This window comes from Haliotis rubra, unplaced genomic scaffold, assembly GCF_003918875.1.
Source record: "Haliotis rubra isolate DU_JTF1 unplaced genomic scaffold, ASM391887v1 Scf168, whole genome shotgun sequence".
NCBI lineage: Eukaryota > Metazoa > Mollusca > Gastropoda > Lepetellida > Haliotidae > Haliotis > Haliotis rubra.
The window spans coordinates 1,372,009-1,444,097 of NW_025765647.1; the positions used below are offsets into that span (position 1 = coordinate 1,372,009).

Consider the following 72,089-nt stretch of genomic DNA (forward strand, 5'->3'; position numbering starts at 1 on the left):
TTGAAAGGGTATTATTCTGGTGATTGCAAAACTTGCGATGAACACTGAATACTGCGAACAAGATCGCTGAATACTGTCAACAAGATATCTAAAATGTGTGAAGAAGTTCGCTGAATATTGTCAACAAGATTGCAGAATAATGTCAATAATTTGTGAACAAGATGTCTTAAAATGTAAACAAGATCGCCAAATACTATCAACAAGATCGCTGAATGCTGCAAACAAGATCACTCAGTACTGCCAATAAGATCGTTGAGAACTATGAACAAGATCACTCAGTACTGCCAATAAGATCGTTGAGAACTATGAACAAGATTGCTGAACACTAGTACTTTGGACAAGATCGCTCAATACTCTCAACAAGATTGCTGAATACTTTGGACAAGATCGCTCAATACTCTCAACAAGATTGCTAAATACTTTGGACAAGATCGCTCATTGCTCTCAACAAGATTGCTGAATACTTTGGACAAGATCACCCAATACTCTCAACAAGATCACTCAACACTCTCAACAAGATTGCTGAATACTTTGGACAAGATCACCCAATACTCTCAAAAAGATTGCTGAATACTTTGGACAAGATCGCTCATTGCTCTCAACAAGATTGCTGAATACTTTGGACAAGATCACCCAATACTCTCAACAAGATCGCTCAACACTCTCAACAAGATTGCTAAATACTTTGGACAAGATCACTCAATACTCTCAACAAGATTGCTGAATACTTTGGACAAGATCACCCAATACTCTCAACAAGATTGCTGAATACTTTGGACAAGATCACCCAATACTCAACAAGATCACTCAACACTCTCAACAAGATTGCTCAATACTGAATACTTTGGACAAGATCGCTCAATACTCTCAACAAGATTGCTGAATACTTTGGACAAGATCGCTCATTGCTCTCAACAAGATTGCTGAATACTTTGGACAAGATCACCCAATACTCTCAACAAGATCGCTCAACACTCTCAACAAGATTGCTAAATACTTTGGACAAGATCACCCAATACTCTCAACAAGATTGCTGAATACTTTGGACAAGATCACCCAATACTCTCAACAAGATTGCTGAATACTTTGGACAAGATCACCCAATACTCTCAACAAGATCGCTCAACACTCTCAACAAGATTGCTGAATCCTTTAGACAAAATCGCTCAATACTCTCAACAAAATCGCTCAATACTCTCTACACGATCGCTCAATTTTGTCAACAAAAGATCGTTTAATACTGTTGAAACTATGTACAAGATATTGTTGTTACTTACATAGACAAATACATGTATCCGTCATGAGGATGCAGCGCCAGCGGTAGGCTAATGGTTAAAGCTCGCCAAGTCCTGGGTTCGACCCCTACACGGAAACGCTGCCCTCGCATTCTCGCCATAAAGTGTGAAAATTAATATTGCCAACCTTTTCAAATCGTGTTTGGGCCTGAAATACCATCCAAATAAGGCATATTTTACAATTAAGCTGTACATTTGAAATAGGTGAACCGCAAACTCCACTTAATAATTACGATACATAAGGTTTCTAATAGCAATTATTGTGTTTCAGTCAATTCTAGCTGAATCGAAAAAAAGGATGGAAAACTACCCATATTTAACGGTTATGAAATCTAAGTTCAGTCAAGCATTCATGGTCGGTATTCATTTATCCAGAGCTTTGTTTTTATCATTATTCTATGCGTCCGGATAAATGACTTTTCCTGGAAGGTGTTGTTAGGGAAGTAAGAGGTAACATCTCTAACAGTCTGTTGTTTATCACCAGGGCTCTTCGCGTTGTTTCTCATCATCACATCCACACAGAAAAAACAAAGCCGTATTATTTTCCACAAACATTGTTCTAAGCACGTCACGACCCTCTATCGAAAGTACAATGCAGAAGAACTTTCATCACATTAACACACGGAGAATCTCGTCATGGTGCCTAACCTCGAATCAACACATAAACAAAGCCAAAATAACTCCGCCGCCTTTTTGCTCAAAATAATTGACACTAAACACACAATCACAAGCCTGGAGGATAAAAACACCACTTTAAAAGTCATTGCTTCGCTGTAAGCGAGTCTTTTAAAGTCATCATCTCAAATACGGACTGTGGCCCCACACATAGTGAGCAATGAGCTTAAAGCTCCAACACAGGGCTTCGGCAAGCTGCTCCTGTACCTACGATTGACGGGGGGGCCACTTTTTCCAGAACGCAGTAATCGGGAGCTGATTTATGGGAATATTCTCAATGACAGTAAGCTGCGTTCATCACCTCTTAAGCTGCATCCAACCTCCTTGATTATTACGAGCTCCTAATATGTGTCTCAATTTGCGGCATCGTACGTACAATACGTACGGCAATACGTACATACTAGGGAAACGCAATATCGTATTTCTCTACTTGTACACAGTATATATATGATTAAGTATTCATCGCTGAAATTCACAGTTGAAAATAATAATTATGAAATGTGAAAAACATTTATTAGGTAGACTGACTGAGTTTGGTTTTACGCCGCTTTAAGCAATATTCCAGCAACATCACGGCGGGGGACACCAGAAATGGGCTTCACACATTGTACCCATGTGGGGATTCGAACCCGGGTCTTCAGCGTGACGAGCCAACGCTTTGACCATTAGGCTACCCCACCGCCCCTATTAGGTAGATATTTAGTATATGTACACAGACATTAGGCTTCAAATCAGCCGCCATATAGCTGGAATATTGCTGAGTGCGGCGTAAACCTACACTAAACTCTTTATAAAACAGACAACAGCAAAATCATGATTTTATGCAGTTCGCTTATGTTTTCTCGAATTTTAGTTTAGATTTGTATCTAAAACTAGTAAATGTGTTTATGATACGTTCCAACTGGCTCACTATCATAAATTAAGAGGGCGGTGAGGTAGCCTAGTGGTTAAAGCGTTCGCTCGTCACGCCGAAGACCCGGTTTCGATTCCCCACATGGGTACAATGTGTGAAGACCATTTCTGGTGTCCCCCGCCGTGCTGGATATTGCTGGAACATTGCCAAAAGCGACGAAAAGCTAAACTTACTCACTCACGCATAAATTGAGAGGGGTACGATCGTGTTTTCTACGTCGATTTTCCTAAGAACACCTAACCTGGTGCATTTTCACATTTAATTGGGGCACTACAAAGTTCTCATGAAAATGAGATATATTAAGGTGTTTAAACAGAAACTTCTTCAGAATTTCTTTTTTTTTCAGAATCCAAACAATATTTTCAAAGCTTCCCATATTTAATGGCTTTCAAAATTAAGTTAAATCGTGCTTTGTAGTAGCCAAAAGAAGTTCAAGAGGATAAGGTTCCTTCATGTTATTATAGGTAATCCGTCAAACTATGGACGTCAAATTAAAGTTAGTTAAACCAATTCGCTGTTCTTCTTATAAATAGGAACACAAAGATCAAAAACATCCTTAATATATTTACATTAAACGTTTGACAAACCCAGTAGACCTCCTTGTGTTTGTGTATGATTTAGGAGTACAAAAGACAAGGCGAGACGCCAATTTCCTTATGTGTGAATCAAAAGAATATTTCAACCAGGGCTCCGGAGACAGTTTGTTTCGTAGTGTCGTGATTTACAGGTGCATCTGAGGAATTTCAAGTGGGTCAGTTCGTACAAAATGTACAGTAAGTACATAAAATATATATTACCCTTTTTATATCGTAGTCTTTCTGACGAGGAATTAAGCCGTTATTCCCATAAAGTGCGCGACAACTTGTTAAAGGTACTCTGTATGTGCACTTCTCGTTAAATCTCGGATGCTCTTATAAACGAGACCCACCGGCACGAGATTGTTTAGGTCATTACCGCCATCAGTACATCTCCAGATCTATGACTATACTTTTGAGGCAGTTCAATGAGCGTTGAATCACCCTGATGTGAGACCTTATAGCAGGGTGGGGCAGGGATTGCACATTGTTTTCGTGTTAGTCAAGGATTTCCATTCTTCTATGCCCTGTTTACTGTACTGAATCATTTTCGTGTTTTCGTTTCAGGAACCTAGTTCATATTTTGACGTTTAAACTTTCGACATGGAGCTGTGACGCATAGTTGTAAGCAAATAAACTTACACCCAGTAAAATGACCCATTCTTTTTATTCTTTTTATGCTGTACAAATATTTATGTTTTACGTTGTGTATTTATTATGCTGTAAAACAGCATGGAATGGGAAACATTGTGTGTATATTTTTATCGTTTTAACATTCTTCCTAAATAACGCTTGAATAATAAAATATGTGACATTTATATCATTGTGTTTAAATGAATACGAGAGGAAATAACCTTTTGAAGAATACGGTGTGTTCATTGAAATAATCAAGAGGGTGTACTTTTAATTGTGAGTGAGTGAGTGAGTTTGGTTTTACGCCGCTTTTAGCGATATTCCAGCAACATCACGGCGGGGGACACCAGAAATGGGCTTCACACAATGTACCCATGTGGGGATTCGAACCCGGGTATTCGGCGTGACGAGCCAACGCTTTAACCACTAGGCTACCCCACCGCCCCTGTACTTTTAATAAAGTTGAGCCATTGCTACATTGATGTGTGGGGCTGTTAACACTTAAAGGGGGAGTTCATGGAAATAGAAAGTATGCCACAGCGAGGGGAGGAGGCACAATGGATTACAGTGAGTGGGTGAGTTTAGTTTTACGCCGCACTCAGCAATATTCCAGCTATATGGCGGCGGTCTGTAAATAATCGAGTTTGAACCAGACAATCCAGTGATCAACAGCATGAACATCGATCTGCGCAATTGGGAACCGATGACATGTGTCAACCAAGTCAGCGAGCCTGACCACCCGATCCCGTTAGTCGTCTCTTACGACAAGCATGGGTTACTGAAGGTTCATTCTAACCCGGATCTTCACGGGTATCAATAGATTACAACCACTGTCGGTAAGGGAGGGGCACGAAAACATGACAAAGTTATATTGTTTTCAAATACACTAATAATAATTAGAGAAAATCAGTACCCTTACATCAAACAGGTTTCTGGTATGAACAAGGGTGAAAGATACACTAAATAATAGTTAAAGGATGTTTGATGTCCCGTTCAAGACTTATATCGAGGTGGGGTGGGGGGGGGGGGGGGGGGGGGGTAGCCTAGCGGTTAAAGCGTTCGCTCGTCACGCCGAAGACCCGGGTTCGAATCCCCACATGGGCACAATGTGTGAAGCCCATTTCTGGCTCCCACGCCGTGATATTGTTGGGGTATTGCTAGAAGCGGCGTAAAATTAAACTCACTCACTCATTTGTTTTAGAAGGGAGGGGCGGGGTTGTTGAAGAAATGCACGTGTATTGGGGTTTGTGAGGAGCATGCATGAAACGTTTTGCATAAAATGGGGATGGGGTAAAGGGGAGGGGTGATAGCGTTATGTATGATATAGTCCTAAGCTTCATTTCACCCCTACCCCTAGCCCGCACCCCCTATTATGAATGAGGTGAGGTGAAATTGGGTTTTACGTCGTGCTTGAGAATATTTCGCTCATATGACGACGTGCATGCATGTGTATGTGCAGCTGCTTGTACTAGCCCAGACTTAAGCTGGTTTTATAGTGCTAGCCCACTGAGATACCATGCCGCAGTGAAGCATGAATACCCCACTCAGACCCATTATACTGACTCCGAGCCGACCAGTCCTTGTTGTACCCATTAATGCCGAGTGCCAGGCAGGGACCAACAAGTACCATATTTTAACGTCTTTTTGGTATGACGCGATCGGGGATCGAACCCGCGACCTTCCGCTCTCCGGGCGGACGCTCTAACCACTACACCACGGAGGCGGTATTATGAATGACCCATCACTGAAACGTATTTCGATATCGTTTGTTTGCTGCATTTTAGATATTCGTAGACCCAAACGAATTTACAGATTTAAGCTTCACGACCTTAACACTTTATTTATTCAAAAAGAATGACATTCAAAACTCATGAATTCAAATTTAAAGCTCAAATCGTCCGACCGACATTTTGACTGAAGATAGCACTGACCAAATGTTCTGTTTTTGTTTCGTCGTTTATTTGTATAGTGAAAATAAAACCTTATTTATGTAAAACAAATTCTAGGTGTGCAAATGCTGAGCAGGGGATAATGAGTTATTGTAGTAGCGTACGAGTGCTCCGTATCAAACAAACAGAAAATCGAGAACAATGCGCCATGTTTTCAGGGTTATCTCTGAAAGTCGGATTCAACATCACGTAGAAAAATATAAAGCGGAAAGTGAGTATCACTTACTGTAGGGTCTTAATTTAACATAGAAATGTTAAGGTTGAGGAGAAGTGTCTCGTGGCGCCACATCTTCAAAGACGAGAGAAGGCGATACGTGAAAAATAGACTAGTTTTTTTAGAGGAATACGGCCAAACCTTCTTTGTAAATAAAAGTTTTAATATCATTTGGGTTTAATATTCATACACAATACGAAAGGTATTTTTTTATATTTTTTTTCCATATGTATAGAAGACTGAGAAACGCGCGACAGTTTAGGCGAGTGAATGTTTTATTTTTATGTCACTTTAATAACAATTCAAAGGCAGACCCCAGCGATCTTATTAAATTGAGTGAGTGAATTTAGTTTTACACCGCTTTTAGCAATGTTCCATCAATATCACGACGGGGGACACCAGAAAAGGGTTTCACACATTGTACCCATGTGGGGAATCAAATCCGTGTCTTTGTCGTGACGAGCGAACGCTTTAACCACTAGGCTACCCCACCGCCCCTTTACATTGAGAGAACAGTCTCATCTAAACCAGGCTAGTAGGCATTTAACACTTCGTTTAAACCACAGTACAGTGCAGACTATTATCATATTTCGGATAATCCAGGAATCGAACATTGAATCAGCGGCTCTTGTCTACTAAAGGAAACAGGTTAGAGGCGCTGTGTTTAAAACGTTGCTTCATGCACTAACTCACTTACCGGGGCGGCGAGGTAGCCTAGTAGTCAACGCGTTCGGTCGTAACGCGTAAGACCCGGGTTCGAATCCCTTCATGGGTACAATGTGTGAAACTCAAAGTGTCGCCAGGCGTGGCTTTGCTGGAATGTTGCTAAAAGCAACATTAAGCCATCCTATTTCACTCACCAACCATCAGCTCACTCACCTCCCATCAGCTCACTCAACTCCCATCAGCTCACTCACCTCCCATCAGCTCACTCACCTCCCATCATCTCACTCACCAACCATCAGCTCAACTCACCTCCCATCAGCTCACTCCCATCCTCCATCAGCTCCCTCCCATCAGCTCACTCACCAAACTCACCTCCCATCAGCTCACTCACCCCTATCAGCTCACTCACCTCCCATCAGCTCACTCACCTCCCATCAGCTCACTCACCTCCCATCAGCTCACTCACCTCCCATCAGCTCACTAACCTCCCATCAGCTCACTCACCTCCCATCAGCTCACTCATTCACTCCACAAGTTCTCAGCATTCAATGTTCACCCAGTATCGCGATACATTAAAACTACAGTTTTACGGTACGATCGTTCCATCTCTAATGCCACCTCCCTGAAACCGAATAATTTGCTCTGCGGCCCTGCGGAAGCTCTTTCAGTGTAAACACGGGTATTGTCCGAATTCAACTGAAGTCAGTGACGGTCAATATTTTCCTTGTCTCGTGTTGCTATGAGATCTCCTGGACTACAGACGGCCATTGTCACATGTGATGAAATAGACCTCCATCCTCCTTCCTAAACCCACGTTGTAAATTGTAGTAGCACCCGAAAGGCCTCCTAGTTGAAAAATAGACCTACAATTGCTGTACAGTTGTGTTGATATTCAACATACAGTGTATATCGTTCGTTTGCTGCATCTTTCATGTTCGTAGACCCAAATTTCACGGATTTACGCATCACGACCGTAACACATTTAAATTTAAAAGAATGTAATTTAAACCTGATGGATTCAAATTAAAAACTCAAATCGTACGACCGACGGAAAATATTTATTTACTAGCAGCGTCAAAAGTAAGCGTTTGTCTGTTGCCTTGTGCCGGACGCAGCAATAAGCGCCACAATGGGGCCAAGATGGCGCCACAATGACGCCAAGATGACGCCAAGATGATGCCACGATGATGCCAAGATGACGCCACGATGGCGACCTGAAAACAATGAATGACTCCCATTTCGATTTAGTAAAGAAAACAACCCTTTTGTAAGAACAAAAATATGTTTAAAACTTTGACCGTATTTTTTCAAATTTAACTTTATATTCATAACAAAATATTTATGTGAGTCTACGCAACACGGGACTACATAACGAAGACTCAATACCTACCCCCTTCAGCGGTCGTTAGGCATTTGAGCATTTGTCTCAGCCAAATAGTTTTTACATATTGGGATTTTTTTCCGTTTTGGAAAAGAATGTGGTTTTGGCTGCCAAGAATATTATATAAACCGGACAACCTGGCTATGCGCGTGGGCGATTTTGGGCAGCGTGTCTGTCGCGTCAGTGACCACCTGAGGTGTTAATTACCTGGGCGCCCACGCCAAGACCACGTCGATTGTAGTCGTGCATAAAATCCAGGTGTTTTGTTTCGTGTGAATGAGTATTTGGCTGCACGATATTGGAGCGCGTGTGTTAAAACGTCTGAGGTTTTTATCGAGTCTGACCGCCGCTGACCCGACTCTCCCCTGCGGCGGTGGCGATAACGGCCGACTTATGACGTCGGCGAGTACGGGGAGAACCAGGGGAATACATGGCGTGAATACGGTAACACGGTGACCGAATTTCACTTCGTACACTTCCAATAAAATTAGCTCCAATTAAGTTTCTGGGTTATGTTTCTAGGTTTGTTGGGGCAGTGGGGTAGCCGAGTGGTTTAAGCGTTCACTCGTCACGCCGAAGACCCGGGTTCGATTCCCCACCTGGGTACAATGTGTGAAGCCCATTTCTGGTGACCCCCGCCTTGGTATTTATGGAATATTGCCAAAAACGGCGTAAAACCATACTCACTCAATCACTCACTAGGTTTGTCAACACCATGCCCGTGCTTGTGTTTCATCAAAGAGTTACACGTCCAAGGCCTGTATTACTTCGGGTTTTTCTCCCACATTAAGCTTCCATGCCGTGTTATAACTGGGATACTGTTAAAACAGCGTTAAACCCAACTAACTCACTCACCTTTAGGACACAACGATGCATTCTTACTCAATCAGTGATTTCACTCGATTAATAGTTATCTACCCGGACCCCGTTTCACAAAGCTATCGTAGCGCTACGACTGGCGTGCTTCCTATACTGCAACATAGATTTACGACAGTCGTAGCGCTGTGAGAGCTTCGTGAAACGGTCCCCTGGACGTTATATTTAATTGATTGCATACCTAATTATCCATATACATGTATATGCGTATACCCGTGACGATCTGGGTTAGAATTGGTCTTCAGCAACCCTTGAGGCGACACACGGGATCGGGTGGTCAGGCTCGCTGAATTGGTTGACGCAAGTCATCGTATCCTGATTGCGTAAATGGATGCTATTGATGTTGATCACTGAATTGTCCGGTTCAGACTTTAGTATTTACAGACTGCCCCCATATAGCTAGAATATTGCTGAGTGTGGCGAAAAACGAAACTCAATCCATCAATCAATGTATTGTCAACGTTGTTTTTAAGGCCACATGTAGCGCTGAACCCCACCCCGCACGGGTATGCTCAAAGTGCTAACAACATGATGGATAATATTACCCCGGTAAACCCAAGCTGCCTGTGAGGCGCTAGAAGGTTAATAGTCATATGATTTATACCACCAGGTACCCAGTTTCTGCTGGGGTATTGCTGAGTGCGGCGTTAAACAACAAACACACAAACTATAAGCATATACACGAGTTTGCTCGACACGGCATATGGTCCGGGTTCTATTCATTGGTATTCACTGGCTCGCAGCGAGACTCGCAGTAAAATTTTCATACCTTAATGGTTTGGCACAGATAGTCATGTGGTCACAAGAGTGTATCTTGGCTGCCTCGGTCCGTAATCGCCGTAATAAAAATGATATATTAAATATATGAATATTTAATAATACTTTGCAGAATCGATTCCCGTCATGGAATTTTCATGTTAAAAATGTCACTTTTAATCAGTGAAAGATCAAGATTACCTAGATATTAAAAGCTTGTGTACACAATGACCTATAGGTAAAGGGGGAAAATATCCACGCAGGTCTTAAAATTTAAAATTGAAACTTCTCACTACTACGAGAGAATAAGACCCCAACAGCACTGTAGGCAACATTGTCAGTAATTTTATCAATGGAGTTCCAGGAGAGACAAAATCCCCTTACGATACCGTTTGTCCTGCAGGCGAGATTTCAGCGCCGCTTCAGTCGACCTTCAAAGTTCAACGCTGAATGTCTTGTTTTAGTTTTTATTTATTTATTTATTTATTTATTTATTTTTTTTATTTTTTTTGTGTGGATGTGTGTGTGTGTGTGTGTTTGGGTTGGGTGCGAACAGGGGTTTGCTGTTCAACTAACGGGGTCAGGTGGTCAGGCTCGCTGACTTCATCGTATCCCAATTGCGTAGATTGATGCTCATGATGTTGATCACCGGACTGTCTGGTCAAGACTCGATTATTTACAGACAGCCGCCATATAGCTGTAATATTGCTGAGTGTGGCATAACACTAACATCAATCAATCATTCAATCAATCAAAGTTGTTTCAGAAATAGATATTGCCATATTTCCGAACGTTTAACATAGCATCGCCCAGAAACAACATCTGCAGAAATAGAAGTGTACTCGCTAAAAGCGGAGTACTCGCTTCAAACAGAGAAACTTTATTACAAAAATAATTACATATCTACATACACCGGCTAAATGATATACCAATGGCTTCGTGAGCAGGTCCACTTCAGAACTATATATGGACTCTTAAACACACATTCCTTCATTACACAACACCTGGCTAATCCATCGCCAGGTTTGGCTGTGGAGGTTACATATCAACGCTATTAAAACTAAAATAACATATAAACAATATTATTTCACTCTCAAACACTTATAATACAAGCTATCACAGATTTGCTTTGGGGTAATAGAACATCACATAGCATATTCTACAAATGACAATGGAAACTTAATGCATGTTAAAATATATAAAAATAATACTCCACTCTCAAACCCTTATAATACAAACTATCACAGTTTTGCTTTGGGGTACAGAAGAACCTGTATAATGCGAACGCTATGTACATGGTTACACTCGTTAAAACGAACCAATTCACTCTCAAACCTAAAAAATACAAACAATAACAGCTTTTGAGTACAGAAAACGTTCAAAGAAAATACTATATACAGAAGCACATATGCTGGAAATAATATAACTCACATAATTATATAGTCACAAACTATCACAGTGTTGCTTTGGGGCACGAATATAAAATATATATCGTTTTTTCAGTTTACATATGTACATCATAATCAAAGAAAACCAATATTTGCATATACAAACATATTAACAAACATGTGCATGGCAAACGCATGCAGTAACAATTGTTCAACAAATTAAATTCGAAAAGGTTTGTTGAGACATCAAACTGTCGATCGTGTGAGATGGGTTGTGTTACAAGGTGCTTTATGCACATAGACATGGTAACGAAATATACGAGTACGTTGAAACAACGAAAGGTTTATGACGAAACACCTGAAACAACGACTGGTAATGCGCTATGATCGAAAATGTTCAGTTCTTTTACGTTTCATGCCTCTGTATTAGCATGGCGCTGAAACACTGAACGAGGAACACCAACAACGAGAACCCACAAAAAAACGAACTCAAACCTTTATAACTATGCTCATGAGAACCTTTCAATACTGAAATCATGTCTCGTAATCCAATCTTTAAACTTATTTAAAATCAATTGCATGTGTACCCCACATCATAATTCTATTTCTGTTTTACTCATGGTCCTAGATCAGCGGTTTTGAAGGAAAATGCTTTTTCCTTATAGACGTAAGTGAGTGTTTCAGGGATTCTTTTGAATTTTTGGCAACGGGTGTTTCAAAATACGTAAAAGGACCCCAAAAGACTAGATGCATATAAGGTATGGATGTGGTTTACTTTGCATAGTCCTTTTTGTTTGGTACTAAACACGCGCACCAATATGTCGTATATCTTACTCTTCTCTGAAAGATTAGTGTCATGTCACATTAACGCATTCAGACCTACAACTGATATAAATGTGTACATAAAAGTACATCGTACGTCTAGCCAAGTAACAAACACTTATGTTTCCGGTAGCAAGGTATTTCATCGACTAGTAACTTTAAAAAAACATATGTAAACAAATTTGCTACCTATCTGTTACCTACCTGAATAGGTTTTGTTTCCGACTAGTAACTATAGAACATGTTCCCTAAAACACGATTATTCATTCTGCCTCCTTCAAAGAGGAGCATGTGCTGACTCTCAATCTCTGGGAGTGGAATGCTCCACTGGTTGGAGGTCAAGTTCCCTTGCAGCTGTCGTTTGTTGAGTAGGTTCAGCTGTAGTTGTTTCTGCTGGAGTCTCAGGCTGATCGCCAGATGGAGCTGTTTCAGTTGGTGGGGCAGTTTCAGGTTGGTCCGGGGCAGTTTCAGGTTGCTCGGGGGCAGTTTCAGGTTGCTCCGGGGCAGTTTCTGGCGGGACTGGAGTAGGGCCTGACTCAACCGGGGTGTTTTCTGGCTCATTTACAGGCTGAACCACCTCACCTTCGTTAGCAGTAGGGTCATCTTTCACCACAGGTTCCTGTACGTTCGTCAGCTCTTTCACCTGAGTTACCTCCCCTTCCGTCTCTTGACCTTGAACTTGTTCCCCAGCTACAGCTACCAACTCCTCGTCAGGCTTCGTCTCTTGACCTTGAACTTGTTCCCCAGCTACAGCTACCAACTCCTCGTCAGGCTTCAACTCGTCAACCTTCTCTTCCGGTTCCATCTTTCCATCAGAAGCATCCTGTGAGGGTTCCGCTTCATCAGAACGGGGCGAGATAGCTGGGAGCTTGGTTGGGGAGCCCGGCATCTCATCAGGCTCCTCTTCAATCACTGTCATAGGTGATGTCTTGTTGGGTTCCAGAGGGGGAAGTCGACGCGGGTTTCCTTGAGAGTCTACTGGGCCCACCTCCTCGACGCTAGGCGGCAGTGGCATAAACGAATCCTTCTTCTCATCCGCCGGTGGAGTCACCGTTACGACAATACCGGACTCTACATCGCCACCCGACGGCTCAACTCTCCCTTGACTACACTCGGGGCAGCAACACTCATAGCACCGCAGTAGGATCATCTTCGTCCACGACAGACATCCGCAACATTTCAACAAACTAAACTGCATGCATTCATGGGTCTCGGAGCAGCAGACGACACATTTCCCGCCACAAATGCTCTTGTACAGCCTCATTCGTTTCTTCCCACAGAAGAGGAAGAGGAACAGGACGACCAACAGGACGAGCATGATGATGGCGAAGGACACACCTACAGCAATGCCGGTGGTGTTACCGGTAAGAGGAGCAGCAGTCGTCGTCGGAGCAGTAGTTGTCGTTGTTATGTTTTCCGGCACTGAAAATATAAACGTCGTCTAATACTGTCCTATTTGAAATACTGAACCTACTTGCTTATTGTTTTCGGTTCTTTTGCATTTATGCATAAATATCACTACAAATAACATTGATCTCAAACATGATCATTATTGTCAATATTCTGACAGGAAAATTTAAGAATTCGATATTTCTTTTACAATACAGCGACACTGGAGATTATATATTTTATAGTGATCATTTAGATTGAGCATTCTAAAATAGTAACCGTTCTTTCTAACACAATGACTTGTACAGTGATATACTGTATTATACATTCATGTCAGTGATATACTGTCATATATGAACATGTCAGTGATATACTGTAACACATATATATGTATATGTCAATGATATACAATAACTCCATGATATACAGTAACACGTATACTTCAAAGTTATGCAAACAGTGCAAAACGTGTGCTAAGAGTACAAAATCACAAAAGAGTTAAGAACGTGCTGAGTAGGCGAAATTGAAATGCAAATGTTTCTTGTCGTCAATCCGTGTGATTAAAATTCACCTCAAATACTTGGCAGTCATGACACTTGAGAATTTAATATTCTCATGACGATGACTCACATCGTGTACGTGGTGGTATTGTTGGTCAATCATTTCAGCTACTTTGACGATGCTGTATGTAGATATACACGACCAAAGTCATCTCCACAGCAATGAAAGTCTCCACAGAACGCTTCTGACATGCGGAATTCTAAATCGTGATGCTACAATGTATTCAAAAATAGTGGGTCACTGAATCCGTCAAAACATATGAAAAGGCAAGTCAATGAGGAAAACACGGAAACAAATCTCACAAAACGAAATATGGAATTGCATCGGACATCATAAATTTGGGTCACTGATGCATCAAATTGTATATGTCATCTAACTCTGTACAGTGCTATTGAGCACAGAAACTTGCTACCCACACAAACTAATGAGTTATTTCTTTCCCGCGATTTAAACTGTTCTGTTACTTTTTCTTCTTCGATCGCGGAGTACTTTTAGATTTTTTGGAGCGAGGAGTGTCGGTTTTGGACTTCTTTGATCTGGATGTGTCTTGGTCAGTTTTTTCGTCAGGGGGCGAGATCTGCGCATCGTCAGTGTCTGTGATAGTGATGGCTGGAATCTGATTGTCAGGTACGGCCGAGAGGTCATCTGTTTCATCCTCTACCTTGAGGTCAGTCTGGTCATCACCTGCAGCATTGGTATATATGTCATCCTCATTCTTTGTTTCATCTGGCGTTATTTCAGCCGCATCAGTTTCAGTTTCCGCATCCTCAAGTGAAGGACGTGCATCAGTTTGATCTGTCACAGCCTCTTTTTCAGATACAGTTACGTCACGTGGGCTTGTCACGCCGCTTTCCACATCCATAATGGACACAGTGAGGCGAGATCTGGGTCTCGTGTCAGATTGCAATGTTGAGCCAGAATTGGGTTTAACAGCCTCATCCTTCGTCGTGTTGGGGTCAACTTTCTTTTTCTTCAGTTTTAAAAACACAACGAGGACCACTGCGCCAATGGCCAACAGCAAGAGCAGTGACACAGTCCCGGAGACAACGGAAGTGACGTCAGCACTTGCAACTGCAGCTGGTGTGGTAGTGGTTGGCACTGGAAAGAGACATATACACTTCAGTGCATTGTCTCTTGCATATTGTGGACGGGTGCTCAGCTTATTAATTTCATAGGAAGTAATGTGTATCTGCTGCGGGTGTAATACACAATCTTTCATAAATCGATGATATCTTACAACAGCATTTCAAACGTTTCCCCGCAATATTACGTAATGTACAAAAAACGTATTTAATGCGTCGGAAACAAAAACCATAAATAGTACAGATATCACAAAAATATAGAGGCCAATCTCTTTGGTTTCAAGTGTGGCCGACGCCAGCTTATATTTCATATGAGTGTCGGTGTTGACCAATAGCGACATAAACCATCTTGAAACATATGTCTTGACAATTTGACCGTGTACGTCAACAGTCGGTAACGTCAGCGGCATCAGAGACAGCATTTCTAACAGAGCTGTCACTCCCGTCCAAGACTTCCCACTGGGACTGTTAGACAGTGAAAGGGACAGTGAAAGGGACAGTGACAGTAATGGGTGCAGTAGAAATAGAGTGAAAAGGATGAAATGATGCAACAGTGATATGGGTGATGGTTCTCATCAGTATATGGTGCATGGATGCATCGGGTGCACATGATTGGGTGCCTTGGGTGCACAAAAGGGTGAGATAATATGCATTTCACGAAACAGTGTTTAATGACCCCTTGAACGATAGTCCAGCCCGTCGTTTCAAAGTTGGACACTTAAAGCGAGGTTTTACACAAGGTATGCCCATATTAGGGACTGAACCCGGTCTCAACTGTTGCGAACGCTATGACCACTGGACTACCCGCTGTTTTAGATGCATGGATAGAGAAAGAAGATGGTGTTTGAAAAGAGCAAACAAATATTGTTGAAAACAAATATTAGAAACTGAAAAACAACAACTTACCACAGGTCTCTGCAAGTTTAAAAGTCATAGAATTAGTTTTGATTGATAAAAATATGTACGTAGTATTATCAGTATTAATCTACATATGAACGAAACAAGATCGTCCACATCAAGACATTGTGTGACAATTGTGAAAAAATATTGTTCGGTTTTAACGATGGTGTTAAACAGTCAGGTATATATGTCACTTAATTACGGAGGCAAATCCAAGGTTACTCAACTTGTAAACGGTTACTCATTGATGTTAAACGTTTAATCGCTCAGTGAAAACACGAAGCATGGATATATTGATGTTAAAACCAAGGATCGACATCGGGTCTAATCTGGGATTCAAACTCGAGACGACCGGATCCTGGTGGCTGAGTGACGCATGACGAAATGCGGCCTCTTAGACTTCAAATAGGTGTCTAGATAGAGAGGCGGAAGTGAACTTACGGTTGGACGTCAGTTGTAGTGTGGCGCCTGTAGCCACGTAAGTGGCGTTTTGATCGCTCTGGCAGATCCTGGCGCTTTGGCTGACGTTGACAACGGCGCCAGTCGCCGAGACGGCCTGTGGACAGCAAAGACGCCAAAGATGAAAAACATATCGATAGGTGATTAAAGTTAAATACTAATAAGACGAGAAAGCTGAAACCTGTTCAGGGTCAGCGACATCACACGAGTAGTTACCTCACTCTTACAGAACGTCAGCCTCAGTAACGTCAGCGTCGGCATGCCCAGTCGAACGGGCAGTTTGGAACGGAACAGTGCCCCACCGTTGATGGTTCATTCTGTGATCTGAGACTGCCCAGGTGAAATGGGTTTACGAACGGGCGAGAATATTTCGTCATACAACGAAGACACAGTATGGCTTTGGTTGATGGTTCTCATCAGAACAGGGTACATACATTAAGTGCACAAAACAGAGCGAACATATGTATTAAGTGAATGAATGGCTACGACATCATCCTTTAACAAGGTGGGACCAAAAGACAGGCTTACTCTCCATGACGATTTCCTACATTGAGATCATCCGTGACAACTCGTTATTTTCCAGTGTCATCGTATCTCAGTTGGTAGATCGATGTCAATCACTGGATTGTCTGGTTTGTCAGACTAGATTATTTACAGACCGCCAGCATGTAGCTGGAATACTGCTGAGTGCGGCGTTAAACAACAACCAACCAACGTTATCTTCCCAGGAGAACCAACGTTATTTTAAAGGAGAAGGAAAGAATCGAGTGGTGATTTCTACATATTGGTATCTGCGATTATCTAGTCCGCAGTAAATAATATGATCTGTGACTATCAAGTCTTTACCAAGTAATAAGATCCACGGCTGTCACTTTTGTAGTAAGTATTAGATCTACCGCTGCCATGTTATAAGCTGTTACAGCCTGACTATCCATTCCCGTTAGTCGCCTTACGTCATTCTAAAATCTAGCTTCAGGAACATCCTGGCCATGTACAGTCTGCTCTTTTACAGTCTGCTCTTTTTCTCGGGTCGTTCAAGTAAACTACCGGGGAAAAATATAAATACACTCATATTTGATGGTGTACTAAAATGGAACGAACAAGAAATTCGATGATGATGTATTTGATACGGATGTCATACAGTGTGCGAAATAGCCACTGGCCCGTAAGCCCGTGGCTAGTAAACATCCAGTCGGGCCACTGGGCCAGAAAATCTCCACAGTCACTGGTCCGACTGGCAAGTGAATTTGTGACTTGTTTAGTTATAATACACTTTTAAATCATGCAAGATTATGGCCTGAAAAAAATGTTCATTATATTATCAGCTTAAAGATGAAACCCATGTCTACATTTAAATTTCGGATTAGTGAATTATTTTGTGTGCTAGTGACTTTCAGGCATAGCAAAATTTGGAAACTATTTCGCACACTGTTGTCATATTTCATTAGAATTTAGTTCGTCATATGTTTCAGCTTGGTAACGTTTTGAAAATATAGTTTTGTACTTTTTTTTATGAAATCCAATTTTGAAGTGTATACTTTCTTTAATTAACAGTTTATAATAGTGAAGTATATTGTACGTACCAAACACGTGTATCTGTACGTCGTGCTCTCGTCAGTGGTGGTGTCGTTGTTGTAGACGGCGACGTATGTTGTGTCTGTCGACGTGTCGGTCTGGCTGTAGACACAGTTGACCACACCCCCACCTGAAAAGTGATCGTCAGCCATTGATAGGACCAGTCATGATGTTTTACACCGCTTTTAGCAATATTCCAGCAATACCACGTCGGGGTACATCAAAAATGGTTATCACACATTGTACCCATATGGGGTATCGAACTCATATCTTTCGGCGTGATGAGCGAACGCTTTAACCACTAGGCTACCCCACCGTCTCTTAGGATCAAGCACAAATATAACTGTCGCTGCTCTTCGTCAAAGCAAATTAAGGTTTCACTTGCAACAAACTGCAGCAGAACATACTTTGTACCGATTACTACAACATCCCTTGAACAACATAGTTAAAGTCCCAAGCAATCCTCGTTTGAAATATGTCTAGTTTGTATTATCAAATACAATATCCATATTTCACATGCGGTTAAATCTGTTCATGAAAATGAAAAAAAGAATGTGTTGTATTACAAAATAGCCATACTATGTTTCTGAAAAGATATTCAATTACAAACATTCAAGATGACCGCCAATTTCAAGATGGCCGACAAGCTTCCAAAATTCAGTTCAGTTCAGTCTGTGGAACCTTTCAGCATCAATTTTCTGACTCTCCTATTCAGAATTCCTTTTGGTGAACCTAGTATCTCTGCCACGAGGGGCATGTCACTTTATATTGAGAAAATATCCTGAAGCGTGTAAAATCTTTCCTTTCGTGTATTTATCCTTTGTTCAGACGGGTTGCTTGGTAACGGACATAAATGTTAACGATATGGTTTTCTGGATGTGTACATATACACTGTCATAGACTCAGAGGGTGTCTCATATCTTAAATATTATGTAACAATATGGTAATTGCACTGAATGCACAGTTTTGAAACTGACCAGTTTTAATGATAATTTCAAATATATTTACAAATACAAGAAATGTACGGTCATATGTAAACTATCTTCTGTCAGCGTTGTGATGATAAATCATCACTGGGTTGAACTGTAAAACTTGAAGTGATCTCTCTTGCGACGAATACATCTTTTCTTTTAAATCGGATCCTAGGAAAGCATAAACATTCTTATAAAAATATCAGATTTTTTTAACAAATTTCAATGTGCAGATATAATGAATCCGTAATATATTTGCCCAATGTCGAAGACTCGGAGGAAATACATACTAGAGTATGCGACCTTCTGACTGCAGATGGATAGGTCGAAGGTCATGGCGGTGAGGTCGGTACAAACGTCGAGGTAGGAGCCGCCAGAGCAGACGTCACCGCTTCCGGCATCGTAGGTATAGGAGAACGTCCCCAGCAACGCGTCTGGACACTGGATGTAGGCACTGCTGGCTGAACCTGGAACAAAACAGAAAATCAGTTTGGTTTATTTGAGTTTCACATACTGAATCTGAACTATTTTAATACAGTGATGATGGTCTCGAAGTTACGTCAATGTCCATTATGAAAGTACCGTACGCTACGTTTGTAACGAACATGCTTATAGCTCGAACTGACAGACCTGAATATTTGCGGTACATTTTAGTCGAAATACTTATAAGGAACAACGGTCACAACGAACTAAAATTAGTGGTGCCATGGAATTCTTTAAAACCGTATTACGACTATCGTAAAGGCTACTTTAATGTATGGGACTGACGGTCGTGCGCTAAAATCGCTTTTTGGTGTTATAGCATATGTCTTCGACTGATCGTAAAGCTGTGCTACGTTAACATAGATCAGACTTGGGCTCACTTCCACGTAGCGATCTTAGAATACGATGATTGTAACCTCCATACCCTAACATAGGCTTAGCACCGAGATCGCTTTGTGAAAGTGGACCCAGATTACTTTGTGACTAGAAAACCCGTGCCATATCCCACAATGCAACGTCATCGCGACATCGTGGCAAGACTATTTCGAGGGAGCCGATTCAAGAATGCCCGTATGCAAGAAAACGAAATCATTGTAGGCATGGAGGAGCGCATGAACAAGTGGAACGTTCTTGGATAACATCGTAACTTTATTATATCTGTCTGGATATAGTCGTGTGGCCAATTCTTACCCCTTCTTCAGATGAATTCAAATATAAACAGTAAAGAAGTTGTTATCTATATAATATCAGGTTTTCAGGTTTCTGTGAAACAAATGATTTCCACTGGTCATCATTTACTGACAAGGCTGTTATACATTGTGTAGAACACCCTGAATATAGGGCCTGTAAGTCTCCGGTACTAAGCTGGTTCCCGGCTCCCTTTGCGCGCCAACTTGCGATATGCGAGACGGGACCCAGCTTACTGATTTCGGTACCAGATTTCCGGTGACAAGCGTATATTCAAGAACCAGTTCTGGTTCCAAATTGCACGACCGCCAAATATGACTTTACTAGACAGGACCAAGTGTACAGCCATGTTTGACTGTCACAGCTGTTGACAGTCGTAATAGTTGGCTAATTTGGGGATGGTCAGATCAGAAATGTGATATTCCAGCCAGGATTATCGGTTTCTTACTGTCAACTGACAACCATGAGACTATTCAAAAAGGTATGAAACGTTGTTTGTCACCGGAAGTAGTAAGGTCTCCCGAAGTGCCGTGACCTACTTACGGGCCCTACACTGACACATATCCGTCACCACAGAGACGCTGCCATCATGCTTTTAACATTCAACATTAGTAAATCAGAACTGTTCTATGTAATGTGTAAGTCAATCTCACCATCTTTGATGAGGATGTCTTGGGTTCCGATGGCGTATGGCGTGGACGCGTCACACAGGGTGCTGGCGACGAGGGATGTACCCGTGGGGAGAACTTTAATACGCCAGCCGCTCGCATCGTTCAGTGCAGCTGAAGAAACACAAGAAGACACAATACTATATAGTTCTATCATTTGCACTTTGGACTGTCGGTCCGTGGTAAACTTTCTTCAAAGTGCTTATAAACATGAATCACTCGCTCAGCATTGCTTTGCCTTAGTGACAGTCATTTGTTATTGGGAGGTTTCTGCTACACTAATGTACTGAAAATAATGGGAGCGGCGGGGTAGCCTGGAGGGTAAAGCGTTCGCTCGTCACGCCGAATACCCTGGTTCGATTCCCCACATGGGCATAATGTGTGGAGATCATTTCTGGTGTCCCCTGCAGTGATATTACTGGAATATTGCTAAAAGCGGCGTAAAATAAACTCACTCACTGAAAATAATGACCCTCGATGTCAGTATTGATTCTTGTACTTAGGGAATCATAAACATAGTTCCCGCTGAAGAGCAGATTTCCACGTTTCTGTTCAAAATGCTGCATTTCATACTCTTATATAGTACACCGTCAGATTTTCCCGTAAAGATACAGTTAGAATTGATCTTCCAATTCGTGATTGTTGTAAGAGGCGGTAACGGGACCGGGTGGTCAGGCCCGTTGTCTTGCATGTCATCGTATCCCAATCGGGTTGTAAGATATGCATATTAATGTAAATCACTGAATTGTCTGGTCCAGACCGCCAAAACATAGCTGTAGTATGCTGAGTACTGTGTTAAGCAAAACACAGAAACAATCTCTCTGCAAAATGAAATATGATCTGATTGACATTTTGTGAAGTACAGTGAGTGAGTGAGTTTAGTTTTACGCCGCTTTTAGTAATATTCCAGCAATGTCACGGCGGGGAACACCAGAAATGGGCTTCACACATTGTACCCATGTAGGGAATCGAACCCGGGCCTTCTGTGTGACGAGCGAACGCTTTAACCACTAGGCTACGCACACCACCCTGTGATAGTCTCCCCACTACCTGTACTGACCTGTCGCATGTTGGAGCTTGTACTTGACACTGGTGGTGAGCATGGTGACGTCGTTGAAACAAGTGACGACGTCGAGTTGGTTACCGAGGACCGTCACCGTCGTTGTTGACCTTGAAGATCAAAATAAAAATATGATAATATATGCCATTACTGTTGAGCAACTTGACGTCGTAAGTTTTATTGCTTACAACAGATTTGATAGACTACATATTATTGTTTACTACAATCATGGTAGATCATTTACTTAATACAGACGCGGTAGATCTTATTACTACAGCTTGTCCAGCTTAACCTGAGCTACTCTACATATGCATGACCCAGGAGGTCAAATGCCACAAACAGCTGGTCAAGTTAACTTCATTAAATAAGGGAACAAAGATTGTTATTAATGTTGCGTCCGTGCGAAGCATGCATACATGGATTCGTAACAGCCCGAATCGGAAACATTAAACCATCTGTAGCTTCTTTTTTAAAGGAAGGACATTGCTGATGATTTTTCGACTCAAACGGCGACCTTGTCTCTGTTGTCGGACATGTTGACAATCAACTGACAAAGGTGCACCCCTTGACAATAATAGACCGAACCAGTTGTGACACGGTCACGCAATGCATTAGTATTCACTTGATCAGGTCAAGCTGAACAAGCTGTTACTAAAGACTTGATAGTCTCAGATCTTATTATTCGCTACAAACTGGATAATCGGAGATAACAATATGTATTAAACAGAAGTGATAGATAATGTGTAAACCACATAACGTATCAACGATTTGAACAATCTGATTAAATTCTGATCTTAGTTCCACTTAACTCTACACAAAGAGTGAGTGAGTGTGGTTTTACGCCACTTTTAACAATATTCAGCAATATCACGGCGGGGGACACCAGAAATGGGCTCCACACATTGTGGGGAATCGAACCCGGGCCTTCGTGACGAGCGAACGGTTGAACCACTAGGCTATCCCACCGCCCTTTATGCAAAGATCTGCGGACACCCCGTTACAGGAACGTCAGAACATTTTGTGAACTTTGACCCACCAATGGCATGTCTGACAAGTTGTAGACCAAAGCCAGTCAGGAAGCAGATTTGTCAGGCTTTGTGGCACAAATTTCGAAGTGGTGACTTCGATTCAGGACTACCTTTGGAACGTATAGATCTATTGAAAATTTGAAAACCGAACAGTAGTAAATGTATTGAATGTCTGACGTATGCCCAAGATTGATGACAGATGACAAAGACTGCTGCCCAAGGATTGTGGAAAGTCTCCTTCGTCTGAACGGCGAATTTGACGGACAGTCCGGAATTGTCATTCGGAATACCTCGTGTTAACTATTTCCATGTTACATAATAAGAAAACATATTCCGACTGTCATGCACTGCCCTGGTAAACGACGTTCCGAATGATCGCATGAAGTGACCCATAAGGGGATGTACTGTTGTACGAACATATCTCTTCGGCGTTTAGCGGGAAATAAGATCTGGTTTTAATGTGGAAAAGATTTTAAAGGCGTAGATAATTACATTTACCCTTATTGTGACGGTAGAGATTAAACCCCCTTTCACATCACCTTATATCCTTATTTTCTATTACAGTCCGTTTGAGACAATATGATACCGATGTTTGCAATCTAACACAAAAACAAATACTCATAAAAGAATCAAACCAACGCGGACTGCAATAAAAACAACAGACCAACTCTAGAAAAAAATTGCATAATTTGTGTCACAAAAATAATAAAGTTGTTTAAGAAACTGTCATCATTTATTTGTGCGTTTTCCCAGTTTGTTACAAGGGCGCATTGGCAACTAAAGGAACAGTGCGAAAAGCGAGATGCTCGTGCGTTAACGGGTTCTCAACAAACTTTTGAGCTGGCGAGATGACACATACCCCAGCTGCACAGGCAGTGCGCTGTATGTAATTAGTAATTGCATACTTGGGTCACCCCCTGTCATTTTCATCTTTGAAAAAATCATTGTCTTTGTAAATTATAGACTTTCATTTTCTCTCACTTTGTCAATCAGCAGTAATCACTACATTAGTAGTCTCTGACGTCACTAATGCGCGTTTATCGCGCTGTTCCTTTAGTTGCCACTGCGCCCTTGTAACAAACTTGGCAGACGTACAAATAAATGATGACAGTTTCTTAAACAATATTTTATTTTTGTGACAAGAGTAGGTCTGTTGTTTTTTATTGCAGTCGCGTTGGTTTGATTCTTTTATGTATATTTGTTTTTTGTGTTAAATTGCAATTCATCGGTATCATTTTGTGGGGGCGGTGGGGTAGCCTAGTGGTTAAAGCGTTGGCTCGTCACGCCGAAGACCCGGGTTCGATTCCCCACATGGGCACAATGTGTTAAGCCCATTTCTGGTGTCCCCCGCCGTGATATTGCTGGAATATTGCTAAAAGCGGCGTAAAACTAAACTCAGTCAGTCAGTCAGTATCATTTTGTCTCTTGAAACGGACTTTAGTGCACATGGGCGTAGGAACAGCGGGGGCCTTTTTCAAGACGAAACCATATCTACCTTACCATGACTACAATTTCAGTTTGATTGTCACTGTTCATGGTGTTCCCGAAGTCAATGTCGTAACTGAATAGTACACAATGCCCTATTATTACCTGAGTAGATACTGTGTGCCGTCTAACGTGTCACAGTCGAAGATGAGATTGCCGTAGGTGTAGACTGACGGGATCGTCACCTGGGATGTCGTAAATGTAATCGTTCCCATCGTCGAGGTGACCCATGTCCCAGTCAGATCAGAAGGGAACGTACAAGCACCATCTGGAAAGTTAATTTCCGATGAAGCAATGAATAGAAATGAATTTAAGAACGTAACTAAAATTCGTTGAAGTACATGTCTGCATAATATTTGACAATTGGAGGACCAAGGACCAGGTTCCATGCTGCTAGGGCGTACATATAACGTCATTATGAGCAGGTATTGCGACGTATATACAATATGCCTCGTTAACTGGAACTCTGTGAACTAGATGGATCGTTAAGGATGAATAATCAACATCAATTAATATCGTTGTACCCTTTTGTAAATGTTTACACTCCATACGTACAGATACATTCGTACACATCAATGTAGAGACGTTATATATACACATCAATGTAGAGACGTTATATATACGCATCAATGTAGAGACGTTATATATACACATCAATGTAGAGACGTTATATATACACATCAATGAAGAGACGTTATATATACACATCAATGTAGAGACGTTATATATACGCATCAATGTAGAGACGTTATATATACACATCAATGAAGAGACGTTATATATACACATCAATGTAGAGACGTTATATATACGCATCAATATAGAGACGTTATATATACACATCAATGTAGAGACGTTATATATACGCATCAATGTAGAGACGTTATATATACACATCAATGTAGAGACGTTATATATACACATCAATGAAGAGACGTTATATATACACATCAATGTAGAGACGTTATATATACGTATCAATGTAGAGACGTTATATATACACATCAATGTAGAGACGTTATATATACGCATCAATGTAGAGACGTTATATATTAAGGCGTTAGAAATGTAATGATGAATACGACTTTATTGATGACAACTTCTTGTTGATTGCATAGAGCAACGTTTTGGTGTCGATCCTTACACCGTTATCAAATACATGCAATAAATATCTACACCAAAAACGTCGCTCTGTGAAGGTAAACTAGAAGTTGTTATCCATTAAGTCGTATGCTTCATTATTGACTCGCCAACTTCTAGAATGCCCATCAAACAATTAGTTAGAAAATATTTTGTATATATGTCCAATGTACATATTAGACCACATCCAAATTTAACAAAATTTAATGAAGAAATACGTACCAGCATTTTTACATAACACATCAAACAATTAGTTAGAAAATATTTTGTATATATGTCCAATGTACATATTAGACCACATCCAAATTTAACAACATTTAATGAAGAAATACGTACCAGCATTTTTACATAACACTAGAAGACACACAGTAATCACGAATTTCACCATGGTGTACGAAAACGGGAGTGTCAGTCTGCCGTGAGTTATCCCTGTATCATGATCGTCCGAGTGGCCAGCAGTGTACCCACGACTGTGTTAGGATCTAACGAAGCCCTGTAACCACGGGTTTTGTACCACATCAGTAATAACCAATCATATACACTAAATAGTATTACGTCGACTCAACAATAGGAGCAATCATTGACTCGGACTCCTAGTGACGTGGCATGGCTGGGGTTGGAGGTTGGGATTATCCTCGCGGTAATCCCTCGCTACTGGTGGGTGAAAGGGATATATAATTAGTTCATTGTGTACGTGATTTATGTACCTAAGGGAGGTAGTTTTGAAAACTATATTTCTTACACCATTTGGTTGGCTAATTGTTGTCCTGATAACTATATTTTGCATGAAGTCTTATCGGATTAGGGCGTTGTCAAGCCATATTTATTTATTTATTTATTTATTAGAGAATTTATCTTTGGAATCATCAAATTTTTTTGGTGGGCCAATACAGAGTTAGTATTTATTTATTTTTATTTTTTTAAATTTTATTTATTTATTTATTTATTTATTTATTTATTTATTTATTTATTTATTTATTTATTTATTTATTTATTTATTTATTTATTTATTTATTTATTTATTTATTTATTTATTTATTTATTTATTTATTTATTTATTTATTTATTGTTTGTTTGTTTGTTTGTTTGTTTTTGTCGAGATGTCGACATTTTGCGAGGTGAGACAGTCCCTTACTGTATTCGATAACTATAGTACATTTCGCTGACAAGTATTTATCTTCCTATCCAGACTGTTGTTTCTTTCGTTTTAACATTGAACAATACATGTATTCTCAGGGCTGCTTTACTGGATATAAAGGGCATGGGTTTGGAGTCTGGTGTCGTATTCCTAATATATACCGCTCAAGAAAAGTTAAGGATTAGGTCTCGGTGTGACAAGCGAACGCTTTACCCACAAGGCTGCCCACCACCCCAAGATCCCTTATGATCAACGAACCAACCAATGAATCAATATAGACCATTTATCGAAACTTAATTAATGAAAAACATGATTTAATCACTTATTGGGTATGTATGCATTGGTATGAATGTGTGAAAGAATTAATTATCCTTTTACTTTTTTTCATCATTATTATTATTTTATTTCTCATGTCCTGTACAATGCATATATACATCATGCATGTCTCATGTAACATCTTTACAGGAATAAAAATTGGGAAACATAATCAATCAATATGTATTCAGATCTAAATTCCGAGGACAAGTTGGATATACCCAACGTTAAAACTCTCTCGAAAGTTACAGGAGGATCGAGACTAGGAAGGTTCATCAAGAAGCTCTGCATGTTGGCAGCGGGACCTGGGTTCCTGCAACAGGTGCTAACCATCTATTTCCTTGTCACACCTGACAGGTATGTACAGTATCAGGTGCGTCCGGGGCTGTTGTGATGAAGACAGTAATGATGTCGCGTTCAGGTAATCTGCCTACTACGTGGGGAATCGTGTGAACCAACTTTATATATACTCATGCCAATACTGGTTGTCACCCCCTTCAATTTTCTTAATTGGAGAGGGGGTGTGGGTCAGGGGTGTGAGATGGGTGTGGGGTTGGGGTGGGGAGGGGGTTGACAACCATTATTGGCATGAGTATATTTAGACTCTCATACCAACGGTTCCACACAGTCATGTGTCACTTTATGATCCAACTTGAAAGAAGCAAACCGTGCAAGGAAAATAAAACACTCAAAGTCTCCGACCCGACAGAATGGTCAGAGGGTCAGGCTGAAATATGTGGAGATGTGTGATATATTTATTACCGTATTATTAGAAAATTTATACCATAGTGACCTGTCACATCTGCTGACCAGCTACCGTACATTCACACAGACGTGACGGTAGGTCGCTGTAAAAGTACCGAAAATATTTACGTCTGAAAGGCCGTTATCTTTTTATCTGTCTTTGCAAAGCACTGGCCTAAAGGAGTAATGTGTGATATAGCCTCCTGGATTCTTTAAGATAAACACAATACGCGCTAGTGGTCTCACGCACTGGGTCTATGAGAAAAAAACACAAAAGGCACTGTGTATGTTACATTTTAATTACATCTTCCTGGAATAAAGAAAAGCCTAAAAGTGAGAGGCCCTGTTGAACAGCATTTCCGGTCTCGAACACTACATGGCAAGAGTCGAAGGTCACGGTGATTCAGTGATTCCGTCTGTACGAGGATTTCATGTGCATAGAATTGCCAGTGCATCAGGAACTTTATTTTATATAATACCATAGTTGGATACATAATAAGTCTCTAATGACTCAGATATCTCTTGAGGTCTCTAATGACAACCAACACTACCTTCGGTGTAGCGTCAGCAGTTACGCGCCAGAAAAAAGAACGATTCAAGTTGTTGGTTGGCCTTAAGAAAGGGAGGTAACTCATCGTGGCAGTGAACACGGTAACGGATTAGCTGTCTAATCCGGACTGCTTTACAATCCGGACAAATGAGTCGGTCCCAGGACAGTCCGTAACAGACAGATTCTACGGTATTTGTAGGGAAATACGGTAGTTAACAGGCGAAAGTACGTATCTGTAGCGATTCAAGTTGTGTACGTTGTTCCTAAACAAATTGTGGAGTAGCCTCGTGGTGAACACGGTAACGGACGTTGGTCGGACGCTTTACAATCCGGACAAATGAGTCGGTCCCAGGACAGGCACAACAGTGTTAAGCTACGGTATTTGTGGAAATACCCCGCCGTTGATAAAGAATATTGTCATTGGCGGCTAAAAATAGCTTGCCATGTGTAGGCAAGGATTCCTAATGTATTGTGGATGCCAAACACGCAATTCTTTTTTCAGGGCATATTTTAAGGAAAGAACGACAAAAATAATTCTCAGGAAAGCCAAGTCCCAGCTGAGGGTAATCGTCTATGTGTGCGAGCAACAACTGCTTAAAATCAAGCGGCATCTGTTATTTTTCAACTATTGAATACCAGCAGGGGAGATAACCCGGGCGTTTTGAACATCGTCAACTGGCAGTATCACAACGTATCGCATCATCCACGTGTCTGGTTCCAATCAAACTTCATCAGTCGGTATCACCGTATGTCTTCAAAACAGAGGGAGAGGACGTCTAAATTTATTTCGGTAACAAACCGACACAAGTTGTAGAGGTGAAAGTTCATTTACTTGTATATGCTGGAGAAAGCTTTTGGAACCTTCAACCACACTTTTACATATCAAATAGACACTTTTTAAAGCCGTTACCTGTGCAGTTTCTGTATTTCCGGGTTGGTCTTCAGAGGAGTTCTAACATGCTCGTTTTTGTTATTCTCGCCGACTTGGTTGATGCATGTCTTAGTGTAGCAGGGCGTGGAGTCATCCCATAGATGACATTACTCCCCCGTCAACAGAAGGCACATCCCGAGCCGCATAGTTGGGTACTGAGACTTATTTTGCTCAAATTTGATATGAACGTGCTCAGCCCCACGTTGGGTGCCAATGTAGCGGCCATAAAATTTCCGAGTGGGATTCGAACCACGGACCTTCTGATCCGAAGTTGGACGCCTTGTCCACATGACCAAAGAGGTTAACCCCGTCAGCAAGCTGACAAGGTAAGGATGTCATCTATGGGATGACTCCACGCCCTGCTACAATAGTATCCCAATTGCATAGATCGATGCTCGTGCTGTTGATCATTGGATTGTCTGGTTCAGACTCCAATATTTACAGACCGCCACTATGTAGGTGGAACCAACCAACCAATATGAGTGGTAGCTCACCTGGAACCCTTGTTTTTGTTTTGTTTCATATGGGACAATGCAGCCATTTGCGCATATAGATGCCCTTGATTTGTCACTGAACTACCTAGTCCAGACTCGACTGTTTACGGACCAGTAATATATACTGGTGCGTCTGATTAAATAAAATTTCTTTATGGATACCCAATGTGTGAAAACGTTATCCACCATTTTGTTATCATTTTAGTACTTTTATTGATAACTGTCAACGATGTATTGTCTTCCCGCGATGTATTCAGTACTCAGATGTATTCATAGTTCCATCATACTGTTGCTCCCAGACCCGTGAATATCCGGGTTAGAATTGGTCTTCAGCAACCCATGCTTGTTCAAAGCGATCGGGTGGTCAGGCTTGATGACTTGGTCAATGCATGTCATCGTATTCCAATTCCAAATGCATGTCATCGTATTCCCAGACTCGAAATGCCAATGATGTAAATCACTGGATTGACTCTGGTCCAGACTCGATCCAGCATATTACAGAGTGGCCGTCATACAGATTGGAACGTCCGGATCTTCGGCGTGACGAGCCAAGTGCGGCGGTAAACAACAAGAAGGAAAGAAACGGTGCAGCTCCATTTGATATCAAGTTGTTCCACTAAGGAACTACGGGTTGTCCCATAGAGTTTTCCAAAGATTCCCGATCCACATTTGCATCGCATTGTAAATCTTCTTGGGTACTTGCCCAAGTGATCTTCTTGGGGCACTTGCCTTATATGAACTATAATTTAAATTGATGTAAACACATATATACACTTAACAAGTAACGGATCCTGAACTATAAATGCTACCACTAAGTATTAGAATAAAGAAAACAAAGAAGGTACTGACGACAAACGTCCTGTGCAAGACGTTTGTCTGTGAAACTTAACACTGAAACACACCCAAAACATCCCCAAGAAGCCGTACAACATAACTGTGTCGGTTGTTATTGTTGATTTTGAACACTTTCAAGGAGGGTCGACTGAACTGTAACATTGGCAGAACATGACCAGGCGCTGCAAGAGGAGCTGAACACGCTCCATCAAATCGCTGTTGGGAGAATCATGCGTCCTCGAGAGAATGAATGTTTGACAAATCGTTGCGATATTACTCACTATGGATCCTAGACCGTCACCTTTCCCATCTTACCGCTCTCGTCCTTCAAGATCGTTGACGGCCATAACATTTACTGTCATACTTCACAACCGGTTGTGATATGTGCCCAATTCATTATTATCGGTTATCACTTAAAACTATCCCAGAAAAATTGTGGAAATTAAAAGTTCGGAGTATCACTTCTTTTTGTGAAGAACATTATCCCTATTGACAAATACGCCATAAATAGCCGCCCAAAAAATGTATCGCCTGGATGATTCCAACCCACTAAGTACATTGAAAGGTTCCTGTTCCAATATGTTCATACAAATCTTAGAAATCAAGTGCTTTAGGAAGAGAATCGAGTTTCAGTTTTCGACACAAGGGCTTGTATTGCTGAAAATAATACGTCCTGGGTCCTACATTCGTTCACTGATTGATATCCATATATATATAAAGAATGCATATATTATTATTAGTTACAACGATATCCATAGCAATAGAAATACCCCTTCGGGTTTTGAGGGATGACGACTGCATGTTGTCCATTGCTGCAGGGCTGTTACTGTGGTTTTTCATTTAGAAAACAATCGGACATCTAGATGGTTTGGTTAGGTTTGATTTGGTTCTTGATTAACACCACACTCAGTAATATTGCAGCAATATGACGGCGGTCTGTATATAATCGAGTCTGGACCAGACAATCCTGTGATAAACAGCATGAGCACTGATCTACGCAATGGGGATACGATGGCATGTGTCGACCAAGTCAGCGAGTCTGCAACAAGTCCATATCAAAGTCGTCTATGGCGAGCAAAACACAGTGTGTGAGTTTAATTCCAAAAAAATCTGAACAGTATTCCTCTTATATCTGGGCTTATCATCTTGATATGGTCTTTGAAATTGGCAAGTGTTTGAAGTTTACCATTCTGATGAAACTCCACTTTATGGTACTGACAAATCAAGAAAACAACCTGGCAAACCGGATTCGAACCCAATCACTGATGTGAGAGCAGGAAAGAGATTAGGTTATTCCAGCTACGCTGAATCAGTGGACATAGCCAACAACATCTTGTTTATTGCATAGAGAGACAAACGTTCCATTTCAGTGTAGATTCTTACAACAAAACTTTTAGTTTGATAACAGTGTAAAGATTTACACCTCAAGTCTCTCTATGCAATAAACACAAAATTAATATCCATACAACTGTCTATTCAAATACTACAGCGTAATTCCTTGCTTGTTTCTGTAATGTTTCTGTATTAAATTGTAATATTAATATATAACATTTACTCATGTTTGTTTAAAGACATATTCTACTATTGTGCATGCTAAGAGGCAAAGTTATAATAGGCATTGAATTGCTCATCTGAACACACAAGTACCAACACTTCAAGATCCTGAAGTTTTTAACTGAATCATATTTTATTATTATGAATAGAAACTATTCTTCTATATTGCAGGCATTCCTGAAATTTCCATTCTGCATCCATGTGGATGCTATCTGTATTTGGGTCCATTTTCAGTTGGTATATGTACAGGATGCAGAATATGGCATATTGCAAAGCTCCTGGTAACCTAAGGTCAAGTTCAGTGTAAGAGACAAAACAGAAAAACAACAACATATGTTTTGTTTTCATAATCTTATTTCCATCTATCACACACAGACCATACACAAACTGCTTCTGAAGCCTACCAGGTCAGTACCACTCCCTGTCGGAGCCGATATTAGAGCTGCCTTTATATCTCCTTTCCTTGCCATCCTGGTTGTATTTGTACCGATACTGGGGAGGAAAATATTCCTTGTGAACAGTTTTATTATCTATTTTCTTCTGATGCTCTTTCTCATATGTCTCTAAGTCCATGGTCCATACATCTCTATCTTCCTTCTTGCAGTGTACTGTGTCGACAGGATAAACTGTTTTCCTAATCACTAGCTCTCCGTTGTCTTTCAGCCAGCAGTTCTCCATGTCATCAGGTGATTCTGGAATCCCATTTGGGAATGAGATGGGGGTGATCTTGATGAGGTGGATCACGCTCTCCAGCATCTTGTTCACAGAGGGGGTGTTCTTGTGAATATACATACTCCCGATCTGTCAATAATAAAATTGAAATAGACTATTATGAGATGACCTCATGCAGATAACTGTAAATGTGATGCTCACCTGACTGGGGGTGAGGGAGAACCCAGCTTCATGGAGAGGGGGAATAACACTAAAGTCTGTGACTCCAAAACTGTTTTTGTGCCATTAAACATCACTCAGCCATATTAAAGCAATACATGTATAATGTCAGCCAGTAGATAATCAAGTCTGGGCCTGACAATCCAATGATTGATATTATGAGCAGTACTTCAAGCCATCAGACATGCAATTGACCAAGTCACTGAACATAGCCACCCTTTAACGTCAAACAGACTCATGGCTTAATTCTAACACAGAACACAGAATCCCAAAAGTGTAATACTCCAGTTTGAATGTACCATAGTAATATGATATATACGATGAAACACTGAGAAACAGCATCCTGACTCTGAGCTGACATATTCTTTGTTTTATCCACTGAATGCCAAACAACAAGTACCATCTTTTAATGTTTTTTGGTATGATGCAGTTGCGATCGAACCACCAACCCTTAGCTCATTGACTTAGGCCAGAAAATTTTACCACTAGGCCATTTTGTCTTTGGTTGCATTAAAATCAGATGACAGCTGGGATCATTTAAAGAAAAGGTTTAACTTTCAGTTTCAGAGATAATGAGTGAGTCAGTGACTTTAGTTTTCACCACTTTTAGCAACATTCCAGCAATATCACAGCGGGGGACACCAGAAATGGGCTTCACCTATTGTACCCATGTGGGGAATTAAAACCGGGGATTCAGCATGTCGAGCAAACACTTACACCACTAGGCTACTCCACTGTCCAAACGTGACCACAATTAGACATTAGAATTGAGTAAAATGGTCCATGAACGAACATCCCAACAAACCCGACCATGACACAAGTGAAATTACAAAGGACTTTTTTTCATTTTCAGTATGTCTGGTCTGGTTTCTGAACACGTCTCTGAGAAAAGTTTAGACATGTCATCAACTTGTATCACTATGGCCTGTAAATAATTAAGTACAGCCCAGACAAAGCTGTGGTTGATATTATGAACACATCCCACATCACCAGGATCAACCTTCACTCAGGACTACCATTACCTTTCCATTTAACTTGAGTGTTTTGATGGTTTCTCGCTCCCAGTATGGCCGACCTTTCAAAGGTTTCACTCTCTGGACCAGATGCAACATGGACACCTCCCTCTTCTTCCCTCCCTCTGTCTCCAGCTTTCTCTGCCTTTCAAACAAAGGTTCTGCCCATGACATGTCTTTAGGGTCTGCCCATTTTGGAATTTTCTTCTTTTTGTACATCCATCTCACAAAGGTCAAGTCTTGACATGCTGGGCGAAGAAGTGACACCCTCTGCAAGAACATAGAACTTTGATAAAGGTGGAGTGAGTCACTGCGTCCTGTAAATATGTGAACAAGGCAGAACAGTGAGACGGACAATCAGGACATAATAATACACCATCAGGACATTATGATACACTTTCAGAGCTTGATCATACACCATCTGTTCATGATCACACACAATCAGGGCATGATGACACACAATCAGCAAGGTACACACACCACAAGGGCATGATCACACAATATCAGGGCATGATCACACACTATCAGGGCATGTTCACACACCATCAGGGCATGTTCACACACAATCATCAGGGCATGTGTTCACACACATAATAAATCATCTAAAGTGTTAAGATGCACAAGGCCCATCAAAGCGCTGAGGAAAGTCACACACACATGGGGATGTGTGAGAAGCCCATTTCTGGTGTTCAACCTGATTTAATGGTGATAGGGAGAGACATTCAGGGAGGGGCGGTGGGAGCCTATTGGTTAAGATGTTCGCACATCACGCCGAAGACCCAGGTTTGATTCCCAACATGGGCACAATGTGTGAAGCCCATTTCTGGTGTTAACCGACGTGAAGTGGCGTAAGCATATAATCACTCACAACATCAGGGCATTATGATACACCAGCAGAGCATGATCACACACCACCAGGGCAAGATCACACACCATCAGCAAGGTCACACGCCATCAGAGCAAGATCACACCATCTGGGCATGACACACCAGGGCAAGATCACACACCATCAGAAAGATCACATCAGGACATGATCGCCATCAGAGCAAGATCACACACCACCTGGGCATGATCACACACCATCAGGGCATGATCACACACCATCACACACCATCAGGACAAGATCACACAGGACCTGGGCAAGATCACACACCATCAGGGCAAGATCACACACAATCAGCAAGATCACACACCATCAGGACAGATGACTTGAAGATAAGTCTTAGATTAACCATGACCTTCAGCACACTCTTCTTCCTGGAAACATGAAGATAAGATCTGCTACACAGAGAATAACAATCACGGTACGCTAAGACATGGTGCGAATCCAAAACAATATGGCAAAGCAAACATGGGTGTAACTTAAAGACCGTTTTGTACCCTGGGTACATTTTGAATGGTTGAGAGTGACCCTAGCTACTTGACTAAGGAACATAACAAGGTAGATTCGCCCACACAGTGATATGCACTGGTCATGTTTATGCCTGTTGTGTAAGACTATATACTTGGCCTTTCATTAGTTTCACAGTGGTCCTTGCTTGGCCTTTCATTAGTTGACAGTGTTCACAACAGCGTCCTTCCGGCTTGATAGTGTTTTCTGTAAACAATATATGTGGTCCTCTCTCGTATCGTTAAGTGAAGTAGGTCTTAAGCTGTATTATCATTCTGTAAGTATTGCCACTATTGAGGCGACCAAAGTTTCAAAGTCAAGGAAATCACGTTCATCTGTTCCCCAAACTAACATTGCTATGAATACATGCTGTTACACAAGATAGGATACCCATGCAAAAACCTGTCTGTCATAGATCTGAATCACTCCCGCCTCTAAATAGATTTCCAGCACCAAACAGGCAGGGAAAACTTTAAAGCATGCAGTTCTATATCACATGTACCTGCAAGAGAGACGCCATCTTGATATCTTGGATAATATTACTTTCGTATTTGAGAACTATAAATGGTATGTATTACTCCTGTAGTCAATAAAAATACTTTACACTTACAAAGATACCATTTATCTAATGTTCTCGCTCATTTCGCCCAGAAATTTCTGAATACGAAACATCATTACAATTGGGAGTACTCATTGGATAGTTCATGGGCACTAATATAGAATTTTATTTTTTGCCACTGCGTAAAGAAATGCACGAAACAACTTAACTAATTGCAACAATTAAATCGCTATCGAAATTAGTTTGCTTTAATATACCCGCATAAATAACTGATGGTAACAAACGTGCAATACATCGCAATGTTGTAATGAATTCCCCAGCAATCTTCATTGAAGGAGGTAAAAATATCTTCAAGATGGCGACGTTTTGGCTCGTCGCTTCCGTGATCACTTGTTTCAAACTACTTTTAATGCCAACGTAGTACGTGTCTGTCATATTTAGCTGGTTGAGAACGTTTCTGTTAGTTATTAATCACATATGCATTGTTTTGGAGACATGACACGCTTAGTTGTTGTTTGTCAACATGTACACGTGTCACATACCGGCACATCCAAAAGGGAAACAACTTGGCATTTAGATTAAATGTTAAACGCACCAAGAATATTGGGACCTTACGTAGCGTTTGTCTTGCTAATCTGTCAGATATGTCCACTGTGTTCCTTTTCGCAGGGGCTTCTTTCAGTTGTAGTGAGCTAATATTTTGAACACTAAAGATATCGACCATGGTTTTAGACACTATTGTGTACCATGTGCACATAAATACAACGTTGATATCACCGTATATGTGGTCACTGCCGCATGAAATAGCATTTGGATGATTTAAAAAAATATATCAGAGAATGGGAATATTCAGATATTATTGAAACTGTAAATATCTATGATATTACCAGGAATTTTGATTACTAGTCATCCTGTTGTGTTTACGTGGTTTTGCAGCCGATCAACAGACTTTCGAAGTTCATCGAAACTGGTTGGCGATAACCCATAGTCTACCAATCAAAGACTGGTATTATGAGGTAGGACTTTGTATTTGTTTTTGAAAATATTTCAGAAATATACTCCAACATAGCTCATTATGAGGATACATTTCAAGCATACTAAGCAATGATGATATTTATATTTCATATTGTAGTGAAGAGACATCCTCTTATTCCTCTTATGCTTATATATTGAATTGTTGAAATATTTGTGAAATATTGTTTTCAATAAGAGAGGACCAGCAGGGAATCAAAGATAAAACTAGTCATCAGTAACCTTTGTTTGTCATGAGTGTCAGCTAAAATATTATATATAAAATATCCTGATTGTGCTGGATGTTGCATATCATGTCAATCACTGGTTAAGCTGGTCCATCCTTAATTATTTACAGGCTGCCTTGATTTAGCTGGGATAATGCTGACCCTTGCTAAAATAGACAGTACCCCAAACCATTCTCTTCCATATCCAAACTAATATACGTAACATCATTGAAACTATCAGCTGTCCGTATTATTTGCAACATCTAAACATGATCTAAATATGACCTTTGTTTGTGATTTTATTTAGCTCACTGAGTTAGTATGTAGGAAAGAAATGTGTTTGCAGAAGACATCTGAATGGACCTTGGATTATCCCCCCTTGTTTGCCTGGCTGGAGATGGCGCTGTCCCAAGTGGCCCAGTATTTTGACAAGAACATGCTGGTTGTCTCTAACCTGAACTATGCCAGTGAAGCCACAGTGTTGTTTCAAAAGCTGTCAGTCATTGGAACTGATTTCTTCTTTGTCTATGCAGTGAATCAGTGAGTACCTATGTTTTGAGATGATAATATCATCAATGTTCAATCAGTAACATTGTCATTAAAATTATTGCTGAGTACAGGCAAAGTGTTAAATGGCTCACTCATCAATGAACTCAATCAGTAACATTGTCATTGAACAAAAGGTTGTTTTTGTACAGGCAAACTTTTAAGTGGCCATATTATAGTCATATGAAATTATTGGTAGTTCATTATATTAGTTGAACATGTATATGTTTTGATACAAAATGTTTTGGGAGAATTATAATATGTTCTCTCAACAAACTGTATTGATATATATATAAGTGATAATATATGAGTAAAAATATATATTAGGAACAAATTGTTTGAGAGTGTCTCTGATATGTCAAAGGTAAGAATTAAATGTACTGTCTCATGTGACTCTTGAGTAGAAAAAGTCCTGTATCCATCTGAGAGTTTTTGTACAGCTGAATAGAAATGCACAGGTGTATTATTTATTCTTATATGATGAAAATGGGATTATAGAAGCAGTTTATCTATTTTCCAGGTTTTGTAGGAAATGTTTGAAGCCTAGTAGAAAAGACGAGACACAGGACTTGTTTGAGAGTCCCAAACTCATCACATGTGTTCTGCTGCTGGCCAACTTTGGACTTCTGATTGTTGATCGTATCCTTTAACCATGGGTAGAAAGCTGTTGGGATGGGTTGTCTGCCATGCCTTCCAGAGTTATCTCCCTTTCATTAGCTCCTCACAGCAATAGGCCATTTGTGGAGTTTGTTTTATTATATTGGTGCTGGCTGAACTCAACTGAACTCTATTTACACTCAGGGCACTATCAGCGGCTTTAGAGGTACGACATATACATCCTTATATACGTCCGAATACACAGGTATACAATATGCATCAACAACTTCACTGAGCAGTAACGACAGTTACTAAATTACAATATTCATTGGTGAAACATGCTGTTTGTATCAGATTGTAACATAATTGTTTTACACATTTTGAAAAAATATTTGTTTTGGATTGGACAATATAGTTTTTGGTTATTAAAAAGAAAACTAAATTCATTTAAGAACTTTGGTTTAGTGTAAAAATATGTGTGAATAAGCTGGGTTTTTTCTCATTTTCCAAATTTGGACAGATAAATAAGTAAAGATATTCATCACCTAAATCAGTTGATTTACAAAGTGGACAACCAGCAACCTAACTGGCTATATGATTCGCAGAAACAATTATGTTTTGACTAGAATTTTCATCTAGACCATCAAGGCAGCTTTACAGTATTGTTGCTAGATCAGTTTAAAAGTCACCGTCATTTGGATACTATGCAGGGAGCTATTGTTATACAGATAGAAACAGTGGAGAGTTGTTTATTAAAATAGGCACATTTTGCAATGTATGTTATTTATTGTCTGTAGTGTTGTAGTGTAGTAATGGATAAAAGCCGCTATTGTCTGTAATAAAGAAATAAATAGTTTTAACACCACAAATTAACATAAAGACCATGATTTAGAAAATTACAATCTGTATCTGTACTTTTGTTTGCATGGTGCTCAGTTTGTATAGACTTAACCAACCAGACATACATTTCCAGTACAATGGCTTCCTGACTGGTGTTCTGCTCTTGTCTATTGTACGACTACATGAGGTAAACTATCCCATGCTCAATACAATCTCATCAATTATTGCTATCTATTGAATCTTCATTCAGGAGAATTGATTTCTATGTCTATGGATTGGTTTTAGTTAATAGTTAAGTACTACAGTCATTAATTAATAACCTCGTTAGGATGAGAAAGCCACAATAACTCGGTGCGCCTAGTGGCAGCAAGAGTTGTATACTCCCCAGGGAGTTGAGATTGATAATGCGATGTGCCGTTGGGATTGACATCCAATGATCGAGGGAAAAATATCAGTGCCTTGAGCATGCACCAGTGTGTGGATATGTGCGCTATATAAATATACTATAATAATAAAAAAATAATAACAATTATGCGGATGAAATCAGGGATTGATACTACAGAGGTGGTAAAGCAGGAAAGTTTACAATGTATAGGTATCAATTTCATTTGACAAACTGTTGGTTGGTAGTCAAGTATGATAGCTTGTTAGAAAGATAAATTAGATCAGATCCTGACTTAAGATGGGCATGGTTTTATCTCAACTTACAAACATGGGGGTCCTGGGGATCCCCAGTTATTAGTTGTAAGGGTCCTTGATGACAATATGAGGGTCCTGTGAAGTAAGAGTGTAGAGAACTGTATGTTTTGATAATTTCTGTAGAGCCTGGAATGAATCATTGATCATGTGGACTGATGGATGAAATAATGCACGTAACTGCTCTGAAAGAAACAACTTAACACTTAGCAAAGTCATAGATATGTTGTGGGTACAATGGCATAGTGAATTGTTTTTCTGTGTCCATTCTCTATATTTGTGCGTACTGGATGCACATTTATGCTTCATGTTAAACCCTGATAGGGACAAACAAGCAGGCAAAGATCCTGCAAGTCTTAATCAACTTTGTTAAATCTTAAGAAACTTTCCAAATGTTAACTCTTTATTTCAGGGCAGAAACATCTCTAGTGCCTTTTGGTTTACTGTGCTGCTTAACTTGAAGCACATCTACCTGTATATCGCCCCCGCATACTTTGTCTACCTCCTGCGCTGCTACTGCTTCAGGAGTGCCCCAGGTAAGGAAGGTCAAGGTCAATTACGTGTGTGAATTGTGTGCAGACTTCAGTGATTGGTCAAGTGATATGATATGTTTGTTTTGTGTTATATTTAATGGTGCGTTTCGCAATATTCAGACTATATAACAGTCTATATTTATGCAGACAGGACCAGATGATACAGTGTTTGACATCATGAGCATTTATCTTTGCAAATGGGATAAGTGACGTGCAATTGTCCAAGTCCCCAAGCTTTAGCATCCAATCCATTTAGTTGCCTCCTACAACAGGCGTAAGTTGCTGAGGACCAATATTCCTAAGATAAAACTGCATTTTTTAAATATAAAAGCCCAAAGAACTAAAGTAATCTATCCACCAAACTCAAATTATCTTCCATAGTTTGAGTTTAATACCGATTTCAGTTCATTCTGTGAAATGCATTTTCCTGCGTTTTTCTCAAATTTGAGTAAAAACTCGAACTTAAGTCAAAACTCAAACTTAAGTTTGTTTCGAGAAATCAGGGCCTGATCTTTTTTAAGCACTCATCTAGTTTGTTCACTTCATAGAATGGTCTCTAATGGACAATAGATCATGTTGAGTTAAAAATTCAGCTGTTCCAAATTGTGAACTCAGTTTGAGATTTGAGTAAAAACTTAAGTTTATTTCGAGAAATGGGGGCCTGGGTTAGTATTGGTCTTCAGCAACCCATGTTTGTCATAAGAAGCAGGATCTGTTGGTCAGGCTTGCTGATTCATGTCATCAGATCCCAATTGTGTAAATTGATGCTCATGTTGCTGATCAGTGGATTATCTGGTCCAGACTTGATTATTTACATGAAGTTGAAATATTGCTGAGTACGGCATTAATCAACAAACCAAACAACCAACCAAGCCATATGAATGGTAGCTTACCTGGAGCCCTGGTTTCTTGTTTCAGACGGGACAATACAGTGGAGATCGTTCTCCATCACCAGACTCTTCAGTCTTGGCCTCACGGTTATGTCAGTCTTCGGGGTATCATTCGGACCTTTCATATACATGGTGAGACTTTACTGAAATCTTTTGGTGTTACTCATACATAGTTTTGTCATGTTATTATGCAGTCATCACTTCTTTTGTTTAAGGCATTATGCATGAATTATATGTTATGCACAAGATGCTCACTGAGGACTTAGAGTATTGAGAAGTAGAGGAGGCAGGGAGGCATTTTTCAAAACTATACATGGATTCATAGATTAAGCAGTTATTGTCAGACATTGATAAAAATACAACCTGTTTGGTAATGGTCACTAAGAATTTAATCCCCCTCTTTGCCGATGATACTTTGTGTAAACTTCTGTAATATTCACGCTACAATATAGACATTCATGTAAATCTTTGTTCCCAGCAGTATATACAGAATATCTGATCACCTGTACACACAATCAGCCGTCTAGCCCACTCAGCCATCACGGTTCCACAAAAATGGAAGTCAGCGTACTAATGCTGGAATCTGTACTTTACTGAGAAAGTTTAATCCCAAATATAACATATGTTACATTTGAGCACTTTCTAAATGGCATTGTGTATTCATAATATTGAAACAGTAATTATATAATCAACCTGAACACTTTGCATCAGCAATGCATCTGTATTATAACAATGAGGTTAAGAAGATGTAGTTTTGATGCCTAAAATGTTAAAATAGATAAAGACATTGGTAAGTTTCCAATGTTTATTGCAGGGGAACATGTTGCATTTATGAGTTATGTCGATTAAAGAGGTTCAAGATCCTATAGCCGAGGTTTAGATGTCCAAATGTGTCTTGATTGTTATTCGTGATTCAGCACTATAACCATGCTTGCGGCTTCTCAGATGAAGTGGTAAATATGTAAGATCTGGATCACTTTGGATTTGCCTCCAAGATCAAGCTGGTATATAACTGGAAAACTCTGTTCAAAGTGGTGTTAAAGCCAGCTCACTCACCTTTATGTATTTTACCCATGTACATTGTACTGAGTGACAGTCATGTGTTTCCGTCAGGGCCAGTTGCCACAGGTCTTGTCCCGACTGTTCCCATTCAAGCGAGGACTGTGCCACGCCTACTGGGCACCAAACTTCTGGGCTCTCTACAATGTGGCTGACAAGGCTGCTACCATTACAGGTACAGCAGACAGGAGAGGGGGTTGAGGGGGGACATCCGAGGGCATGTGTACAGTGGACAGGAGAGGGGTTGAGGGGGACATCCGAGGGCATGTGTACAGTAGACAGGGAGAGGGTTGAGACAGCGGGGGAGAAGGTAGACAGGAGAAAAAGGGAACTTTCTATTGCAGGTACAGTAGACAGCAGGGGGAAGTCCTGGAGCAGGTATACAGTAAAAAGAAGGGGGGGGCAGGTACATTAGACATGATGAGGGTGGTGAGAAGGGACATCCAAGAGGTGTTACGTTGTCTGAGTCGACTTACAGTGGATGGATGCACATTAAAGTGCCTGGCAATCATCACATCTGAAGCACCTTGGCTGACCATACTGATAACCTGACTTTTCAATAATGCCCACGGGTCATGTTATATCCAACTTATAAACCGACTGAAGATATAATTTCAAGATTTGGTATTTACTGTTGAAATCAACTGGGATGAGACTGGCAGCCGACACCTTGCCTTGCACGCGCAATGCATGCTCTGCACACACTACCCGTGTCCTGCACGTGCGCTGCCCGCACTACCCGTCTTGTGAGGAACACATGGTTCATGCTGACAAACAATCTTATTCTTCACAGCAATCCTTTGTAGCCTAGTGGATAAAACTGCCAAGCTAATAAGCGAAGGGTTGCAGGTTCGAAACCAGATATCGGCACTATATGTTGGAAGTTTTCAATAATGTGATGTTTTACGATCGCATTCAGTGATAGCAAGACAAAGTTATATCAATCTTCAAAACAAGTAATTCAAAGTAAAGTAATATTGAAGTAATATCCTGGGGCAGAGGGACAATATTGAAGAATATCCGGGGCAGAGGGACAATATTTAAGTAATATCGGCCGGGCCATCGGGATATGACTAGGCCTTGCAGAACAATAAAGTGACGTCACTGGAGGTTTATAAGTGATAAAAGAGGCTGTTGTACATATAATTTGGTAACTGACAGTCTCAATGTGTCTCACTGTGTCTCATTGTGTCAGACTTTGTCCTATTGTATTCAGGTGTGCAGTTGAAGGTAATCCAGCCAGATATGACCGGTGGTCTTGTACAGGAGTTACTGCCCTCTTGCCCCACAATGAACAATCGCTATGATGGTAAGGGCATACACATGTACAGTGCCATTAATTTCAACGTTACTTAAACTTTCATGAACAGTCTCTATATTCTTTCTCCCGATTCTTCTAACAAATGAAGACCCGTGAAGATCCGGGGTAGAATAGGTCTTCAGCAACCCGTGCTTGCCACAAAAGGCGACTATGCTTGTTGTAAGAGGCAACTAACAGGATAGGGTGGTCAGGCTCGCTGACTTGGTTGACACATATCATCGGTTCCCAACTGCTCAGATCGATGCTCATGCTGTTGATCATTGGATTGTCTAGTCCAGACTCAATTATTTACAGACCGCCGCCATATTGCTGAGTGCGGCGTAAAACTCAACTCACTCACACTAACAAATGAAAAAATGCAAAAGAGGTGCTTTTGGGCTGTAAAAATCAACAGATGTAAAGAAATTATTTGAAAATGTATTTGAAATACCCATACAGTGACAGATATAACACAGATATGTCACCCTGACAGTTATAGACAATAGATATGTATTGTACAACAAGGCCACTGCCACTGTGTTGCCTCCTCTTTCAGCCTGCTATGATGAAACTGTGGTCCAACCCGCGAGGGACCCTCAGCTTCCTCCGCTGTCTCACACTGTGTGCCTTTGCCTCCTTCATGTTTGGCTGGCACGTCCATGAAAAGGCCATCTTGCTCATCCTCATCCCGCTGATGTAAGTGTAGTACTCATTACTCAACTGCTGGTGTTATAGTGGGCAAGAACTGTAAAACCACAATTAGATCAGACCTAGAGAAAACAGACACACACACACCATGCATACACTTTGGATTCTTAGTTTTTTAGCAAGTTTTTCAATATGTTGAAGCAAGTATTTTGAGTATATTCAATCAAGTGTTGGAAGTATTCGAGACAAGTACTTCAATATGTTAAAGCAAGTATTTCAATATGTTAGTTTTTGAGTATATTGATGCAAAAACGAGTATTGCAAGTATTTGAAGCAGGTATTTCAATATGTTGAGGCTAGTATTTTCAATATGTTGAGGCTAGTATGTTTGAATATATTGAAGCAAGTATTGCAATATGTTAAAGCAAGTATTTCAATATTGGCTAAGTATTTTTTGAATATATTGAAGCAAGTATTGCAGCATGCAAGCATTTAAAGCATGTATTGCAATATGTTGAAGCAAGTATTTCATTTATAATGAGCAAGTATTTGCAATATGTTGAAGCAAGTAGTTCAATATGTTACAAGTATTGAAGTTAAGTATTGCAATATGTTGAAGCAAGTATTTCAATATATTGAGGCTATTTTGAATATATTAAGTATTGCAAATATGTTGAAGCAAGTATTGCAATATAACTGTTGGAAGCAAGTATTTCAATATGTTGAGGCAAAGTATTGCAATATGTTGAAGCAAGTATTGCAATATGTTGAAGCAAGTATTTCAATATGTTTATAGTATTTTGAATATATTGAAGCAAGTATTGCAATATGTTGAAGCAAGTAGTGTAGAGTATATTTAAAGCAAGTATTGCAATATGTTGAAGCAAGTAGTTCGAGTATATTGAAGCAAGTATTGCAATATGTTGAAGCAAGTAGTTCGAGTATATTGAGGCAAGTATTGCAATATGTTGAAGCAAGTAGTTCGAGTATATTGAAGCAAGTATTTCAATATGTTGAAGCAAGTATTTCCGAGTATATTGAAGCAAGTATTTCAATATGTTGAAGCAAGTTTGTTGAAAGTCTTAGGCATGTTAAACATGTAACACTGTTGTTTCAGATTGTTGTCAATAGAGAGGAAGAAAGAAGCTCAGATATTTCTCATTTTATCAACCATTGGGGGATACTCTTTATTTCCCCTTCTGTTTACTCAGTTTGGTAAGTACAATTCGCACATCACAGAACGCAGACAAAGTCTTTCCCTTTCGTGTCTGGTTCACGGATTTGAGTGTGTTGTGAGACACACATACATTTGCTTGTTCTGCCTGTTGTATAAATACTGCAAAGGTTTGCTGTTTAATCCATTTTAGAGAGGTGCAGAGTTAGGTCCCTTAGGCCTGCCAGGAAGCTATGGTTCTGTGTTGAATCCTGGTTCTTTTCTAGGTTTGATAGTACTATATCAACGAATTGATAAACATCTGAAACATGCTTCACTTCAAGCTTTGTTCCACATTAGGTTGACAAGCTGTGAAACAACTGGAATACTGTAAAAGCGATGCTACACCCAAATGATCCACTCACTTACTCATTTGTATAACACACTACTTTTTGTTTCAGAAACACCAATAAAAATACTTCTCCTGGCACTTTATAGCTTTTATGCTTTTACAAGTCTGGGAAGGATTCATGGGTAAGTTATAAACTATACATCCCGAGGAGTCCATTAAGGAATAAGCTGCCTGTAGAAAGACTGTATCTGTGGCCTAATGGATAAACAGTCTTCTCAGAGGGTTGAACGTTGGCGTTTTAGTCCCTGTCTATATGGCAACCCGTGAAGGTGACTTACGGGATCGGGTGGTCAGACTCGCTGACTTGGTTGAAACATGTCATCGGATCCCAGTTGCGTAGATCGATGCTCATGCAGTTGATCACAGGATTGTCTGGTCCAGACTCGATTATTTACATACCGCCGCCATATAGCTGGAATATTGCTGAATCATTGTGCAAAGTGATATTTCAAAGATCCAATTTCCTTATTATCCAAACTCATTTCTGGTGTCTCCGCTGTGGTATTGATGGAAAATTGATAAAAGCATTGTAAAACCACTCTCAAGCAGGCACTGTGCAGAGTTGCATCCCTTGGTACTGCAAGCTGCTGATGATCATGGGTTTGAGTCTCAGATGCTCCCTGGTTTCTTGGATTTTCTGCCTTATGCTCATGATCACTTCAGACTTTCCTGACCCGTGAAGATCCGGGGTAGAATAGGTCTTCAGCAACCCATGCTTGCCACAAAAAGGCGACTATGCTTGTCGTAAGAGGCGACTGACAGGATCGGGTGGTCAGACTTGCTGACTTGGTTGACACATGTCATCGGTTCCAAATTGTGCAGATCGATATTCACGCTGTTGATCACTGGATTGTCTAGTCCAGACTTGATTATTTACAGACCGCCGCCATATAGCTGGAATATTGCTGAGTGCGGCGTAAAACTAAACTCACTCGTTCACTCACTCACTCAGTCAGACTTTTCTCCTGAAAAACTGACACTGAAAAAAGCCTACAGCAACTCGTTCACTCACTCACTCCAGCCATAACTTCCATGTTTCTTGTGTTTCAGTATCCCGGCTCGGCCAACTGCCTTGCCCCTGTTGTCCAACCTGGAGAGCCTTTACCTGCTTGGAATCATCCCTCTTGAAATATACAACAGTATTGGGCACCCTGCTCTTGGCCTGTCACAGAGACTCCCATTCATCCCCCTGCTATTGACATCTGTTTATTGCGCAATTGGCGTCACATACTGCTGGCTCAGATTTTACTGGCTTACACTTTCTGATAGGCCCAAAAAACCAAAAAGCAGTTAGTATGTATACAAATGTTAATAAATATTTGTTTTTTGTTTTTTTCCTTGGCCTTGTGTTATTACTATGGTGTAGGGCTGCAACAATTCACCCAGATTTTTAATATTGGACCCTCCATTCGATCATTTTCGATTTGATAAACATCAGATTTCATTTAACTCTCAGACTTTGCTTTTTTTAGCATGAAATCCATCGTCAACTTGGTGATGTCTATTAACAATTCTCATTTGATAATTAGCCCGGCGTCAACCAATCACGTTTCGCCTTATTTCAGTGCTAGAAGCTGCTCGAGTTGGGAGTCAAAATTACGTTCTGGCTGTGTGGAAATAATTAAAATAGGTATTAAAATATTGAATCGAAATAGTGATAATCGTTATCGAAAATCAAGACTAAGGTGTCAGATTCGATTTTCGATGTATGGAACTGAATCGTTGCAGTATCAGCATTCCAAGACACTTATGACTTGATCTTCAAGAATTAATAATCAGACCATGGTTAGAATTGGTCTTCTGTAGCCCTTTCTTGTCCTAAGAGATGACTAACTGTATGTGGTAGTTAGGCTAGCTGACTTGGTTCATACCCAGATACCTATCGTCGTATCCCAGTTGTGTAGATTGACACTCATGACGTCAGTCTCTGGATCGTCTGGTCTGATTGTTTACAAGATTCATCATACAAATGGAATGTTGTTGACAACAAACAAACCAACAAATCAAGAGTTAATCTAAGGAAGATCTATAATCAGTCTGTATTTCTCTCCCCACATTCTCACTTACTGAAACAGCCGATGTGACGTTTTAATAATTACCTTTTATAATTAACAATAGCTGTTATACATCATGTTGAATCAAATAAAATAGAATATCAAACTAACAATACTGGATCTGAGGGATTACAATTTGAAAATAATTACAAAAGGTTTTTGTTTCTGTAAATTATGAAATTCTTCCTGCTGTTTTCATTGACACTCCCAACCAGTGATTGAAAGAATGCACAACATGAGCACTGACCAACTTCACATGATGATCTTGAAGTAAGTCAGCTCCTGTAAGACGTACGAGTCACTGGTGCCTATTCTGACTGACTGAACGAGTATGGTTTTACGCTGCTTTTAGCAATATTTCAGCAATATCATGGCGGGGGACACCTGAAATTGGGTTGACACTTTGTACCCATGTGGGATTTGAACCCAGGTCTTCGGTGTGACGAGACAACGCTTTAACTACCAGGCCACCCCACCGCCCTATTCTGACTGGAATCGGTGAGAATACAGAATATGGTGTAAACACAAGACAATGCATTGACACACAAACTGAACTTTATTGCTTTTCCAATAAATACAAGAGTAAATACATCAACCGTTCTTGCACAATAGTGCTAACACATACATATTAAGATACAAACCTGTGACTATTTCTCACAAGATATCAATAACTTGAATTATTTATATGGTGATGCATAAGACAGATACTGACACTGTCAGTAGTGTAATATTCTGGCTGCTACATGGTACATATATCTGACATTAATAATGGTGTCTTTCAGTGGCATTTAGAAGTTGTACATAGATGTCCAAGATATTTTTTTGGATTAAACTTCTTTTTTATTTCCCTCACAACGTTTCGGGACCATTTCGGGTCCCTTCATCAGGTGAACTGACAGTTGAGACTATCAACTTATAGTCTCATCTAAGTTATAGTCTCAACTGTCAGTTCACCTGATAAAGGGACCCGGAATGGTCCCGAAACGTTGTGAGGGAAATTAAAAAGAAGTTTAATCCTTAAAAATATCTCTGACATTAATAATTGTGTATCACAAATTAAATGATGTTCTCATCATAATCTCATTAAAATCAGATGCTCACGCTCACTACTGCTACGACCTCCTTTTGGGTGTAGTGGTTAGAGCGTCCGCCCCGAGAGCGGAAGGTCGCGGGTTCGATCCCCGACCGTGTCATACCAAAAGACGTTAAAATATGGTACTTGTTGGTCCCTGCCTGGCGCTCGGCATTAATGGGTACTTGAAGGACTGGTCGGCTCGGAGTCAGTATAATGTGTCTGAGTGGGGTATTCATGCTTCACTGCCGCGTGGTATCTCAGTGGGCTAGCACTATAAAACCAGCTTAAGTCTGGGCTAGTACAAGCAGCCGCACATACACATACACACGCATGCACGTCGTCATAAGAGCGAAATATTTTCAAGCACGACGTTAAACCCAATTTCACCTCACCTCACCTCACTACTGCTACACAAGGATCTGAGAACATAGGCCAATCAGAAAGCACATACCGGGACGGTGTTATATACATGGTGCAAACGTCTTGATTACAGACATCTGGGGTCCATATTAATGGGGCTCCGCTGTAAGTAATGAATCAAGATGTCATTTGACGCCAACTTTTGGACACATAATCCCCAAGAGAAGTAATACCCTATGTATGTTATAAAATTTGCAGCCACTTAATTTCACCATTGATAGCAGTACCATTGACAGTACTACCGGGTACCCACCAGCTGAAGGGAGTTTACATATGAATATAAGTAAGCAGTTGGGAATATAACAGAATACTGATAATAAACATATCCCTATCAAACGTTGTGTAATATAGTGCTGGTATGGCAACAAAAGACCCATCTAAGTAATGATCCTTCCATTCTCATCAAACTTGGATCCTAGTGCTTGATAACGCTTTGTGTACCGGTAGTGAACACAAAGATCTGAATTAATATGATTGTGATCTTCTTGCATACTCATACTGTATGCTTCAATTCTGTTTGTCTTCCATTGTAATTCTACCATTCTCTTCTTCATACCCTGTAAAAACATCTCAGTTTCTAATGCAACAGATATTGCGTTACTAGTTTGAAAAAATTGTATAAATTGAAACTTCAAATATATTCTCTTTCCTCTTGAAATTCATTGTTTTGAAATGTTTAATTTCAACACATTTAATTATATTATTGTAAATAAATCATCATAGTGATAGTGACAAAAATTGTGTTTGGTTTCTTTTCAATATTTTATCATTCACTATCAATATCAAAAATGAAAAAGAAAGAAAGTTTACACTAATAAAAAAGAATGTCAGAATCAGAATAAAACAGAAAAAGCTTGGCCTGTTTTGAGAAAAATATTTCTGTGAATATCAAATCTGATTATAACATGGATTTCTCATTTTGATTCTCTAATTATGTATACAAGTATCAAACACTGCTTTCTCTTTAACTTTCATTAATCATAAAACGGAACACACCTGAAACAAACCAGGAATACAAAGACATAGTGATATGCTACATACATGGTACAACCATTTATAGACAGCTGCCATCTAGCTGGAATATTGCTGAGCATGGCGTTAAACAACAAACATTTAGCCCCAGAAAGATATTGAAAATATGTACAAAATAAAACATAAAATCCAAATACAGCCCAGGGCAATGGTTAATTTCAGGGCAAGAATTGAGGCATTCTACACTTACCAAATTATTTACATTTAAGTAAAAGTGGGATTACTTATTAATTTATTCTCTGGGGTCTGGGAGACCAACTAGAAACACACCTTCACGTCAGCAAATGAAACATAAAGCTTATTCTTCAAGCCTGGTACCTCCTGTAACGACAGAATGTATTAGCCTATCTACTTTTGAGGTATTTCATTCATTAAAACTAACAATTCTTGAAAATATCACAGTCACAGATATGTACACATATCACAAGTGAGTATACAAGGCTGCATCAGAGATCAGTGCTTCAACTTGTGAAGGTAAAATATCCAAGGTAAAATATGACTATGTGCGATTGTGTTAAATGAAATACTGTAAAAATATCCTGTTTCTAGTTCAAATCATCTGCATCTCACATCAGCATCCCGTACCAAACCCCTACCAGACTCCTGATTAACAGATAACGGTCAACAAAGATGTGACATTCATCCTCAACAATACACTTACAAACATCTTACAAGCCAATGGTTAGGTCCCATCACGTTCACCCAAAACATGTGTTGATATGTGTTTGGGATTTCATGTCGAAACATTTACTGGAGACACTTCACACCTCATTGCCAACAGAATAGGACACACAAGGAATCTTACATGAATCCTGCCCTTTCAGAACATGCCCAAATCCAAATCCTGACCACCATTTCCTGGCAACAACAAAGATTCATATATATTTTTTGTGTGCATGTGTTGTGTGTGCATGTCTGGCTGTCTGTCCTGTGGATCGCATTGGCTTCATCATAATGTTGTTATCTTTGTACATAATCCTACTTAAGAAATTCAGTTCGCTCTACCACCATGTACAGTGTAATAAAGCACGCTTTCGCCCTGAACTATTATAACGTTAAAGTACGATGTGTCTGCCCCCCTAAGTTAAGACGAACGTTACCAGAAAAATACAAATGATAACAGTTTGATGACGGTTTACGTTTGGATTAAATATCTTCTCTGAATTATTTTTAATTACATCTGTCATTAACGTAAACCATATGGGGCAACATCAACGTCGCATTTCTATTACCAACATAAGTTTAGATCAGTACATCCAGATGAAGCTGAGTAGTCAAGCGACATTCCAGGATTGCATTGTGGGAATGTCAACATTGCGAACGTTACCGTGTCGCTGAAAACTTGTGAGTCAATTGACACATTTTAACCGTCGTAAAACATAAACGTAATGTTTCCACCAGTGTTGTTAGCTGCGTGAAGCAACTGCAAACCACGAAACGGGATGCAACGGAGTAGTTTACTGTAGGAGGCCGTACGAGGCGATGACAACTGACATGCATCGTGACGTCGCTTACATTGTGACATAATGTAAAATGGTTCGACTACGAGGGGGCAGACTACAATGGCGCAGTGACAGGAAAACATCATTCAATTGTTACGTCATCAAAAAACTATACCTTTATTGTCTGATAATGTATTTTTTCTCCGATTGCTTTAACTGCTAGACATCCTAGAACTTGCATTAACATATCATCACTCAGTATGTTGAAAGGCGAAGAAGTAGCTCTGAGACAATGGCACAGAAAACAAGAGATGTTATCCATGAAAGCACTATGAATTCATGTTCATCCTACTTCTAACTGCCTTCAAAGATACCATGTTTCAGATCTACATCTTGCCATTTTGACGCCTTCATACATCAATGAGTTTCCCGTCCCATAATACAGAGAGTTCCACTTCTGATTCAATAGCAAACAATATACCATATATAATTACTGTCAGTTTTGAATGTGCTTTTCCATGCTCAGAAGCATATTCAAAGTGCAGCAAGATGTATAAAGTCCAGTCGAAAGGTTGATGTAAAGAGACAGATCTGAGAGCAGTTATAAAGGAGCAATAAGATGGAGAAGTGCAAAGTTCAAGAGGAAGACCATCCTACTGACATGCTGTGAAGAAGCATCTGTGTCCATTGCTGATAATCAAATTCCTGAAAGGAACCCACAGTCCTGTGGATCAAAAGCTTACTTTAGGCCTAATTATGTGAAGAAACTAAAGCATATACAAGACAACATTTTCTAAGTCAAATAATGCTAACAGTCGAAATGTCTAGTAAAAGTCTCTATTGTCTTGTAAGCTCTACTATCATCTAGCTGTCATATAGCCAGAACATCAGAGTGTAGCACTAAACATAATTACCTTTTCAAAAACTATTTACCGTTCCTCTACTACCTCTAAAGTCTAGTTGGTGCTAAGAGCAGATGTTGCCTTGTAGACTCCAAACTATTTGGCACAGATTTACATACCTTCAGTATTTAGACACATTAAAAAGGCTGTCAATCAGACATTTCTTCCTGCGATTTTTATAGCCACTGTTTAATCGTTATTCAGGTATTTATAAATTCTTAATGAAATAAAGCATAATTAATCAGCTGTCATTGGTACCACTGGCATGTCATAAGCAAGGGGTATTGGTCAAGTCATTGTGAGTGAAGGAGATAAATTGCATGAGAAAAGGTCCATTCTCAGTTCTGGTGAGAGGCTCAGGGTAACTTGTCCAGCCCAAGCAAATCGTGCCAACGGATGATCTCAATCCACTTTTGAAAACTGGCAAACAAGGCTTTAGTATGTATGAAAAGGAAATACTCTTTTTAACATGTGTCAAAAAAGAACTGAAATGCCAGTCAAAATAAAATGGTTGTCCCTCAGCAAAATATCCCATCCTCTCTATCTCCAGGACAACAATTAAAGAAAAACCTTCACTAACCCGATGATCGATTCCTGTGGCTCTCACAGTCTCACATCAAATCTCTCTGATTTCTATTAGCCAGTTTGATTGGCTACACTACCAGGACTAATGTACCAATCAGAATGTGAGTTTCAAACCAGCTTCATTTTTGGGTCGGCAATATCAGCAACATGGCATCCAGTCCCATTGATTATGATTGAGTTTGCAAGAAATATAATACTGAAAACTGTCACGCAAAAGAAAGCCGTCCAATACCGTCCAATGAGGGAAAGGATGTCTCCATGTCCACTGAAACTGCCTTTGGTTTCTGGGTAATAAGAGTTACCTCCCTTACCTTTCTGTAATCATTTGATTCAAGATTCAAGATGTTTATTTGTAGAATCGCTAAATATGACCCAAATTACAAACGATATAACATATATCATTTGAAGACATTTGACTGGTCAGAAAAATGGAAATTCAAAGGAGGTAATTTGTAATTAGAACCTCAGGAATGGTTCAATGGATCAGTGTAGGTTTACCGAAATGTTAGCCCTGGACACGGAGAGGATGAAGGTCAACGTACAGATGTTCCACACAAGAATTATCAATTACTTCAGTACAAAGTCACAGACCAGCGACAGGTGATCTGAAGGGTAAGTGTGTGATGGTAGCCTGTTCTCCCCAATCTCATGAATGGTTGGCATCATCAACACAGATTTCAGACACAACTTTCTCGGTGTAAACCACACATAGTCAATAGTCCGACTTAGCTCCCTCTTGACGTTAATCCCTCCTCTGACCTTCCACGTGGTGAAGGGAATCTCAGACCCATCACCAGACAGCTGAGCATAGGAGCTGGCCAGCCCCACTTTACTCTTCTTGAACACTTCATAGACTTGCTCTGTCTGTTCAGCGTTGAAATCTCCGCAGACAATCACCGGATCATCACTAGTCATGGACTCAAGGATACCGTTAAGAAAATGTCCCTGTTCATATCGAACATCTGAAAATCCGTTCTTTGCCTTAAGATGGGTCGCAGCAACATAGAACTGCTTGCTGTCATTCTTCGTTTGAAACTTACAGATGATGGAGACCTGATTTGTTTCATATCCCATGAAATTCTGCAAAACAACGTTCTCCTGCTTGATGAGCTCGAGCTCATCAGTTTTCCAGAAAACTGCACATCCATCAGGTCCGTATGAGATTTCACAGTCTAGACAAGGTGAGTACGGCTTAGGAAAAAATACACCCTTATATCCTTCAGATTTCAGTTTTTCCTCAAAAAATGAGAATTTGTCCACTTCCTGAAGACACAGCACTGATGCATTGTAGGTGAGCAGTTCTTCCAAGATGTGTAAATGCCGATTGTCCCAATCTAGAGCTTCAGGGGGGACACAGCACGAAGTTGTCATCACCTTGACTCAAGGCTGAAAATACAAACATAACAGGTATGTAGAAGATACATACAACTTGATACACAATACTTGATACGCACACACAGACTGGTAAAGACTCACACAAAACAAAAAGATCATTTTGTAATTTATTGCATTAGGATTTTAGAATGTTCATTTATAATTTTTTCAAATTTAACAAGCTGAAAAATTAAAACTGAAATTCTGCCTCGCAAAATGGCTTTTTTGATGCAATGTTTCAACAATTTGTATTCTTAAAATGATATGTGTTTTGTTTTGGGTGGCATTATTCATTACCTTCAATCACATACTCATCATGGTCTTTGATAGTCACTGTCCAATTTTTAGTTTCATTTATCAGTGTGACATAGGCACAATATATTTGTTTGTTTTTTGTTGAACGCCACACTCGACATTATTCCAGCTATATGGTAGCGGATTGGAAATAATCAAGCCTGGAACGGACAATCCAATGATCAACACCATATGCATCGATCTTCACAATTGGGATACGATGGTATGTGTGAAATCAGTGAGTGACCAGCCGTTAGTCGCCTCTAGTTCACACTGTCATCATATTCGGATGTTGTTTGCATATGTTCAGGTGACCAGGGATTTACATGGAGTCTTGTATTTGAGGGTCCCTGGGACTCATGCTCTTAATTTTCAGGGGTCCTGGACAACAAAATGGGGGTCCCGGACACTTATATATTATTATTAATACTGCTATTGTATTGTGTATCATGATCATCACATTGTTACAGTAATCAAATTGCAAATAATACCAAAACCAAGCTAGTAGCAAACTCAGTGATAACGTATTGTCACCTGATTGGATTTTTTTTAAAAAGTATTTAGACTTTTTCTGCGTCCCTGCACTAATATATTTTGTTGCGTCCATTGTCAATTATTATGCGTATAGGACACAGGAATTCGCATCCTGTAAATCCCTGGATGACCCTTCCGTAGTGATGATGGTAGGCATATATAGTGAGTGAGTGAGTTAATATTTAACGTCACATCGGCAATATCTCAGCCATATCGTGACGAAGGCATATATAGATTACCATGACTAACAGACACATGATACAGATAACCAGATTTGACGCACTGACTAAAATCATCTTTTTGTAGCGACATGTCTATTCTAAAGAGCCAAACTAAACATCACAGAGTGCTGTGGTGCACAAAAACATCCATTTCTACTTCAGAAAAGAAATACATAGCATTGAAAGTACCTTGCGCCAAGATGTTCCATTGAAATATTCTTATAGAGGGGCCATTCTCAGCACTTAATGATTTAAACTGCCGCTTTATTAGGGAGGGTAGATTCTTCTTGGACACTTCAGTCTGCACCTCCTTTAACAGACCCTGAGCTCCCATAGAGATTCCATCACTCATCTTCAAGCTGCAGTGAGATGGGATCAAAATAACATTGGCCCTGCAAACACAACCAAGATGAACAACGCAAACTTTGTACAGATTACAATAATTGCAGTTACAAAAACTGCACCAAGGAACATGCAGTAGTGAACTGCTTGATAACGGTGTTAGCATATAATACAAAATAATGGCTATTTATAAACATGATAAAGCGCCTGTATCCACGTTCAAGTCGCTAACACATTATTACCCCGTTTAACCCAAGCTGCCTGTGAGGCACTAGAAGGTTAATAGTCACATGACTTATCCCACAGGGTACCGATTCACTGCTGGGTGAACCAGTGTTCACGAATGGTGTTTCAAAGTAAGATTTCATATGTCTGTCTGACCCATTGAAAAATTCACAGGACCCATAGAATAAAATTAAACACACATTTCAGATTTAATATTTCTTATATTGGCATTGAAATTATTAACAAACATAGGATTTATAAACAGCAAACAAGTGTCACATGTCACATATAACAACTTCAGTCAAAGTCCTTGTGAAATATACAGTCAGAAACTGGGGCCGGCGGGTTGTAGATTTCTATCAGACCGTTGGCAAATCTGCCGGCTTTGTCAGAGGGTCAGACGCTATTCGTGAACACTGTGAACAGAGGCACTTTTTTTAATAAAGTTACTTTCCTAAGGTGAGGGCAGAACTGAAGTCCTACAAACTCTCAACAGTCAACCTGCCAAACATAATCACCCATCTGAGGACTCTCCTTGACAAATATTGCTTAACTTCAACTGACTTGTGACCTGGGCTCTATACACAGGACAACAGACCACAATGAAACCGAAATGTATTGTACAAGACATTGTAATAAAGAGTTGTAATTCCATAGAATCATCCCCTTTGTTTATCACACCAACTTTCTAAATGCAACTTTTAAGAGGGTACAGAGATGTACCTGGGGTACACATCGGTATTATCCATGCACCAACAATATATATTACTATGAAATGTACATTGTCATTACATTAACCTGCCCTTTACCTTGTCCACTTGCTGTGATTAGTACCACGTGTGAAACATGACCGTGTACTTAGGGAAATCACACCGGATGACCCATGTCATCAGCTGATAGTAATTCATAAAGTTATCGGACGAAGATGAATAACTTAAAGCTAACTTGATAAAACTGCCATTTATGATTTGACCCACAAAATAGAGATCTTTTAACTATTAACCATTTCATACTAATGTTAGTTTATATCAAACTCACACGATTATTTATCAAGCACCACTCCCATTAGAAAACGCCGGGTTTACCGGAAAGGATTTGACCCAAAACCGGACACAAATCAGTTTCACGAAACATCAAGAGTTAAGAAACCGGACAGTTTTATTTAACACTACGTAGGGAACCGTACACAAACAAAACATTTCATGATGATCTCTGAAGTTTACAAAAGAATAGCCCTTTTAATCTTACCCTTAAAATCTCTGTAAACGAAGTCAATGGCAACCACAAGCGTACCGGAAGAGCAATGGTGACAATAAATGACTAGGATCCCGTCTATTGATCCGCTGAGAGGACGCGCATTGCAACAAGAATAACTTCTTTGGAGTTGGATCGCAGATCACGAGTTCAAGACCAATAATTTACTGTGGAGTCATGCAGTTTGTCCCTTCGTCAACCCGTCCCCTAGTTATAGTCCCACTTATTGTTTCATGAGAGAAAAGACAAAGAAGAAGAAAAAAACAAAACATTTTTTGACACATTAACTGTAAGCATTGTAAAGTCAAAAATAGACAGCAAATGAAATTATTAGCGCGTTGCAATTTCACTATTTAAAGCATTTATAGATTATGTTATGGTCTCTGCATTTATGCAGAGCACAAATCCTGTTTTCGTTTGACTGTCACGTAGTCACGCCACACTGGGAAAGACTTCTGAACTTAATTATCATCCAAAATAGACCTTTACAGGAGAAACATAATATCATAATATTAATATACATACTTCTGATTATCAAGAATGAGTGACTGACAGGTCGACCTCATATTGAAGGAACTACAGAACGCGGCGTTAACAATGACAACAAGTAACAGCGACAACAACAACAATATCTGCTTCATTGTCATCGCAGAACGATGTCTTTGCTCCTAATATTAATCACCAATCTCATTAAAATGGAAACATTGTTTAGCAAGAACTAACATCTGATTGAAAGAGATTGATAATTCACACTCTTGACTTGTCAACACTTCGATTAGGCCTACATTATATTGCTGGAATATTGTTGAGGTTGGCGTTATATATCGGGATAACAAAACTCAAAAAGAACTTATATAAAATTACAAGTCAGCGATTACCTTAAAGCTGTCGTTGACAGGAGTCAGTGTGGGTGAGTTGATCGGAACAGCTGTGATGTGGATCCTGACGCAGAGTTCACAATGACTCACAGGAAATCTGGCTTGTATACAGGATGCTTGCAGACAAGGCCTACAGCTTATCTATATGGTAATTTCTCAACACGCGTGGACCGCATAGTAACAGCGTATGACGTCCTACATAGGACGTTTTCGAAAGATTTATATTCCTTATTTGTAACATGTATGCACATGAGCAGTATTTAAGCATCACCTAAATCCACGGGCATTTTTGTAAATTTTGGTCCAAACAGGCATACAACAGATGGTGGAATGCCTACTTAAAAGTCTGGGGGTCGCATGTTCACGTACTGCCAAGGCGCCAAACACATTGATGTATATATTCATACTTGCAGTCTGTGCACTACATTTGCTGAACTGATTTAAAATATCCAAGATATTTTTATGGATTAAACTTCTTTTTTAATTTCTCTCACCAGTAGAGAGAAATTAAAAAAGAAGTTTAATCCATAAAAATATCTTGGACATCAATGTACAACTTCTAAATGCCACTGAAAGACATGATTTAAAATAGTATACGAGATGTAATGTGAGGTGGTGAGGATATAGTTTTACGCGACTTGAACCAGAAGTAGGGTCTATTTGCGCCCAACACAACTGTACATTAATTAAAGTTGAACAATCACAAATATAAGTAGGCATACTGCAAATATAAATGTTTATGAAAAAAAAAGAAGAAAAGAGGACATGATCTTCTGCTGAGTGACTTGTATCAAGACATCAAGCAACCAATTTTTGTTTTGGGATGGAGCAAAAAAACCCAACAAAACACAAAAATATGATGCTTGTTCAATAAAAAAAAGCAGAAAATCAAACAGAAAAAGAAAGGTTAAAACGATTTAAAAGCAATTCATATATTTTGTTTAAGGTTTCTACTGGACGACATGTGCTTAGATTGTCTCATATTTGCCTGATGCAGTAACCTACTCTAATATAGCCCTTTGGATTGAACCGTATAGAAGGTTGGGGTCCAGTGTTGCAGCAAGGGAGAATGTATCGCTTTTCTCGAGCATTGCACTTCTAAGATTTTGTCTGATGTTAACATACCGTGGACACTCCAATAGATAGCGCTGAACTGTTTCAGGCATCTTATCACTGCATTGAGCACAAACAGGTGATACTTCTTTATCAACAACACTTATGTAGGCATTAAGTGCACAGTGACCAAGAAGTGGCCTATACTAGTTAAACAACTTCATCACGCCTCTTCCGACGGCGAATTTTACAATTTTGTGCTACTGAAGAACAGAATCTGTACAGGTGTCTTCAAGCAGATCCAACATCCCACAAGTTTTGCCACTTAAAAGGAGACCGACTTCCCAAAGGCACATTCAAAATCTCGTTGACAAGGCCTGAATTCCAAATTATCAACTTCATCCTTTAGCAATCCTTACCCTATCTGCTGTTTCATAATCCTGCAAAACGACATGAGCTGGAACCAATACAATATCACAAGATATATATTTAGTATTCACAATTGTGTTTGGTTTCAAACTTCGTAAACAATATCCTTTCTGGACCGATTAACTCTAGAATCAATAGCTGACAATGAACCGGTAAAAATGACTGCTTCATAATTATATTTATCCTGCCATCTCAATGATTGTATAGAATTACTATAAGTTCTGCTGCATCTGGCATCATGAGGCCTGAACACAACGGAGATACTATAATCAGGGATCCAGAAAGCTCTAGCAGTACGGATCATGGCCGAATCCTTGGAGTGAGTGAGTGAGTTGGGTTTTACGCCGCTTTTAGCAATATCCCAACAATATCCCCAGAAATGGGCTTCACACATTGTACCCATGTGGGGAATCGAACGTAGGTTTTCGGCGTGACGAGCGAACGCCTTAACCACTAGGCTACCCCACCGCCCCCCGAATCCTTGGAGGCGTCAGTATATATGTGTGTGTGAAATTTGTATGTCGTTCCCGAAAAAAATCCTCAGAAATCGCTCTCACCACATTTGGGTTTACATCCTTCTGAACAATGGAACTGAGTTCATAGTGTAGTACTGGCTAAGAAGAAGCTGTAATGTGAGATGAGAGGCAAGAGTTAACTCCCTTATATACCTAAGAAAAAGACTCCAGAAGGTTTCTTCAACTCCTTTGGTCAGAATATAGTGGAAAGGCCCATAGAGTTGTAGTACCCTGTAGTACCTTCCAGAACTCTGTCTAAATATACAACAATGCCCCCTGGTGTACAATGTTATACAATGAATAATAATGCCACATAACAGTACTTTTTACATTACATTGGGTATTGAGCAAACCTTTTTCAGAAGTCCAAAGTCCAAGTGGCCTTGATGTGCTGGAATAAAATCTAATGTGGCAATAATTGCAATGCTGCTTTTAACAAACATTAAATGTCGTCCTGTTTGGATGTATCGCTAATTTTTATTACAAACTGTGCACTGATGGATGATCACGTATTCTCGTCACGCATTGTTGATGTATTGTAAAGGCGTTGTTCCAACTGATGACTTGTGATATCCTTACATCACCAGCAAACACCACCATCTGAGTGACTGGCTACGTGTTAGTTTTAATATGGAAGCGTATTTGAGCCTCAGTGTAAAAAATTGTCATCTACGCAGATGATACTTTCATCTACGTAGACGATTCTGTCGTCTACGTAGACGATGTATGTGTCGTTACCGACATTATGAAGCAGCGTTACGACCCCAGACTGGATATAGTTTCAGTGCGTGAGTGAGTTTAGTTTTACGCCGCACCCAGCACTATTCCAGCTATATGGCGGCGGTCTGAAATTGTCGGGTCTGGACCAGACCAGTGATCATCAGCATGAGCATCTAACTACACAAATGGGATACGATGATATGTGTCGATCACGTCAGCGAGCCTGACCATCCGATCTCGTTAGTGAAGCCGAGGTGGAGCTCAGCAGTGTTCAGTAGTACGTATACATGTATAAAGATATCCACAAAGATGATGACACAGCATGAATGTCCCTACTTCATCTCCCTGAGGTATCATCAACGTCGAAGTAAAGTATCTTCTACGTAGGTGTAAGTATTATCTACATTACGTTTCGACTGTGACACTAAAACGCGTTGCCTGTTAAAAGGGCACTGATCCAGAGCGATTAATGTTTAGCGTTAATGTTTAGGGCCAACAATCTAATTACGTCAGGTGGTCAGTCCCCGCTCCCCTCGACCGTGTCGGACGCGGGAACTGCACATGGGCAGCTCTCTACTTTGGCAGAGTTTCTTCAACCTAATCAACAGGCCAATAAGAACGGCGGATGCCCATCAGATACCGATATTTGAAAGTATCCACAGTAGTTCTTGTCTGATTGTAATAAAGTATCCCAGCAGTGTAAGCTTTTTCGTATTTTCCTGATGCGTTGATGACTAATCCAATTTGATCCCATACAATGCAGTACTTACTACTCCCTTGCTGCAGCCCATGTGTGGTGGTATAAACCTACACCTGTATAATTGTCATCATTCACCTGATGGTCAGTTAGTGAATTTATAACAGGTATAGTTTGTCGTAATACCACTCAGATTACCCGACACAGTTTTATGTCCCTCTTCTCTTCCCGTGTCTCCGTTTCCCCTCATGTTCCTATCCCGGTCGCAAAACCTTCCTTCCTACTCTTCTTCTCTCCTCCTCTCTTCTTCTCTCCTCCTCTCTTCTTCTCTCCTCTCATGTCTCGCGTCCCACCTCTCCTACTAATTTGTTCTCAATTTCCCATCCACTATACTACCCTTCTACCCTCATCTCCTACCTGTTTCTCCATTCACATGCGTGCTATATCTCCATTTTCACCTGTCCATGTCCCCGTCCGCATGTTATACTTCTCACCTTCACATATGTCTGTCCTTTCCTAGCACACCTCTTCCCCTACCTTCTATATCTCCAATCTTATCTGCCCCTTTGTCCGTGGTCCCGTTATATTGGCTTTCCCCTCCCCTGCACACATATCTCCCTTTTCAACCATCTGCCCCAACCTCCGATCTACTCCTTTACTTCAATACTATTAAACAATTTTCAAATCGCTGTCCTCTTTCATGAGACTCTATATCAGTTCCCAAAGACACATTTCCTACTTTGTGACAAGGATTTCACTAACTTGTCATCTATTTCACATTGACTTTTCCTCATTTTACTCCTGTACTGAACACGTCTTCACGCTCTGTCAATGAAAGGCAGGAGCTAATAGATTATGTTTTAGTGACGAAATTTCAATTAATCACAGGGACGTTCGACTGACCAACGTCACTGTACACTGCCTTCCTCCCAACACCACTGCTCACATTCAGCCAATGGACGCTGGTATCATCAGGAACTTTAAAGCCCTTTACAAGAAGTCGCTAGTTAAACACTACATCACATGTGCTGAGAATGGACAACCCCAGACGCTAACACTAAGATTAGCAATCCGGTTCGTTAAGTCTGCCTGGGATGAAGTGAGTGACAAGTGTATCACCAATGGCTACAAACACGTTGACATAATTCCGGACGAAGACGACGAGGACATCCCCCTTGCTGAGCTGCGGAATTTGATGCAGCAGTTTCCACGAAGTGATGTCGACGAAGTCCCAACTGCTGAGCAGTATGTGGATGAAGACACTGTCAAATCATGAACAGAGTGCAGCACCGACAGACGACCAGTCTGATGACGATGAACAACAAACAGTTGTCGCTCCAACAGTAGCACAAGCTCTTGAACACGCAAACAACAATTGCTGACATTCTACGAATGTAATGGCGACGAAGGTTCGGTGAATTTAGTGATGGACTTAGTGAGGAAACTGGAAGAAATCAAACCAAGAAAACAAACATCTATGACAGACTTTTTATGGAAATTATTGCTACAGTCAACGTGATGAAGTAAGATGTGTAATGTTAATGTGAGTCAACGTGATGAAAGAATGTTATGATGTTATGATTCATTGTTCTTACTATTGACTATTGATTTATTGATATACATACATGTACGTGAATAAATTTTCAATATACATGCCTTTAGGGGAGGGGGTGACAACCGTCATGAGTATACACCGTCAATACGTTTTGCTTGTTTGATCCAGTTAACCGGACGCCTTCAATATCCGGACGATTTCCGAGTGTAACCAAAATGTCCGGATAAACGGGGTTCGACTGAAATAAAAGTCAACAATGTTCTTGAACTTGAGAGTTTTTTTTTTTTTTTTATCATTGGATATTTACATAGTCCATATATATCCACGCATCGGTGCATGCTCAAGGCGCTGGTATTTTTTCCCCTCGATTACTGGATGTCAATTTCAACGGCACATCTTATTATCAATCTCAACTCCCTGGGGACCATACAACTCTTACTGCCACACCAAGTTATTTCCCTTACGAGGTACACATTCACAGCTGGGTGGACTGGGACACATAGTGACAGTACTTTATCCAAGTTTACTGCACCTTGTTCTACCCGCAACTAGGTGTTTCAACGTATCCATGTGCCCACCATCGGGTCATATACCAAGTACTTTTTTGTTTTACCTCTATTCTACTTACTCTATATACGTTTAAGACTACTTTTGCCTGTAGTAGCCGTTGAAGCACTGTCAACCCAGAACACACAGAGAACCTGACAACTTACATGGTCATAAACAAAGTACATTTTATTATTATATAATGACTGCCTGGGGATTGACAGTGCACTGTACATAACCTGGAACACTCCAACACCATCCCAGTATACATAACCTTTTAAGCCAAATATTTTCATAATTCTTGCAAGTGCTCATAAAATCCTCATTCAAGAAGGATAACTCTAATTGAATAGCGAACTATACTAGAGTAGCTTCCCTTTGAAAGACGTTCGAATTTCAGAACGTTTCTTCTCCATGTTAAATCAGAACAGCTGACATACTAGGTGTTGATGTAGATCTATCAATATCTACAATACACAAAGACGGAAGTGTAACCTATGCATAAATTCGGCGCATGCGTGGTCCTGTCGACTGTAGCGGCGTCATGACAACAGTTAGATCTTCCTTGTCAGCCATTTTGAAAGAGAGACGTTTTTGCAGTTTTATCGTACAAAATACGACTCTAAACGTGTGTCGAGCTTGAAGAGGTGGAGAAAACAATGAATCCTTCTGCACCAGGTATATGGAAATGTTCTTCTCAAAGCCGCCTGTGATTGTTATATAGTGTTTACAATGGAGAAATTCCAAAGACGATGATGTGTCGAGCCATCAACATCTGCCCAGTCAATGTCTGAATGTAGTTCTCATATTATTGAGTTGTACAATTGATATAACAGGAGGTTTTCCTCAGCTACGTAAACATTTAAGACATTTTAGATGTAGCGGTATAAATAACAACATGACGCACTGAATATTCGACTTGTTTTGAGAAGACCTAACCCAAGTTTTAGTCATCTATGTTTTCAAAATGTCGAATTACTGTGTAGACAGTTTAGTAAACTATTCACTGTCACAGTGGCTGTGACCCGCCTGCCCCCCGGGCTTCGGACAGTGGTGATGGGAGATGGGACAAGATGCCTGATAGATAGCAACACTATCTGGATGCCAGCCGGTAATGCTGTTGGCCTCTCCCTGGGTGCTGCCTACCGACAACCAATACTTATTCATTCTGGAGCTCAGCCTGGTAGCCACCAACCACCTACAGTCACGCCTCCACCTTGCAGTGAACATGAGGAGACAACGTCTGTCTGCAAGCCAAGCTTAGCACAAGACCTGCAGCTGATGAGACCAGAGGTATGCTTTTGTATTTTCTCTACATTTGATGATTTTACAACAGAACAAAATGAGGTATAGCTACAGAATAACGGAAACCTACCAGCCATATTGTTTGGTGTCACGTCACCCTAACCCTAACGCTAACTCTAAACCTTACCTCAACCCTAAAGTTTACCGTAACCCTAAGTAAACTTCAAAGATGGCGGAAGGTATCCAGTATTCTGTAGTCTTACCCAAAATATGACATTCGTTCAATATCATAAAAGTGATACCATTATTGTATTGTCCATTAGGCCTTCTCCTGTGTTCTGCCCCAACTTGACCTACCCAATCCAGTTCCTCCTCCCCAGTCTCTAGCCAGTGTTGACATGCCTGCTATGTCTACAATAAACAACCCTAAACTCCAACTAAAGCGAAAACCTGAGCTGAAGCCCTGCAAACGAAAGCCCAAAACGTTCAGGCCAAAACCTCAACCAAAGCCTCGCATTCCTAAAGAGACAATGAGCAAGCATCAGCCTGAGAGCAAGCCCTACTTTGTGCCTCAGCCTCTTGGAGCTAAGCACATCAAAACCCAGAGCAGACCTTTGGGGAACCGTATCACTAAGCCCTCAGGTGGTAATGGTATCATTAAGTCCTCATGTAAGCTTAGTTTTGCTGAAGAATTACTGTTTGCTGATGAAGCTTACTTAAAGCCAAAGTCTGTTTTACCAAGGACATTGCCTGTCCCTGATAAGAATGTAAAAGATAAGGCTGCTTCAGCATTAGAGCATTCTAATTCTGCGGCTACCAATGGTGCAACAGTAAATGTTAATCCTGCCAAGGCAATGGACAAAGCTGATCCTAGCTCTGATGATGAATATGATGTGGAATATCTTTACCTTACTAAAATTATTTTAAGGAAAAAGAGGAAACCCACTGCTGAGCCCTGCAAAGAGTCCCAACCCTCACGCAAGAGGAAGTGTCCAGATGACAGCAGTGAGGTACCCCAAGCTGCAAAGCAGACAAGACTGGAGGAGCCCCAGGACGCTCTGGAGCCACACCAGGACTCTCTGGAGGACCTGGAAGCTCTCTTGGCTGAGTACAGCTCCAGTCTGTCATCTGGCACCAGGGACTTCTTCTAAATACTGTAAGGTGGAGGGGACAGGTAGGTATATATTGGTTTATAGTGGGTATGCTGATGTTTATACATCATCATCAGCGTAAGTTTGATGACTGGATAGGAATGGCTGTGAATGGCGGTTTTGGGGTTGTTTGTTTACAATGGAACTGAAATATATGTATCTGTTTTAACGTTATGACAACATTGTTTCTTAATAAAATATCTCTTTGCAGTTTAAATAGTAGTTATGTCTTATTTTAAATACTGAACTTGTGTTCTGTTGTTAGTAGAGGAACTATTTTAGTGGAGTGGTGTTAATATTTCCAATCATAAGATACTCAAGTGGCAAATGTGGAGAGTAAACAGCATTGCCAAGGCAATGTTATTCTGTATATGCACTGGTTGCGTTTGTAAACACAGTTTTATATTGTCACCATAATCATATCGCTCTTCAAAGACAATTCACCATGGTTGTCTTTGATTTCAAACCTGAGTGTCACACAAATCAAGCTTGACCAGAGCAATTGTCCTGAACCATAAACTCCTGCAAAAAAGATGTCATACTAATGAGAGTACATATGAGCCGCTTCAATTATTACTGTATCTGAGAGTGAGTAACATGTTTATATGATACTTGCAGTGTAGTGTAAGCAGACAACAGATGTAATGTACAATGAATATGTCCTCTGGTGCAGTACTTAGAGCCAGGTATCCTTCTGTGTGTAGTAACACAAACATGAAAACATATTTGGTGTGGTTAAAGTGAGTACCGATCATTCTTCAAACCAACAGACAGACATCCCCATGATGGTGTTGTAATTCTTGCATAGCCTCAAGGTTTCTTGAGTGTACTGAGATTATACTATAAGTGTGTGACTGATAAACAATTGCAATAGTTTGATAACACAGTTACTGAGTAAATTAAAATATATGAGTATTTATTGCCATATCTAAGAGTGAACTAAATGCAATAGTTACACAATACAGTGTCTGGATTAACAGAGGGTATGTCCATTGGGTTTGTACTCTGGTACAGGACTTATCCTCAGGTATTCCTCTCTGTGTAGTAGTGTTGGGAATTGGTTAAAATCTCATAATTGATGATTGTTTCATTGCAACCGATCAATCATCGAAAATAATTGGTTAGCGTCATTTATGAAATTTTCCTGTTTATTTTTGTTAATGCACAAAAACATAAAGAAAAAACATGTAGTTCTTGGGAGGTTTTTATTGCAAATTTCACATCTTGAAAGGATGACTTGTATGTTAGGAACATAAATGTCTTGGGGTCTTTAAGATAAATTCAATCATGACTTGGAACGAGCTTGTAGTGCTCAGGAAATGTAACCGACAAAACCAACCTTGTGAAAAATACTGTTAATGCAAAAGGTGTTCCAGAATTGCTTGTGTTCGATTATGAGAAAACATGATCGATTGCTTGGTCGTTTAGTCACTGCAACATTTCGTTTATTTCAATTAATCGGACCACCACTACTGTGTAGCTACACAAACATTGAACATACTTGGTACAATGTGAGTACCAGTATCATATTTTCATAGCATCATATTCATAGTACCTGTATAGCCTCGGCTATTTAGCAGCACAGACATTGAACACAATTGGGAAATTGAGAGAGTACCTGTATCCCATTCCAAACCAAGAGACATGTATAACCTATGAGGTTTTTTGTAGCCATGGGTGTTCTCTGAGTGTAGCAGCACAAACATGGAACATATTGTGGTTTTGAACCAATGGGTGAGTGGTTCAGATAATAGGTGATTTTTCAGCATTGTGGCATGTAAAGTGATCACACCTAGACCAGACAAACCATGACGATACACAACTTAGCAGATAACAGCTTGTCCTCCATAAAGTAATAATCATACCACGCCGATTATGTGGCCAACACAGTCTTAAGAACAGGTGACTGGTCAACGTTTTCTGATCTCCACACAAAAGGTGGGTCACACTTTGGGACACTTGTGATGATTTCATAACACATTAATGTAAACATGATTTAGTTACAAATATTGGAATGGAACTTTTACTATGGGGGAACCAAATCGTTTTTACATTAAACTACATAGCAAAGCTGGTCCTCTATGAAGTTCTGTTACTATTCAGCAACCATTCCCACCAACACATTATTCTGACAAACATGAATGACTGGTGAACCTTTCACACCTGGACACACGAGGTGGGTCAGTTAGAAGAGCACTGGTCACACGTGCTTTGGGATAGCATTGGATTAATGTATTTCTTGATGTGTATTCTTACGAGCCCATGGATCAGTTACTAAGGAAAGTGGCTGTATTACATTGAAATGACATGAATCGTGTTAGCATGTAAGATAATCATGTTAAACCTGACAAACGTGATCAGTGAGTAACGACCCCTGGTATAACCATGAAACACACAGAGGTCTTCCACCAAGTAGTCCTTATACCCTGCAGCTATTGTCACCAACACATTCTGAACACAAACATATCCGTAAGTCCGTCCTTCCGTTATACTTCCATTTCCCATTCTCACCCGTCCGTATGTCCGTCGTCCCGTTATACTTTCATTCCCCATGCCCTCAATGTCCCCCATTCTCACCTGTCCGTGTGCCCTTCCTCCAGTTTACATGCATTCCCCATGTGCCAAATTTCCCCCATTCTCACCCGTCCGTATTACCGCCGTCCCGTTATACTTCCATTCCCCATGCCCCAAATGTCCCCCATTCTCACCTGTCTGTATGTCCGCCCTCCTGTTATACTTCCATTCCCCCGCCCTGCACACATATCTCCCTTTTCACCCATGCCCCATTATCATTTGTCCGTATGTGCGTCCTCCCGTTATACTCCCATTCCCCGTGCCCCATTATCATTTGTCAGTATGTGCGTCCTCCCGTTATACTTCCATTCCCCATGCCCCCAGTGTCCCCCATTCTCACCCGTCCGTATGTCCGTCTTCCCGTTACACTTCCATTCCCAATGCCCCCAGTGTCCCTCATTCTCACCTGTCTGTATGTCCGCCCTCCCGTTATACTTCCATTCCCCATGCCCCAAATGTCTCCCATTCTCACCTGTCTGTATGTCCGCCCTCCCGTTATACTTCCATTCCCCCGCCCTGCACACATATCTCCCTTTTCACCATGTGCCCATACCTCCGCTCTACCACTTACCTTCAATACTATTAAACAATTTCAAGTTTCAAACCTCTGTTCTCATTCATGAAAGATAATTTACATTATCATTTCTCAAACACAAAATCATATTACCTACTTTGTGGAAAATTATTTTACAGTACCTTTTATCCATTTCACATTGAATATTCTTTATTTTACTCGATTTTATTCCTGTACCCAACATAAACAAAATTTATTTAATAACTATACAACGACTGCCTTGTGGCAGTGTATATTACCTAACGCGGAACGCTCCACCACCATCTTGTTAAACATAACCGTTTAAGCCAAATACTTTCACTATTCTTCTAAACAGTCATAAAATCCTTATTCAAGAAGGATAACTCTATTTACATAGCAAACTCTACTAGAGTAGCTTCCCTTGGAAAGACGTTTGGATTTATGAACGTTTCTTCTCCATGTTAAATCGGAACAGCTGACATACTTGGTGTTGATGTAGATCTATCAACATCTACAATACACATAGACGGAAGTGTCACTTATGCATAAATTCGACGCATGCGTGTTCCTGTCGACTGTAGCGGTGTCATGACAACAGTTAGACCTTTCTGTGTCAGCCATTTTGAAAGAGAGACATTTTCGCTGTTTCATCGTGAACAGTACGACTCTAAAAGAGCGCAGAGCTTAAGGAGTGGAGAAAATAATGAATCCTTCTACACCAGGTATATTGAAATGATCTTCTCAAAGTCGCCTGTGATCAACAATATATGTCTCATCAGGAATGTAGTTCTCATATTATTGAGCTGTACAGTTGATATGACAGGAGGTTTGCCTCGGCCACGTAAACATTTAGGAGACTTTTAGATGTAGCGGTATAAATAACAATTTGACGCACTACATAATCGACTTGTTTTGAGAAGACCTTTGTTTTTAGTCATCTGTGTTATCAAAATGGCGAATTACTCTGCAGGCAGTTTAGTATTATTCACTGTCACAGTGTCTGTGACCCGCCTGCCCCCCAGGCTTCCGACAGTGGTGATGGGAGATGGGACAAGATGCCTGATAGATAACAACACTATCTGGATGCCAGCCGGTAATGCTGTTGGCCTCTCCCTGGGTGCTGCCTACCAACAGCCAAGACCTAACTCAAGTTTTAGTCATCTGTGTTGTCAAAATGGCGAATTACTCTGCAGGCAGTTTAGTAAACTATTCACTGTCACAGTGTCTGTGACCCGCCTGCCCCCCTGCCAACAGTGGTGATGGGAGATGGGATAAGATGCCTGATAGATAACAACACTATCTGGATGCCAGCCGGTAATGCTGTTGACCTCTCCCTGGGTGCTGGCTACCAACAGCCAAGACTCCTTCATTCTGGTATCCGTCAGCCTCCTATGGTCCAGCCACCACCTTGCAGTAGACATAGGGAGACAATGTCTGTCTGCCAGGGCAGCTTAGCACTGGACCTGCAGCTGATGAGACCAGGGGTATGCGTCTGTATTAATTGTCTGTACATTTGACAATTTTATAACATCACAAAATAAGACATTCGCTCAATATCATAAAAGTGATACCATTACTGTATTGCCCATTAGGCCTTCTCCTGTGTTCTGCCCCAACTTGACCTACCAAGTCCAGTTCCTCTTCCCCTGTATCTATCCCATGTTGACAAGCCAGCTATGCATACAGCAAACAACCCTAAACTCCAACCAAAGCAAAAACTTAAGCAGAAGGCCTGCAAACGAAAGCCTAAGCCTTTCAGGCCAAAACCTCAACCACTGCCTCACATTCCTAAAGAGAAAGTGAGCAAGCATCAGCCTGAGAGCAAGCCCTACTTTGTGCCTCAGCCTCTTGGAGCTAAGCACATCAAAACCCAGAGCAGACCTTTGGGGAACCGTATCACTAAGCCCTCAGGTGGTAATGGTACCATTAAGTCATCATGTAAGCTTAGTTTTGCTGAAGAATTACTGTTTGCTGATGAAGCTTACTTAAAGCTAAAGTCTGTTTTACCAAGGTCATTGCCTGTGCCTGATAAGAATGTAAAAGATAAGGCTGCTTCAGCATTAGAGCATTCTAATTCAGCGGCTACCACTGTTGCAACAGTAAATGTTAATCCTGCCAATGTGATGGACAAAGCTGATCCTAGCTCTGATGATGAATATGATGTGGAATATCTTTACCTTACTAAACTTATTATAAGGAAAAAGAGGAAACCCACTGCTGAGCCCTGCAAAGAGTCTCCACCCTCACGCAAGAGGAAGTGCCCAGATGACGGCAGTGAGGTGCCCCAAGCTGCAAAGCAGACAAGACTGGAGGATCCCCAGGACGCTCTGGAGCCACACCAGGACTCTCTGGGGGACCTGGAAGCTCTCTTGGCTGAGTACAGCTCCAGTCTGTCATCTGTCATCAGGGACTTCTTCTAAATACTGTAAGGTGGAGGGGACAGGTAGGTATATATTAGTGTATTGTGGGTATGTTCCTGTT

General features: G+C 40.4%; 5 protein-coding genes across 5 annotated transcripts; 2 read left to right on the forward strand and 3 right to left on the reverse strand.

The window, feature by feature from the left end:
* Nucleotides 1-12,444: 12,444 nt before the first annotated feature.
* On the reverse strand, nt 12,445-26,558 carry LOC124272257 (cell wall adhesin EAP1-like). Its single transcript, XM_046707420.1, has 9 exons — nt 25,968-26,558; nt 24,597-24,759; nt 21,979-22,088; nt 20,904-21,032; nt 19,371-19,547; nt 18,118-18,239; nt 16,517-16,631; nt 16,082-16,090; nt 12,445-13,565 (listed from the first exon to the last, which is right to left on the reverse strand). Exons 1-9 carry the CDS (start codon nt 26,017-26,019, stop codon nt 12,445-12,447), a joined length of 1,998 nt encoding a protein of 665 aa, XP_046563376.1. The 5' UTR covers nt 26,020-26,558.
* Nucleotides 26,559-32,527: 5,969 nt separating this feature from the next.
* LOC124272288 (39S ribosomal protein L30, mitochondrial-like) lies at nt 32,528-36,122 on the reverse strand. The gene is made up of 3 exons (XM_046707458.1): nt 35,988-36,122; nt 34,105-34,365; nt 32,528-32,992 (listed from the first exon to the last, which is right to left on the reverse strand). Exons 1-3 carry the CDS (start codon nt 36,003-36,005, stop codon nt 32,600-32,602), a joined length of 672 nt encoding a protein of 223 aa, XP_046563414.1. The 5' UTR covers nt 36,006-36,122; the 3' UTR covers nt 32,528-32,599.
* Nucleotides 36,123-36,472: 350 nt separating this feature from the next.
* On the forward strand, nt 36,473-47,292 carry LOC124272258 (probable dolichyl pyrophosphate Glc1Man9GlcNAc2 alpha-1,3-glucosyltransferase). Its single transcript, XM_046707421.1, has 14 exons — nt 36,473-36,731; nt 36,981-37,060; nt 37,629-37,822; nt 38,349-38,467; nt 39,385-39,452; nt 40,374-40,497; nt 41,413-41,516; nt 42,498-42,618; nt 43,660-43,711; nt 43,746-43,752; nt 44,300-44,439; nt 45,509-45,606; nt 46,006-46,078; nt 47,007-47,292. The coding sequence occupies exons 1-14, from the start codon at nt 36,689-36,691 to the stop codon at nt 47,248-47,250; spliced, it is 1,467 nt and encodes a 488-aa protein (XP_046563377.1). The 5' UTR covers nt 36,473-36,688; the 3' UTR covers nt 47,251-47,292.
* Nucleotides 47,293-53,594: 6,302 nt separating this feature from the next.
* On the reverse strand, nt 53,595-58,652 carry LOC124272289 (nocturnin-like). Its single transcript, XM_046707459.1, is given in 4 exon segments — nt 53,595-54,816; nt 54,818-54,852; nt 56,079-56,248; nt 58,575-58,652. Coding segments are annotated over 3 exon segments (981 nt in total). The 5' UTR covers nt 56,242-56,248; nt 58,575-58,652; the 3' UTR covers nt 53,595-54,033.
* A 4,305-nt stretch (nt 58,653-62,957) lies between these two features.
* On the forward strand, nt 62,958-66,618 carry LOC124272259. The gene is made up of 3 exons (XM_046707422.1): nt 62,958-63,247; nt 65,090-65,396; nt 66,277-66,618. The coding sequence occupies exons 1-3, from the start codon at nt 62,958-62,960 to the stop codon at nt 66,298-66,300; spliced, it is 621 nt and encodes a 206-aa protein (XP_046563378.1). The 3' UTR covers nt 66,301-66,618.
* Nucleotides 66,619-72,089: the final 5,471 nt, after the last annotated feature.

Bases quoted from the DNA above. Each gene is read 5' to 3' on its own strand.
- LOC124272258 (XM_046707421.1), top strand. From the start codon at position 36,689: ATGTCCACTGTGTTCCTTTTCGCAGGGGCTTCTTTCAGTTGTA. The intron at 41,517-42,497 runs GTGAGACTTTAC...TGTTTCCGTCAG, and splicing joins TCGGACCTTTCATATACATG to GGCCAGTTGCCACAGGTCTT. The intron at 44,440-45,508 runs GTAAGTGTAGTA...CTGTTGTTTCAG, and splicing joins CTCATCCTCATCCCGCTGAT to ATTGTTGTCAATAGAGAGGA.
- LOC124272259 (XM_046707422.1), top strand. From the start codon at position 62,958: ATGGACGCTGGTATCATCAGGAACTTTAAAGCCCTTTACAAGAAGTCG. The intron at 63,248-65,089 runs GTATGTGGATGA...ATTACTGTGTAG, and splicing joins GAAGTCCCAACTGCTGAGCA to ACAGTTTAGTAAACTATTCA. The intron at 65,397-66,276 runs GTATGCTTTTGT...AATTATTTTAAG, and splicing joins TGCAGCTGATGAGACCAGAG to GAAAAAGAGGAAACCCACTG.
- LOC124272288 (XM_046707458.1), bottom strand. The intron at 32,993-34,104 runs GTAATGGTAGTC...TATTATTGACAG, and splicing joins CACTCAAGTTAAATGGAAAG to ATCGGGAGTATGTATATTCA.
- LOC124272257 (XM_046707420.1), bottom strand. From the start codon at position 26,019: ATGGTGAAATTCGTGATTACTGTGTGTCTTCTAGTGTTATGTAAAAAT. The intron at 19,548-20,903 runs GTGAGATTGACT...GTTTTGTTCCAG, and splicing joins AGACATCCTCATCAAAGATG to GTTCAGCCAGCAGTGCCTAC. The intron at 16,632-18,117 runs GTACGTACAATA...TGCTGTCCACAG, and splicing joins CGTACAGATACACGTGTTTG to GCCGTCTCGGCGACTGGCGC.